Here is a 72,089-nt window from a genome sequence, read left to right as displayed (position 1 = left end):
GTGTTTTTCACGCTCTTCAATGTGGTGTGACAGATTGCTGTATACATGTAAATCAGTCATCTTTTCAATTATATTAAGAAGACATTTGGCTACATTGGGGCATTTAATTTCGACAAGGCCAAACACTGACTGCCCATTTGGATCATACACAATGCCATCAGGTGATGACCCCATCCACGGTGCATCGGGGTGGATAAGGAAGCCACAGGGATTAGTGGTTAACCTCCCTTGTAGTACAGTACTCTTCTACAGCTGCAGGTTCCATGTGAAGGCCCCTCCTCATGTCTGCAGTCTGATGGCTATAGGTCTCAGAAGTCGTTTTGCAAGATTTTCGGCAGATCTCTGTGCCCTGGTGTGACAGACCTCTCTGAATTTGGAGGAGGAGATGCAGGGCCGCCTTAGTTGGTGCCACTCAATGCAGGAACTCTGCTCTCTGTACTGTTGGCAATTCTGTGTGCTGTCTCTAATGTTGTTGCCAGGGACATCATGTGGTGCTGCTGATATTCAGTGTAGACAAAAGAGGAGGCAGAGGGTCTCAGCCTGTAACTATGAAGTGGCAGCTGTGGGGGAGGAGGAGCATCTGTGTGTGGACAGGTTTTCGGCACTCTCTTTGCTGGTATGTGATAGGATAACACACTTCCCACTTTTCCAAATACAGAGTCAACAAGAGGAGCACTAATGTCCATACTCATAGGCTACGTTTACATGCACCCAAATAATCGATCCAATTGAAGGGGGTGGTTTATTCCTTTTCTAATACAATTAAGAGTACATGTAAACACATTCTCATCCACAGGAAAGCCGTTTTGGGCTTGGGGAGTGGCATTTTTACTGCGTGATAAATATGAGTAGCACAGCACAGCGGTTTATATGTATATTTATCCAGAATATCCAAATACTAATTCTGCTGTTAAAAACAAATAAAGAAACAGAGTAGAAAAGTGGTTATTATGTTATTGTGTGGTTATTAAAATCTATTCCAATTTAAATCTTGTGACATATAAACACACACATCAACCCGATCACTTTATTTAGCGTTCATGTAAACACTACATTCCGATTCATCAATCGGGATAAATTTAATAAATCTGATTGAACCAAAAAGTGTGCATGTCAACGTACCCATAGCTGTTATCGGAGCCACTTTACTTGGAAGATCACAGTACACTTCATAAGAATAAAGTAAGAAACTTTTTATGAATAGGTCTGCCACAGACCATGCTATATGCTAACCAATCTGTTCACATAAACATTCTAAATGCGTGTGTGTCCTAGAAAGTCTGCACATATAATACCATGATTAAAAATGTATGTTTGTTGCTATACAGTAACAATAATCTAATTTTGACATGCTGAGACTGGTATTATGAATTTATAGGCTACAGTATTTTAAAGACAGCCGAAGCAGCTGCATTTTGCTGTTTAAGCGTTAGTTTAATAAAAATAATTTGAATGCGCATGAAATCTCAATCTTGATGCACACAAAACATGATAATAAAAACATTAGCCACCCCAGACACCAATGTCACTTACAGTACATTAAACTAAATATGTAATAAAATAGCCTTCAACAAGTTTATGATGATTCACAGAAACTTGATCTGACGAACAGAACCGGTCTCAAGCCTGCACTGAACCTGCAGGACTAACTTTCTCTTACACTCAAGTTGTGAGGCTTTTGGCTTTCCCTCATTGATCGATAACACTCAGCCTTAATGGTTACCTCTCCTGTGCCTGAATCCTTGTTTGAAACTGACAATGACGTTAGAAAAATGCACATAGTATCACTAACTTTACACTAACTTACACTGCTGCACTAGCGTTACGCAGCATTCATGGTAAGGGCATGTAAAGACACAACAAGTCCAGATTTTACCTTCATAATTATGGATGTAACTTGAAATGTATAACTTGAATCCCTTCTCCTTGTTGGCTTTCTATGAATGAGACAGTGTTTGGATAATTCGAGTAACGTCATTGACTGTAATCCTCGGGAAATATGAATGAAATGTCTGGATATGACATAGCTGGCTGAGTTTAAATGCAGAAGAGAGGTGTGCATATAGCCCGTTGCTATGCAGTGCTAACGCAGAGGTCGTTTTTAACAGGGAAACACTCTAAGTAAGTGTTTTATCTCATTTAAAATATCTATTTTATAATGTCATATTGATTTTCTTTCACTCACCATGCAGAGTAGACAGGGAAGTTGGTTTTATCAAGGAAAACACAGAAAGTAAGTGTTTTACCTCATTTACATTATGTATAATATTACTTTATGACGATATTAATATGTTGTGTGCACCTAAACGTTTCTCACAGATTTTAATTGCTATGCAGTGCTGACAGAGATCACTTTTAACAGGGAAAAGAAGTGTTTTACCTCATTTAAAATATGTATTTAATAATGTCATAATGATTTATAGTGATATTTGTGTTGTGCACTCCTGAACTTTTTCTCAGAAAGATATTTTCTTTTAGTCACGATGCGGAGCAGACGGGAAAGTTGGTTTTAACAAAGAAAATGCCAAAAGTAAGTGTTTTACTTAATTTACATTGTGTAATATTACTTTATGATGATATTAATATGCTGTGTGTACCTAAACATTTCTCATAGATCTGAATTACTATGCAGTGTTGAGGTCGCTTTATTAATATGATGTGCACCCTAAGCGAGCGTAAATGTTTCTCACAGATATTAACTGCTATGCAGTGCTGATGTGGAGGTCGCTTTTAATAAAAGTCATGTTTAAAAAAAAAAAAACATTAAATTGTATTATTTGTGTCCTAAGAAAATAGCAATGAATTCATTTTCTGATTTCTCTTCATGGTCTTGCCCTTTTTAGGATTAATGTGCTTCTAACTTGATTTTCTGCATTTTTTTTAAAGATGCTGTCATGATGAAACATCCCGGAACCACTTCTGGCCAAAATGGTACAGCCTTGAACTGCAAAATGGCAAAGCTCCGAAACTGAATCAGCAAAAAAAATAAAAATAAAATAAAATAAAGTTCAGAATTAAAGTAGTTGCCACATGATCGACACTTGATTGTTTAGTGTTACTTCACCCCCCCAAAAATTCTGTATTATGTACTTGCCATCAAGTTGATCCAAACCTGAATGAGATTCTTTCTTCTGCTGAACACAAAACAAGGCATTGTGAAGAATGTATGTAACCACAATTGCTGTCCACTTACTTCCATGGTAGGAAAATACTAAGGAAGTAAGTGGAGCCCCAAAACTGTTTGGTTACAAACATTCTTCAGAATATCTTCCTTTGTCAGCAGAAGAAGGAAGCTCATACAAGTTTGGACCAACATGATGGTGAGTAAATAATTGCATAGTTTTTGGGGGAACTATCCTTTTAAATACATTTTAAATAACTTTAAAATAAATGTGTTAATGTTGTGTTTTGTAGCTGCAATTATCGGTTAATTAAAATGTTTTGAAATATTACCCTTATTGTGTTTTTGCCATTTATATTAGTTTTTAGTTCAAATATTTGTAGCTTATATTTAACATATTTAATTTACATATATTTTAAGACTGGCTGCAATAAAAGTAGAAACAGTATAAGATATGAAAGATATGAAACATATATGAAAGCGGCCATTTTGTTGACCCTGGAACAACATTTTAATCCAAAAATTTTTTCTTGACCACATCCCTACACCTAAACCTAACCTTACCCATGAGTAATCCATAAAATCAGAGGAAATAATGGATGAATGACACTAATGTACAAGCACCAAACACTGATTGTAAGCCTAAACTTCACAAAAACTATAAACTGATTTTTTTAATCTGATTGGTTAATCACAATGTTGTTCCAGGGTCAACAAAGATGTTGATCCAGGGACATGTCATACACGGTAAAATCAGGTTCTGCCATGCAAAACTATGAATTAGATTAACTGTATATGACGATTGGGTGCGGGTCGGGTTCGGTTAATATAGGTGTGGGGTGGGTGGTGGGCGGATAATTCATTTGAAGCTGCGGATTCAGGTGACGTTTGAGCTCATCTGCACACCTGTAATACATAACAGTATTGTTATGACTGTCTTTTTGTCTAACAACGAGAAAAATGCTATACAAATAAATGAGAGAGGGACCAATTTTATTCTGTATATGCTAATATGATTCACACACCTTACAAAAAAAACAAACAAAAAAAAAAACAGCTCAACAGCTGTACTCACCATTGCCACAACACTTTTTTTTTTTTTTTTTTTTTTTTTTTTTTTCTCAGATATACTAGAAAAGAGAGGGGTGGGGCGAGCATAGCTCATTAACATTTAAAGGAACACTCCACGTTTTTTGACAATAGGCTAATTTTCCAACTCCCCTAGAGTTAAACAGCTGAGTTTTACCGTTTTCAAATCCATTCAGCCGTTCTCCGGGTCTGGCGGTAGCACTTTTAGCATAGCTTAGATCATTAAATCTGATTAGACCAGTAGCATCTCGGTCAAAAATGACCATATATAATGACGATATTTTTCCTACTTAAAACTTGAGTCTTCTGTGATTACATCGTGTACTAAGACTGAGTAAAAGACCTTAAAAAATACAGTTCCAGGTAACCCACGATAGACACCAAAAGTTTCTCCTCCATCACTGCAGTCTTCGGACTTTTTAAGCAACGGTAAAACTTTCGTCACCATAACGGAAGGCCCACCTCTCCATTCATTCGATTGGACAATGGAAAAAAAACGCGATGACGTGGAGTGCTTTTCTGCTCAGAGTTGTTTTTTTTATTTTCAACTTTAGGCGCTCAGAGTGCTCCGGCAAAAACGCGAGGCGCATAAACAGCACGCATAGCACTCACTGCCAATAGAAAACAATTCAAAAAGGCACCTCTCACTGCAAAAACGCGTTCTGTCTGATCGGGGCTGAAGTGTTCCTTTAAAGCAACATCCACCAGAACAGGCTGATTTTGCAGAGCTGATTTTGACAAGGTAAAAAGGGTGTTTTTACACTACCATTGAGAAATTTTAACCAAAGCATGTTATAGACTTTTTATTAAAACTCTAAAGAATCATATCAACTTGTGGAAAATGGGAATTCGATGACCCCTTTAACACTTGACATCAAATATCACTCTCATTTCAGCAGTAAAACAGACTTTCTCAATAAGGACAAATTTCCAGGCCAGAGCAGTGAAAGAACACAAAGCTCACCATGCTGTCCTCCACTTTACTCTTCTCATTAGATTCACAATCAGAGAACAAACTAATACCCTCTAGTGGTGAAGAAGGAATATGGACCCACAGAAAACCTTGTACAGATCTTAGCACTGTAACAGTGTCAAACAACCAACACACATTTGAATGATTATTTATTCAAAATAACCTACAGATTTCCCCAATGTGTTTTTATACTCTCTACTAAACAGTCACTTCATGTAAAATAAATCACCTTTTAATGCTACTGATATGACAGTATGTCTTCACTTCACTAGGGTATATGGTTTCAATGTTTTTCAAAAGTATAATTCAATGTATAAACCAAAATATTTAATTTCATTTAAACTGAGGAAAGTATTGATTAGGAGGCAACAATAACAGTGTTGACACAGCACCGTCTGAATCTGGAATGGTGTAACCTTAAACTGACTGACATAGATCTCATATTCCAGAAAATAAAACTTGCAACTGGTTTGACTTGTTACAAACCTTACTAAGATTGTTACTGATCACATTCACTGAATGTGGCTGTACAGAAGAACATGTTTTTACCACTTGAAAACAACATGACAGTTTTGTTCTTTCTATGTGTGCTGTCACTTCCAACAGCTGTTTTTATGGGTAAAATTTTGTAGGATTTGTCTTTAAATAATGTTTAGTACAGGCTCTTGTGTATTTTAATCTATGCTTTACTCATTTACACAATCGTATTATTGGCTTGTTTTTGTTGCAGTATCTCAACATGCTCTTTTTCAGATTTTACTGTATAGTAGGTTGATTGTAAATGAAAATTACTTTTCTTTTTACTGTTTCTCACAGGTTCTCACTCCATTTCCTGAATTTAGTGTCATATCTATGTTGGATGACATTACAGTTGGATACTGTGATTCAGAGACAAACAGCTGTGTTCCAAGAGGAAATACGACAAATGAAGATGAGGAGGTTGATCTCATAAGTTATGACATAAAGGATTATTTGCAACCCTTTTCAAAAACATTAGTAGTAAGGTATAAGAACAAAACAGAAGGTAAGTTCAGTAGGAAAACATACTGTTGGTTGCAGCATATAGGCTCATTGGAGATACGTGTACATTTCTGCAAAACTGAAAACAACTTACGTACATATGTACAAATCACTGCAGTTTCCAGCTGAAATGAACACTAGAAGCAGTAAAACTCTGACAACTTTCATTTCTTTTCATACAAAGTATGATTTACGGGTACAGAGTTTTGTTTAATAAGCATAATTTTCACACAATTACTTGCAAAATATTATGTAATAACTTTAAACAATTTTAACAGCTTCATATGCATGAGTTCTCTAATTTAGTAGATTTGCTCAGTAGCTCACGCGATACAGCGTTGCACTTCAGTGATAGAGAACGCTGGTATGAACCCTGTAAAACAACTGCATTTAATATCACTTTTGCATTTGTTAACACTATGGGGTAGGTCTAGGGTTGGGTTTGGTTTGGAGGATATTTCCAACGGGAGAGCATTAACCTTTAGCGACTCTCCCCAGATATTTGAATTCTGAACAGCCGCAATATGTACCTCAAGCAGTGTAATAAACACACAGCAATATGTAACGTGCCTGTACCAAGGTAATAGAAACATGCTACCGTCTTGTGTTGAACGTGTGTTGTAGCGCCACTCTCTGGACATTTCACTTTGAAAATTTGTGGATAATTTACTCACCCTCAGGTCATTCAAGATGTGGATGAGTTTGTTTTTCCACTGGAAGAGATTTGGAGAAATTTTGCATGATATTATTTGCTCATCAATGGATGCTCTGCAGTAAATGGGTGCTTTTAGAATCATAGTTCAAACTACTGATAAAAACATCATAGTAATCCACAAGCAATTCACATGATTCCAGTCCATCAGTTAACATATATAATAGGGATGGGACAATAAATCATTGCAATGCGAATCGAGAAATAATTTAGCATTGATTCTAAGGTTTTCCGCAAAATCATGATTCTTTCTCAAATCGATTCTGGGTTTAGTTTTGATCGGCACATGGCACTGTTTGCTTTAGAAACAGTCGTGCTCTGCTTGTTTCCAAATCCTTACATGCACTTGAATCTAAAATAATCATTCATACAATTCTGAAAGGTTGAAGTGAATTACAAGGGTGTTCACAGTGGGCTGTGTTTACATTAATCTTGTGTCATAAAAGCATTCTGAGCCGAAGTGAAATTACATGACGAACGCACAAGTGCTCTTCGGCACTCATTTTTGTGAGCGTTTGAATGTGAGGATAAAACTAGATTAGAGTGTGGTCTGCTGTTTTAAATCTAAGATCAGAATTGATTCCAAAGAGAATCTCTCTCATTCAGTTTTAACTCTCATTCTGACAACACCCATTCACTGCAGATGATCCACTGATGAGCAAGTAATGTAATGCTAAATTTCCAAATCGGTTTTGAAGTAACAAATTCACCTACATCTTGGATGGCCTGCAGGGTGAGTAAATTATCAGCAAATTTGTATTTTTGTTTGAACTCTTTTAAATCAAGGTAAATAAATTAAAGCTGCTAAAGCCATAAACATAAACTGAAATACAAAAAATGTTGATGGCCCTTAAACCACTGATCTTGAGAATCATGAGGTCAGTGAAATATGAAACAAGATGCTGGAGTCTGTTTTGACATCTGATTCAGTTTGACATTCTATTCTTAACAGGACCTGTAGTTCATCAGATGTTGATTCTGTGTGACATCTCAGACAATGACAAACCTGGACAATTGATCACTAAAGTTGCTTTTCAAGGCTCCACTACAGATGAAATGCGTTTTTTTGATGATACAATAACATATCAAGGTATAAAAAAAAATGACAACACTACATCTAGAGATAAATGTATAAATGTATAAATGGCACTATGCGACTACACACTACCCACGCTGCACAGTCCGTCTCAGAAAGTACCTAAAAAAGAGAGGAACTCAAGGGATGAGGAGAGGTGAGCATTCAGTGTGTTTTTCTCAGTGCTTTTCAATATATTAAAAAGAGTGTAATCTCTTACTTTTTGTATATTTGCTCTGCAGTGAAACCACAAGTCAGACTCATCCAAAAAGCAAACTCAGATTCTGGAGGATTTCGTGTGAGTTGTTTGGCAACAGGATTTTACCCACGTCACATCAACCTGACCCTGTTCAGAGACGGACAGCCTGTAGCTGATCATGAGATCACTGGAGGAGATCTGCTGCCCAATGGTGACGGGACGTACCAAATGAGGAAGAGTCTGGAGATCAGTGCTGCAGACAAACGCAAATACACCTGCTCTGCCACACACCTCAGTCTGGACAACAAACTGGATGTCACTTTGGGTAATGAGCTCTTACAGAAAACACATCTAACAGTCAAGACAAAAACAATAAAAGTCAAAATCTTAGTCTGTGGTTGATGTTTCAGAGTTTGATCATGGGGAACCATTTAAATCAGTGATTCCCTCAGTTCTGACGGTTTTGGCTCTGATGTTGGTGTTTGGAGTGGCAGCTGCTATAATTGTATGGAAAAGACGACGTGCAGGTATGACAAGAATTTAAATGCCTAAAGATCCTAGAAAAGCAAATTAAAGGAATACTTATTCAAAAAATATGGGTTTATGAGAAGTTATGTTTCATAAACTAATCAAAAACAATAATTCCCTTTGTCTTGCTTTTGGTATTTAGATTCAAATAAAAGTGGTTATTCTACTGCTTCTAGTAATTAATTCTAGTTTTTCCAAAGCTATTTGTTAATTTACAGTATAAAGAAAACATTTTCACACTGTACACTCATTAAACAATACATTTCATTTTCAGCATCTGAAGAAAGCATGCACAAACAATCAGAAATGATGTGAATGCCAGTACACAAAGTGACACAAATCTGTAAACCTACACAATTTCCACTTTAATTCACTGCTTGAGACCTAAAATGTAAACAATTCTATTTCTGTTATGACAACTCTCTGAGAGTTTATCATTGTAGTATGCATGGCAATGTTAATGTGTATGGTCTTGGCAGAATAGATGTGCTATGCTGCTGCTGTTGCTGCACAGCAAGTACCAAGACCTGCTGCTGCCAGTACATTCACAGACATGCTGCTGTGAGCAAAGAAATACTGCTGCTGCACATATAACATATACAAAATAACTCCCATATATATCCTAGATGAAATCACCCCATAGCAGATCTAAACAGGTGGAGCTGGGGAAGGTAGAGGGTTTCTGAAATGTGCTGCAGCTGCTACAGCAAGCACTAGCCAAGTCTTTGAATGTTGAGCAGCAAGCTCATTGGCTACTGATGCAAAAGAAATGAACCAGTTGTGCCATGTGAATAATGATATGATTATATATCGCACCTTTCTATTCCTTGACCTAAAATTGGATTTAAAAAATATATAGATACATACTCTAAGCCATTTACATTACATTTTTTATTAATTTGATAGTGTTGATAAAATGTAATGTTTGCATATTATGCTTTAACGTCACACAGTTTTATTGTAATATAAAATGTTTAATTTCTTAATAAAGTTGCTTATATTGTATGCTTATGTCTTTTAAAGTCTGTATTGTCATATTTCCCTGTACAATAAAATTCTTACTTTGCTTTCCACTCTGAGTGCCGTTATTTACAAAAAAGAATAAAGTATTGATAAATAATAAAAAAAGGAAATATAGAAGCATTTATTTTTTAATGACTCACTAATTATTAAAAGCTGTGAAGCTCTGTGAACAATCACTAACTCATAAAGAATAATTTGCATATGAGTGCTAAAAGCATAGAGTGTCTATGTCAGCAAGATGCATAAAATTCAGATTTTTCTGCTTTTACTTCCAACAGATGCTCCGAAAGGTAAGATTTCTAAAGGCTTCAAAAAAAAAAAAAAAAAAGAAGACAAGAATCACAGTAGCAAAAAGAAACAAACTGAATGGAAGAGTAAAAGTATTTTTAAGCATGTGAAAAAGCTTTAATATTTTTTTTTTTCAGTGCTGCCTGCTTAATGTATGTATTTGTTTGTACAGATTTGTTGAATGACTTAATAAATAAAATGTTATTAACACCTTTTCTCTTTCACATTGTTGTTTTTTGTTTTTTAAGCAAGTCTGGATGTCTGCTTTATTTCCTGTTTGCATAACAGCTGCTGAATCCAAAAATAACTTAATAAATATCAGTTGTTAACATAAATTTTTTTGTTAATTGTGCTGTTGTTTTCAAATGTTGACATTTTTGACAGGGGTTACCTTAAAAAAAAAAGGAGAAATCAAGTCAAAATGTAGTCAAAATCAATTGTTCTCATTTGTATTACGCCTTTTTTAGACCACTATATAATGAAAAAATAACGCTTCATCTGAAGGACACTCCTTTTCACAGAGGGGCGGTTTAATGCTTCATCAAAAGTCCACATCATAATACTACGACTTTTGAACCCATACAAGTCAGGGAATGAGCACCCCCTGCTGGCCAGACTACTACTACCACCAGCAGAAAGCTTGTTTTTCACAAAGGGTGTCCCACCAGTGTACTGACCAGGCTCTGACCTGTTTAGCTTTTAGCAATATAGTACTGTGTAAAAAGTATGTGCAAGTCATGTGTTTCAGCTGCGGAATGAAATATGAATGTACAGAACAGCGTGATGTCAGGGATCTATGTTGTCAATTAGAAGCGTTTATGTATTGTAAGCATTTAGACTCTGCTACTGCATGCAACATCTGCAACTGAGCTCTGTGCCTTAAAGGAGAAGTCCACTTCCAGAACAACAATTTACAGATAATGTGCTCACCTTGTCATCCAAGATGTTCATGTCTTTCTTTCTTCAGTCGTAAAGAAATTGTGTTTTTTGAGGAAAACATTTTAGGATTTTTGTCCATATAATGGACTGATATGGTGCCCCGATTTTGAACTTCCAAAATGCAGTTTAAATGCGGCTTCAAACGATCCCAAATGCAGTTGTAAATTAAGTAAATTAATTAAATTAAATTAATTATATAACAAGTTGTCATTTGCAAAATATGGTTGAATTGCAGTTATGGTCAAATATGGCAAATAAAAGTTTAATTAAAATACTGTGTTTTGTTTGTCATTTAATTATTATATTTATTGTAAAGTACTCAGAGTAAATGGTAAATATATAAGTAAAAAAAAAAAAGTAAATATAGGATATTTGTACATACAAAATATAAATTAAATCTACTCAGTTTTTTGTTTCAGATTTACTATTGAATTACTATTGCATTGCATAAAGATTTTAATTATATTTACTTAAATGTTAAATGTAAAAATGTTTCACCAAAAAAATTGAGTAGATCATAGTAAAAGTTTTTACAGTGAGTGCTGTCTGTTTAAAGAATTTATTTTTTTCATCTTTTATCATAAGAAAGTTATGAAGAATTTTGTGTGAAACCTCTTGTAGTGACCAAAGCATGATTTCTTAGTCACTTGTTTGGACGCCCTTACAGTGAATTCAATAGTGCTCCAATGATGAGATGGTTTGATACGATGATGACTTAGTTTATTCTCAAGAAGAAGAAGAAAGAAAGAAGAAAAAAAAAATGTATATATATATATATATATTAAACAATTAGTATTGGCGTTACCCACAAACAAAACTTTAAGCATCAGTTGAAAAGTTGTAAAAAGATTTGTAAAGTTGTAAAGTTGGAAGATATTCTCTGACCCATCTTTTCCAGAAAATATCTGAAAGATATTGTACCTGTTTCCATCTACGTCTAGTGTATAAATCAGTTTCCTTGAACAACCCTGGAGGTATCATGGGCTGGCCCTTTAAAAGCAAAATGTGATTTGGGGTTAGGGGTTCGAGATCACTAGGATTGTCCGACATTGTTGTCAGTGGACGACTATTAATGATGGCCTCTACCTCACATATAAAGATATGAAGAGATTCCTCATCTAAAGTTTGTTCTTTTACAACTGCAATCAAGGTTTGTTTTACTTGTTTGATTAGTCTTTCCCATATTCCTCCATTTTACTCCCTTTTGTGGTAGTGCGACTTCTATTTTGTTGTCTCGATTCCATTCTTTGATTGCTTTTTTTGGTTCATTTTCTGCTGCAGTGAAATTAGTTCCATTATCAGATCTTATTTTTTGTACCTGTCCTCATCTACAAATAAATCTTCAGATTGCATTGATACATGAATCAGTGTCCAGTGAATTGGCTATTTCTAAATGAATTGCTCTTGTTGTAAAACATGTAAAAATAACACCATACCTTTTGACCTCATTACGTCCTCTCTTTACTATTATTGGGCCAAGGTAGTCTGCTCCAACATATGTAAATGGAGGCAGGTCTGGGGTTACTCTTTCTTTTGGAAAGTCTGCCATCTTTTGTTCCCCAAAGTTAGAATGCAAACGTCTGCAAAAACACACTCTAAACAAATTTTCCTAGCCAGTGCATTAGCAGCAGGAATCCAATATCTTTGCCTTAATTTGGACAGCATGTGATTCCTTCCACAGTGCCCCAGTTGTTCATGAATGTTGCTGAGAAAAAAGTACTATATATCTGGATAATGTGGAAAGTTCCTGATAAGAGCTTGGGTTTGAACAGCCTTAAAGAAGTTGTGTACACTCTCTCTCTCTCTCACTCTGTGTGTGTGTGTGTGTGTGTGTGTGTGTGTGCAGTTTGAGTCACAAAAATATAAAATAATTTCACTTAATTTAATAAGACACTATAGAGCTGTTACCAGTCAAATGAAATCGGTGTTAATAGAACCGATCTTTCCACTGCAGAAAAAACATGCAAAGATGCATTTACACATGTTTAATGAAGCTAAAATGTACCATGAAAGCCTACTCAGAGCCCACTGATTAAACTCACGGATTCGGATTCGCGGATATGATGGAAGAAGGCCAAACGCTCCTGTCTTGTGGTGAGTGACAAACTGGAAACAACACCAACAGTAGTAGTTGCAGCAGTTTAGGCCTTCAGGTTGAGCCAGGATTAAATCATACCTCAATTAGGACATATCTTTTATAAACGTGCCTTAGCAAAAACGTTACACCTTGATACAAGTTTTAAGATATGCCAGTGCAAGTTTCTTTCATTTAAAATTAAGTTGACCAGATTTTTAAAAATGAAAACCGGGGACATTTCCTAGTTCAGTGGTCAAAATATCACTGAAATCTCACTTGTGATTATCTACGAATTAACAAACGGCGACAATATTTTTTTATTTATTTTTTTTTTAATTGTTGTGGGTTCCTTATGTTAATATCTTAATTGATAAATACAGTGATGTTTTTTTTTTTTTTTTTGTTTGTTTGTTTGTTTTTTTTTTTTTTAAATACAATAGTCAATAGTAAGTATTGCAAATAGCAAACATAAAAACAGTAGTATTATAACAAAATTATGGCTTTTGAAAAACATTACAATTAAAATAAAACAATAAATATGAGAACATATGATAAATACAACTTTATTTAATAAATGTTATTTTCAAACTATTTTTATCATTTTCACAACTGTAAGTACAATAATTATAACTTTTAAAATTTTAAGTTTGGAAATAGATCTTTTTTTTTTTTTTTTTTTTTTTTTTTTTAAAGTCCCTAATCAGGCTTATTGTTTAACATTTTCCACAAAGTATGTGCTTTCTGCAAATGTAATTGAGTGAGTGTACTTATTTATTTAGTGTTTAATGTGAGTTTGAATATTATATTGCTTGACATTTATAGCCATATACTGAAAGCAACAATAGATAATTTACCTCAGATCTTGAAAATAAATTTTTTTTGTTTTTTTTTTTTTTTTTTACAATAGTCAATAGTAAGTATTGCAAATAGCAAACATAAAAACAGTAGTATTATAACAAAATTATGGCTTTTGAAAAACATTACAATTAAAATAAAACAATAAATATGGAGAAAGTGTTTTTTCACCAGCTGCAGAGATTTCTGAATGACAATAAGATTTTTTTTTTTTTCCAATCAGGTTTTAGAAAGTTTCACTCTACAGAGACAGCACTTGTAAAAGTTTTAAATGATGTTTTAATGGCCACTGATTCAGGTGACTCTGTTGTACTGGTACTATTAGATTTAAGTGCGGCATTTGATACAGTTGACCATGAGGTCTTGCTTGCTCGGCTAGAGCAAGTTGTGGGCATCAGAGGAACTGCATTAAGTTGGTTTCAGTCATATCTTAAAAATAGAAGCTTCTCAATCAATATTGGGCAATACTATTCATGGATGGTCCCCCTGACTTGTGGGGTCCCCCAAGGCTCTGTTTTGGCCCCATTATTGTTTTCTTTATATATGCTTCCTTTAGCCTCTTTTTTAAAAGCATGGCCTGTACTATCACTGCTATGTCGACGATACTCAACTTTATTCCCCTTGAAGCACAAAAATGGTATAGACTCCCTCTGTGCCTGTATTTCTGATGTCAAAGCCTGGATGTCTTTGAATTTCTTAAATCTTAATGAGAGTAAAACAGAGATCATTGTGTTTGGCTCTTCTGATGTCCCAAACATTTCTCATGTAAATTCTACTGTTTTATCTTCTTCAGTTAAATCATGTGTAAAAACTTGGGCGTCTTATTTGATAGTGCACTTAAATTTGATAGGCAAATAAATTTAGTTGTCAAATCAGGTTTTTACCAATTAAGAGAATTTTTTTTTTTCCACTTTTGAAAATGCAATTCATGCTTTTATTTCTTCTAGAATTGACTATTGTAATTCCCTATATCTGGGAATTAACAGTTCTTCAATATCTAGATTACAAATGGTCCAAAATGCAGCCGCACGTCTTTTAACAGGTGTTTGTAAATACAAACATATTACTACTGTGTTAATGTCTTTACACTGGCTCCCAGTATGCTTTAGAATTGATTTTAAAGTGCTTCTGTTTGTTTTTAAATGTTTAAATGGCCTTGCTCCCTCCTTGTTGCATGAATATCATCCGGAAAGAACTCTTAGGTCTGCCAACCAGAGTTTAACTGTTCCAAAGTCAAAATTAAAATCTAGGGGTGATCAAGCTTTTGCTAAAACCGCACCTAAACTTTGGAACACGTTACTGATCCATATTAGAACTGCACCGACATTACATATTTTTAAATCAAAGTTAAAAACATATCTATTCAACATAGCATATGACTTGTGATGTTGTTTGTTGTCTGTTGTTTGCTTGGTCTGTATATTTTTGTAAGTCTTTTAGAACATTGTACAGCACATTGGTCAACTGTAGTTGTTTTTAATTGTGCTCTATAAATAAATTGAGACTTGGGACTTTAATTAAAATAGATTTAACTTCATCCTTCATAAAGCAAAATATATTTAAAAATGTATTTCAGGGTCATAAACTTTTATTTTTTTACTGTAATAGTATGTGTTTTTTTGGTAACGTATATTGTGTTCCTTATTTTTAATTCAAATGTGTATGTTCACACCTGTTGTAGAAAAAAGTGGTGAATGTGAATGTATTTTCTTGGATTTAAATATATGGAGGGCTATTTATATATTATAATTCAAAATTGCTTTATTGGCAAAAATATTAATAATTTTTTTTTAAATTTGTTAGGCTAGTAGGTTTTGCTGTGGTATTGAAATTGGAATCGAGAACTGCACAATGTAATTGGTATGTAAAATTGTGGTGTCATATAAGCTTATTTATTAAAATAAAAGATAACATAAGTCAAAAACAATGATAACAGCACCTATTTAAAAAAAAAATTTGTGGCAGGGCCTATTTGAACCACTGGCCGGACCGGGCCAGTAGAAAAAAAAATCCTTAGCGTTGAGCCCTGCTGGTTGCATTAAAGGAACACTCCACTTTTTTTGAAAATAGGCTCATTGTCCAACTCCCCTAGAGTTAAACAGTTGAGTTTTACCGTTTTTGAATCCATTCAGCCGATCTCCGGGTCTGGCGGTAGCACTTTTAGCATAGCTTAGCATAGATCATTGAATCTGATTAGACTGATAGCATCTCACTCAAAAATGACCATATATAATGACAATATTTTTCCCATTTAAAACTTGACTCTTCTGTAGTTACATCGTGTACTAAGAGTAATGGAAAATGAAAAGTTGTGATTTTCTAGGCTGATATGGCTAGGAACTATCATTCCGGCGTAATAATCAAGGAACTGTGCAGCAGGCGCAATGATATTATGCAGCGCCTGAAAGTGACCGGCACTAAGTTGATGCAGAGTTGCAGCCGGCTACGTAATATATCATTGCGCCTGCTGCACCCATGGTGTGAAAGCAAAGTTCCTTGATTATTACGTCGAAATGAGTCATTTTTCATCCGTCTTTGTACACGATGTAACTACAGAAGAGTCAAGTTTTAAATAGGAGAAATATCGAAACTCTTTGGTCATTTTTGAGCAAGATGCTAACGGTCTAATCGGATTCAATGATCTGTGCTAAGCTATGCTAAAAGTGCTACCACCAAACCCGGAGATCGGCTGAATGAATTCAAAAACGGTAAAACTCAACTGTTTAACTCTAAGGAAGTTGGAAAATGAGCCTATTTTCAAAAAAAGTGGAGTGTTCCTTTAAAGATGTGAACGTGTTATTTGTGTATATGTCTAATTGGAATATTTAAAATCATGATTGTAACATCACAGTCAATTGTATACACTTCCTTTGTGTTTATTTATTTATTTATTTTTTTTTTTTTTTTTGTTTTTATAGGAATTACACACTGGCCCATTCCACTGTCCTTCCTGTGTGTTTGGCTTTTTCAGAACCTGCATGGTAGGTCTTCTTGAATAACTGACAGTACCATTGTATGTATTTCATCAAAATGCAAAAGTGTTTACTGTTGTTCATCAGTTCATCAATGTTTGATTGGTTTTACTACATCTGTGTTTCCATATGTGTTTTTTGTTCAAACCCATTTTTTTTTTTTTTTTTTTTTTTTTTTTTTTTTTTTAAAGGGACAGCTCACCCAAAAATCAAAATTCAGTCAATTACACACATGCAACACATGGCTCCTAGAAAATTTTGCACATACTTTTCTTTCTGAGGTGAATATATGTTGTTTTCTGGCTGTCAAAGCAAGTTCTTGCATTGTCATAAATACATGAGTAATATTTTTGAGTTTTCAGACAGTCATGTTTTGTGTAGTGTTTTAAACCTTAAAACATTTACAATCTTGATTGTAAATCCTGGGTGAGCCGGAATGAAGTGTTGAACAAATACATTCTCATAAACGCAGTCCTCCACACCAGACCAACAGAATTTTTGCCAAATAAAAAAAAAAATTTTTTTTTTTTTTTTTTTTTTTCTCTCCCATTTTTTTTTTTTTTTTTAATTCCCTCTTTTGTGGTATCAAAAAGAAAGGCCATATGGCATGAGAGTAAATAATGACTGAATTCTCATTTTTGTGTGAACTTTAGTTTACTTTAGCTTCGTCTTTGTGAGATTTGTCAGAAACTGTTTTAAATTGAAAAAAAAAAAAAAAAAAAAAAATAAATCAATTGTACACCACTATTTTTGGACACCATGGATATGTTTGTGATTCATATCTTTTTTTTTTTTTTTTTTTTTTTTCATTTATTTATTTAGGACAAGTCTGATGAGTTTGGAGATGTTGCCGTGGCCCTCCTTACAGACAATGGCACAAATCCAGTTCATTACCAACCTGTGAAAGTCTCATGTCATCATGGAGATATGACTCAAGTTGTTAGGTCTAAATACAACACAATTACAAAAGAGACTAATAAATATTGTTTAATTGTACTTCATAGTTGTCAAATACACAATAAAATAACTAGTTAAGATGATCCATTAAGTAATAACAATAATGTAATATAAAATGACAAATAATTATAATGGAATATATAATGTTAACATGAAAATAACTAGTAATTATAATGTTATACAATAAATACAATATAAATTAACAAAATAATCAGAAAAACCCACAATATAATGAATAAAGAAAATAATAATAAATGCTAGTAATAACAAATAATAAACTCAGATTTGGTAGTCTTCGCATCACAGCTTCTCTTATCACAGAGCTTGATGAAGCACATCGGTGGGTGATGGAATGGACTCTGTAGTCAACAACTTGTGGGTTTGCTGTCTTGGATGGCTATCCACTAGCGTTGGGTGGTGAGTGTTGTCCCATCACACCATATCTATGGGAATGACCCACGGCGTCAGGTGGTGTGACACGCTCACTGACCCATCGCTCACCTGAAGCACTCTTACCATAGCGAGACGCTGCTTTATTTCTTGCACTGACAGTGACAGATCAATAGTGAGGCATCGCTCGGTGGGTGACGGATGGTGTCAAAGACGGCTTCTCATGAGATTGTTGACTACAAAAATAATAAGAATATATTTGCAAATAAGAACCTAAGTGATGCGATGACTACCAGTCAGGGTACAGAAGGTGATCCGTCCTTGATAGAATTGAATACGACTTTGGCATGATGGGGACAGACTTTAACAGACTTTAGCTCTTTTCTTGTGATCATTTCATCGTGGAACTGTTGTACCACTGTACACTGAGGAAAAGGTAAGCAAAAATGGCTTGATTTGTAGTTTTTACACATTTAATGTTGTTTCAGTTTTTATGCTGTAGTGTTATATTTTTAAACATTTAATACTTTTCTGCTTATTATGTTTGTAACTTAGCATCTTGTTGCTGCGGCGCAGCAATGACAGGATTTGTAAAAACTGAGGTAAATGTTGAACTTTGCTCTTGTGATGCGGCGCAGCAACTAGTTGTTGTAGTTTAGTTGTTTTACTTAGTTGTTTTGTGATGCAACTTATGCACTTGCTAACTTAGTGCGCACGTAAAATGTTGCTCTTGCTTTTGAACAGACTTTAACACAGCTCTTGTGATGCAGGTGCAAACTGTGAACAAAAAACGGTGTGACAGACTTTAGCTCTTGCTTGTGATGCGGCGCAGCAACTGTAGCGTCTGCAGTGTGAAATTTGGCACTTTGTGGACAGACTTTAGCTCTTGCTCTTGTGATGCGGCGCAGCAACTGTAGCGTCTGCAGTGTGAACAGAATTTGGCACGGTGGGGACAGACTTTAGCTCTTGCTCTTGTGATGCGGCGCAGCAACTGTAGCGTCTGCAGTGTGAACAGAATTGATTATTTTTTTACCTCTTGCTGATGTGATGCGGCAGCACTGTGTAATGTCATGTTTTGTGCCATGCTTGGCAATAGTGGGGACATCTTTATTTCTTGCTTTGTGATGCGGCGCAGCAACTGAACCTGTCTGCAGTGTGAACAGAATTTTGCAGCACATGTCTGTAGACAGACTTTATTTAATATTGTGATGCGCGCAAAATACAAATGCGTCTGCATTTGAACATTTTTATTTGGTTCATGGGGATTTGACTTGTTTTTACTGTTGTTTTTTTGCGGCGCAGCAACTGTAGTCTGCAGTGTGAACAGAATTTGGCAAATTCTGTGGACAGACTTTACAATCCTGCTTTCTTTTGCTTCAATTTGGCGTCATGAGTGTTTTAATGCAATGTTGAACACATTTCTTGTGATGCGGTTCAGCAACTGTGTTGCAGACTTTAATTGTTGCTGTTTTTGACTGCGTCTTGCTCTTGTGATGCGGCAGCAACTTTGTACAAATGAATGTTTTGGCATTTGTGGGAAGACTTTAGCTCTTGCTCACTTGATGCATCATGCGCAAAAATAGTGGTGAATAAAAAAAAAATTTTTTTTCAGGATTTGTCTTGACAGATACTAATCTTGCTCTTGTTTGCAATGCTGCCAAACTGTATCCTGCAGTGTGAAATGTAAAATGTGTGTGATGGGACTTTAAACCTGTTTTATTTTGTGATGTAATTTTGCATCATGTCTAATAACAGTGGTGAATATGTGAACAAGTTTCTTCTTACCAGTTTGTTTACCAGGACTTTATTCTTGCTCTTGTGATGCGGCAACAGCATTTTTTTTCTGCACTGTCAAAAGAATTTGGCACTCCAAAATGTACAAATGATGGCCTATCATCAGATATTTTATTTTGTGAATACTTAACATCATTTCTAATAACAGTGGTGAATATGGACAAGTTTGTTGTCACCTGGCAAAAGTTACAGTGGGATACATATCTTTTTAGACCATATTTTCAACCTACTTTTTTTGTATCCCCCTCCTAAATGTACAAATGATGGCCTATCAAGTGTTTTCTTTGTGAATAATTCACATCATGTCTAATAACAGTGGTGAATATGGACAAGTTTTTTCTTACCTGGCAAAGTTATAGTGGGATACATATTCTTTCAGACCATATTTTCAACCTACTTTCAAACTGATGAGCTTCAAATGACAAATGATACTGTTCATCAATACTTTATTTTGTTTTTTGGCTCACATCATGTCTAATAACAGTGGTGAATATGGACAAGTTTGACACTTACCTGTCAGATGCAATATGTGCAGTATTGTAATAGTGAACAAAGGGTGGCAACACTAGTAATATAATGAAACATTTACTAAGAAAACACAACATCCATCTCAAGCAATGCGCTGTATTTATTATGTCTCCCGGTTCCAGCTGCAACAACAGCTCCAACTTGTGACTATATTCATATCAGAAGTTATTAGTGGGAAGTTATACTGTGGACATATTTTTTTTTTTTCAGACCATATTTTTTCACCTGCTTTAAAATATGTCCCCCTCCAAAATGTACAAATGATGGCCTATCATCAAGTGTTTTATTTTTTGAATAATGAATACTTCATCATGTCTAATAACAGTGGTGAATATGGACAAGTTTCCAGTTCTTACCTGGCAAAAAATTATAGTGGGATATTTATTTTTCAGACCGTTTTTTCAAACCTACTTTCAAAAGTATTTCCCCTTCCAAAATGTACAAATGGCCTATATCATCAAGTGTTTTATTTTGTGAATAATTCACATCATGTCTAATAACAGTGGTATGGACAAGTTTCCTATACCAGGCAAAAGTTATGTTTTTTTTTTCAGACCATATTTTCAACCTACTTTCAAAAGTGTCCCCCTCCAAAATGTACAAATGATGGCCTATCATCAAAATATTTTTTTTGTGAATACTTCACATCATGTCTAATAACAGTGGTGAATATGGACAAGTTTCTTGTTACCAGGCAAAATAGTTATAGTGGGATTTCATTTTTTTTCTGACAATATTTTTTTAACCAAAATTTTCAAACCATATTTTGTTTTAATTCTTTCAAAAAAATCCCCCCTCCCTCAAATACAAATGATGGCCTATCATCAATAAATTATTTGTTTAATTTTTTTTTCATGTCTAATTTTTTTGGTGAATGGAAAAGTTTTTGTTCCTTACCTGTAAATGTAAAATGATGGCAAAATTATAGTGATATACATGGTTTCAGACCATGTTTTCAATCTACTTTCAAAAGTGTCCCCACTCCAAAATGTAGAAATGATGGCCTATATCAAATAATTTATTTTGTATTTGTTCAAAATCATATCATGTCTAAAACAGTGGTGAATATGGACAAGTTTTTTTCTTACAGGCAAAAGTTAAGTGGGATACATATTTTTTCAGACTGTATTTTCAACCTAAAATCAAAAGTATTGATGTTTGGAAAATGTACAAATGATGGCCTATCATCAAGTGTTTTATTTTCTGATTAATTCACATCATGTCTGTTAACAGTGGTGAATATGGACAAGTTTCTTCTTACCAGGCAAAAGTTATAGTGGGATACATATTTTTCAGACCGTATTTTCAACCTACAAAAATTTGTATCCCCCTTCCAAAATGTACAAATGATGGCCTATCATCAACTGTTTTATTTTGTGAATACTTCATTGTGTCTAATAACAGTGGTGAATATGGACAACTTTCTTCTTGTAAAAAATGTAAAAAATGTTATATACAAATAAATTTTTGTTGCTAATATAGACTTTATTCATTCAAAAGTTATAGTGGGATACATTTTCTTTCAGACCTTATTTCAAAAACTTTTCAAAAGTATCCCCCTTCCAAAATGTACAAATGATGGCCTATCATCAAGTGTTTTATTTTGTGAATAATTCACATCATGTCTAATAACAGTGGTGAATATGGACAAGTTTCTTCTTACCTGGCAAAAGTTATAGTGGGATACATATTTTTTTTCAGACCATATTTTCAACCTACTTTCAAAAATTTTCAACCTTTCCTGTCCAAAAAATGTAAATGATGATGGCCTATCATCAAGTGTTTTATTTTGTGAATACTTCACATCATGTCTAATAACAGTGGTGAATATGGACAAGTTTCTTCTTACCTGGCAAAAGTTATAGTGGGATACATATTTTTTCAGACCATTTTCAACCTACTTTCAAAAGTATTTTTTCTCCTAAATTAAAAATGTCCCCCTCCAAAAAATGTACAAATGATGGCCTATCATCAAGTGTTTTATTTTGTGAATACTTCACATCATGTCTAATAACAGTGGTGAATATGGACAAGTTTCTTCTTACCTGGCAAAAGTTATAGTGGGATACATGGGATCATTTTCAAAGAGATTTTCAACCTTTTCAACCTACTAAAAAGTTCCCCCCCCTCCAAAATGTACAAAATGATGGCCTATCATCAAGTGTTTTATTTTGTGAATACTTCACATCATGTCTAATAACAGTGGTGAATATGGACAAGTTTCTTCTTACCTGGCAAAAGTTATAGTGGGATACATATTTTTTCAGACCATATTTTCAACCTACTTTCAAACCGTATTTTTCCCCCTCCAAAATGTACAAATGATGGCAAATGATGGCCTATCAAGTGTTTTATTTTGTGAATACTTCACATCATGTCTAATAACAGTGGTGAATATTGACAAGTTTCTTCTTACCTGGCAAAAGTTATAGTGGGATACATGTTTTCAGACCATATTTTCAACCTATCTTTCAAAAAAAAAAGTGTCCCCCCTCCAAAATGTACAAATGATGGCCTATCATCAAATATTTTTTTTTGTAAATACAACAAATCATGTCTAATAACAGTGGTGAATATGGACAAGTTTCTTCTTACCAGGCAAAAATTATAGTGGGGATACATATGGTTTCAGACTTTTTTTCAACCTACTTTCAACTTTTGTATCCCCCTATAAAATGTACAAATGATGGCTAATCATCAGTTTTTTTTTGTGAATACTTCACATCATGTCTAATAACAGTGGTGAATATGGACAAGTTTCTTCTTTTTTTATAGTGGGATACATATCTTTTCAGACCATATTTTCAACCTACTTTCAAAAAAATCCCCCTCAAAATGTACAAATGATGGCCTATCATCAAGTGTTTTATTTTGTGAATACTTCACATCATGTCTAATAACAGTGGTGAATATGGACAAGTTTCTTCTTACCTGGCAAAAGTTATAGTGGGATACATATTTTTTCAGACCATATTTTCAACCTACTTTCAAAAGTATTCCCCCCTCCAAAATGTACAAATGATGGCCTATCATGTTTTATTTTGTGAATACTTCATTTCATGTCTAATAACAGTGGTGAATATGGACAAGTTTCTTCTTACCTGGCAAAAGTTATATGGACAAATTTTTTCAGACCATATTTTCAACCTACTTTAAGTTTTATTTTTTTTCAAATTTTTTTATGAACTGGCTACCTCAAAAATTTTTTCCCCCTGAAAATGTACAAATGATGGGCCTATCATCAAGTGTTTTATTTTGTGAATACTTCACATCATGTCTAATAACAGTGGTGAATATGGACAAGTTTCTTCTTACCTGGCAAAAGTTATAGTGGGATACATATTTTTTCAGACCGTATTTTCAACCTGCTTCAAAAAAAGTGTCCCCCCTCCAAAATGTACAAATGATGGCCTATCATCAAGTGTTTTATTTTGTGAATACTTCACATCATGTCTAATAACAGTGGTGAATATGGACAAGTTTCTTCTTACCTGGCAAAAGTTATAGTGGGATACATATTTTTCAGACCATATTTTCAACCTACTTTCAAAAATTATCCCCCCCCAAAATGTACAAATGATGGCCTATCATCAAGTGTTTTTTATTTTGAATAATTCACATCATGTCTAATAACAGTGGTGAATATGGACAAGTTTCTTCTTACCAGGCAAAAGTTATAGTGGGATACATATTTTTTCAGACCATATTTTCAACCTACTTTCAAAACCATATTCCCCCCCAAAAAAATGTAAAATGTAAAAATGATGGCCTATCATCAAGTGTTTTATTTTTGAATAATTCATTCATCATGTCTAATAACAGTGGTGAATATGGACAAGTTTCAATTTTACCAGGCAAAAGTTATATTATGGGAAGTTATTCAGATTTTTCATTTTTCAGACCATATTTTCAACCTACTTTCAAAAGTATCCCCCCTCCAAAATGTACAAATGATGGCCTATCATCAAGTGTTTTATTTTGTGAATACTTCACATCATGTCTAATAACAGTGGTGAATATGGACAAGTTTTCTTGTTACCAGGCAAAAGTTATAGTGGGATACATATTTTTTTTCAGACCATATTTTCAACTTTTTTTTCAAATATTTTCAACCTGCTTCAAAAGTATCCCCCTCCCAAAATACAAATGATGGCCTATCATCAAGTGTTTTATTTTTTGTGAATACTTCATTCATGTCTAATAACAGTGGTGAATATGGACAAGTTTCTTCTTACCTGGCAAAAGTTATAGTGGGATATGTATTTTTTTTTTTTGTATTTTCAACCTTTTTTTTTTTTTTCCCCTTTCCCTGTAAAATGTAAAATGTAAATGAAATATTTTTGTTTTATTTTTTTTTGAAATTTTTTTGTTTTTTTGTGAATAATTCACAAATGTCTAATAACATGGTGAAAATGGAGTAAGTTTTTTTTTGACCAAAAGTTTTGTTTCAAAGTTTTTTTAGAAAATGTACAAATGTGGCTATTTAAAATTTTTTTTGTATAACTTTAAATCTTTTCAAAATGTTAAATTTTAAATTTTGATTTTCAATTTTGTTAAAAAATTTTTAAAACTTTCATTTTGTTTTTTATTTTTTTGTGTTTTTTTTTGTAAAATGTTTTTATTTTTCATCATCAATGGTTTTTTTTTATTTTGTGAATTTTTATGTGTTAATCAAATGTGGTGAATATTTACAAGTTTGTTCTTATTATGTGAATGCATAATTTTAATTTTGAAACTGATTTTATTAAAATTTGCTTTTTTTTTCATATTTTTTTTTGTTGGCCTATCATCAAATGTTTTAATTTGAATAATTCAAAATAAAAATAATAATGGTGAATATGGAATGAATTCTTTTTTTTCCATTTTTTGTTTTAAATTAATAGTGGGATACATATTTTTTTTTACCTTTTTCAATTTAAAAATTGCAAAATGTTGTACAATGATGGCCTATCATCAAATGTTTTATTTTGTGAATACTTCTTCATGTCTAATAACAGTGGTGAATATGGACAAGTTTCTTCTTACCTGGCAAAAGTTATAGTGGGATACATATTTTTCAGACCATATTTTTTTCAAACTACTTTCAAAGTTTTTAAAAATATCCAAAATGTAAAATGATGGCAAATCATCAATCATCAAGTGTTTTATTTTGTGAATACTTCAAATCATGTCTAATAACAGTGGTGAATATGGAAAAGTTTTTCTTACCTGGCAAAAGTTATAGTGGGATACATATTTTTTCAGACCATATTTTCAACCTACTTTCAAAAGTATTCCCCCCCCCTCCAAAATGTACAAATGATGGCCTATCATCAAGTGTTTTATTTTGTGAATAATTCACATCATGTCTAATAACAGTGGTGAATATGGACAAGTTTTCTTACTTTATCAAAAGTTAAGTTTAATATTTTTATTGGGATACATTTTTTTTCAGACCATATTTTCAACCTACTTTCAAAGGTATTCCCCCCCTCCAAAATGTACAAATGATGGCCTATCATCAAGTGTTTTATTTTGTGAATACTTCACATCATGTCTAATAACAGTGGTGAATATGGACAAGTTTCTTCTTACCTGGCAAAAGTTATAGTGGGATACATATTTTTTCAGACCATATTTTCAACCTACTTTCAAAAGTATCCCCCCCAAAAATGTACAAATGATGGCCTATCATCAAGTGTTTTATTTTGTGAATACTTCACATCATGTCTAATAACAGTGGTGAATATGGACAAGTTTCTTCTTACCTGGCAAAAGTTATAGTGGGATACATATTTTTTCAGACCATATTTTCAACCTACTTTCAAAATGTATTTTCAACCTACTTTCAAAAGTTCCCCCTCCAAAATGTACAAATGATGGCCTATCATCAAGTGTTTTATTTTGTGAATACTTCACATCATGTCTAATAACAGTGGTGAATATGGACAAGGTTTGTTCTTACCTGGCAAAAGTTATAGTGGGATACATTTTTTTCAGACCATATTTTCAACCTACTTTCAAAGTATCCCCCCTTCAAAATGTACAAATAATATTCAATGATGGCCTATCATCAAGTGTTTTATTTTGTGAATACTTCACATCATGTCTAATAACAGTGGTGAATATGGACAAGTTTGTCTTACCTGGCAAAAAGTTATAGTGGGATACATATTTTTTTCAGACCATATTTTCAACCTACTTCAAAATATTCCCCCCTCCAAAATGTACAAATGATGGCCTATCATCAAGTGTTTTATTTTGTGAATACTTTCACATCATGTCTAACAGTGGTGAATATGGGAAAGTTTCTTTTTTACCAGGCAAAAGTTATAGTGGGATACATATTTTTTCAGACCATATTTTCAACCTACTTTCAAATTTTTATCCCCTGCTCCAAAAAGTGTACCCCTCCAAAATGTACTAATGATGGCCTATCATCAAGTGTTTTATTTTGTGAATACTTCACATCATGTCTAATAACAGTGGTGAATATGGACAAGTTTCTTCTTACCTGGCAAAAGTTATAGTGGGATACATATTTTTTTTCAGACCATATTTTCGACCTGCTATAAAAAGTGTCCCCCCTCCAAAATGTACAAATGATGGCCTATCATCAAGTGTTTTATTTTGTGAATACTTCACATCATGTCTAATAACAGTGGTGAATATGGACAAGTTTCTTCTTACCTGGCAAAAGTTATAGTGGGATACATATTTTTTTTTCAGGACCATATTTTTTCCTAGAAACCATATTTTCAACCTACTTTCAAAAGTATCCCCCCCCTCCAAAATGTACAAATGATGGCCTATCATCAAGTTTTTTTTTTTGAATAATTCACATCATGTCTAATAACAGTGGTGAATATGGACAAGTTTCTTCTTACCTGGCAAAAGTTATAGTGGGATACATATTTTCATTTTCAGACCATATTTTCAACCTTCTTTAAAAAGTATCCCCCCCTCCAAAATGTACAAATGATGGCCTATCATCAAGTGTTTTATTTTGTGAATAATTCACATCATGTCTAATAACAGTGGTGAATATGGACAAGTTTCTTCTTACCTGGCAAAAGTTATAGTGGGATACATATTTTTCAGACCGTATTTTCAACCTGCTTTCAAAATTTGTATCCCCCCCCCAAAATGTACAAATGATGGCCTATCATCAAGTGTTTTATTTTGTGAATACTTCACATCATGTCTAATAACAGTGGTGAATATGGACTGGCTTCCATCGGTTAACTTCTTGACTGACAGGAGACTGTTTAACACTCATTTTGAGTATTTATTAATACCAAACAAGACTTGCTGTTAACAGGGTTTGGGTATCGACAGCTCTGCTGACTAGTTGTTCTGTTACTGGAACTTGATCTAACAAGTTCGTAGTCGGCAGGATGGAGTAACACAGAGCTGTTATCTCCATAAGAGCGGAGTCAGGGTTTTTCCTTGCACGACCAGACGGTGGAATGTCTCAGACCACTGGACTTCTGCCTCTGGGCCACGAGTGAGGACGAGGACAACTCTCACAGGTATCTTCTCCTGGCTTAACTACTGCAAAGCAGAGTGAGTGTGTTCTGTTTTGACATTTCATGAAAATTCAGTATGTACTGTGGGGGTAGCATGGCTACTGGTTCAGATTATATAATTTCTTCAGTTATGGAGGAGTCAGATGTTAAGCTAGATGATAAAATTTGAAATGCTACCAGAACAACTCAAAGAGCACTGTAAAATTGAAGAAGCAGAACAAGAAATAGTTGCGAAATATAAGGGACGGTCAGTGGGAGCCTGATGACATCAAGAAGGGTAAAAACCAACTGAGGTAAGGGAGTGTGTTAATGGATTGTGAGGTCAGATTCAGATGTTGTGCTGTACAAATATACGCCCCTAACTTTTAAAGAAGTGCATGAGTGGTCAAAGGAGGTAGGAAATGTCAGAAAAGACCCAAGATCGGCTTTAGCTCAGTTGGAAGCTCTGAATGAGATTTTTTTTCTCCGTCAGTCAGAGATGGGTTCAGCATAGTCTCAGTCAATCTCTTATCAGCAGACAGGAAAAGTTTGAAAGTAGCTCTTGGTGAATCTTTAGGTGGTGAACATCTGAATGTTCAGGGCAAATCAAATTTTAAAGTCAGATGCCTGTTGGTCACTGGGCAAAAGATTGCAAAACTAAAAAGAAACCACAAAGTCAAAGATTTGAAGCCTTTCTCCCTTTTCCTCCTTCACCTTCCCCTCCTTCAGGAAGCTAGATAGCCACAAAGAACAAAACTGATTGTGGGTTACACTGTTAGACATTTCAAAGGGTTTTTAATTTAATTAGATTTTACAGTAGCAAACCGTATTTCATTTACAGTTGCAAACTGTAGCTGTTTTACAGCCAAATACTATTAAAAAGGTCAAATTTAACAGTATAATACTGTAATTCATTCATTTTAATATAGATTTCAGTAGATTTTATAATTTTATATTAAATTCATTTAAATTTAATTTATTTTTACCTTACATAGGTACTATTGACATTCAATTAAAACAAACACAATAATTACAAAATATCAAATACTTTATTTAAAAAAATGCATGTATAACACTTAAAAATGCAGTCTTAAACTGCTGGAACAGTGCATCTTCACCATTTCCACTGTCTTAGGATGTTTTGCAGTGCATTATGTTGTATCCTCACAAATAATCTATAGGCAACAGAAACATAATGGAGAAAAAGACATGCAGCCAAAGAATACACAGCCATCTGCAAAACCCAGGTCTGCTCCAAAATGTGGCCACCACCTCTGCTCACCATCCACTTTGTTAGTGACAGAAACATCTTCTCTGAAAAACAAGTAGAAGAAATGGCACACTTTTAAAAGGCAAACCCCACATAGAATACACAAACATCTCCAAACCATAGTTGTTCTCTTATCAGTCTCAGAGTGGCTGTCATGCTCATGTCTTTCTTGATGCTTCACTGCAGTTGCCTTTAAAACACAAACACAAAAAATGCAGTAAATCTTAAATTCCATTAACAATTATAACAAACTAATTCTAAAACTAGAAAGGCAGCTAACAGTTAGCCATATAACTTGTCTAACATAGCTAACATACGATTTTTTTTTCTCAATAGGCTACTGGCCAACATTATACTAACACCTGAACAAAATTTCACATTAGTTAACCTAATGTTAATATAAGACAAGCGTTGCTCGTTGAAAATTATTTTAATTCAGTGACCTAATTTAACAAGCTGACAAACGCCGTTCGAACAGCGCAGTTTACTATAGTAAAGTTTGTAACCGCCATGTTGACAGGTAAAAATTACTAGGTTAAATGGTGTGCAAAAATCTGACAAACACTCAGACAAACGTATATATATATATATATATATATATATATATATATATATTTTACCTTACTTGCTGGTCTTTATCTCTCCTAAGTTGCATCGACACACAATGCCAGTGGTTGAGCAGTTAGAGGAGGGAGGTATTGTTATTAAGATCAACAGTCCCAGTAACAGCCCTGTACGGCCAGTAAGAAAACCAGATGGATTGTGAAGACTCACAGTTGATTATAGAGTGGCAAATCAGTATATTGACAAGATTAGCTCTCTTGTGGCTGACGCATCAACAATTTTCAGACTGATTAAACCAGAACATAAATGGTTTTCAGTAGTTGATATGGCTAATGGATTTTGGTCTGTGCCAGTTGTGAAAGAAATCCAATCATGGTTCCCATTTACAATTAAAGGTCAACAATACACCTTCACAAGATTGCCACAGGGCCTCCAGTCACCAGTCTTTGCAAAGACATTTGAAAGATTTTGATTCAACATCAGTTATCATTCAGTATGTTGTTGGTGTTTTGATTTGTTCAGTAATTAAGACTGAACATGAGAGGGAGGTCTGCTTGATTTCCTGTACAGCAAAGGTCAAAGAGCAAACCTGAAAAAAGCTCAACTGTGTCAGACAGAAGTAATCTATTTGGGTCAGAATATATCTCAGGGTTAAAACACATCCAATTCCTCAAACCATTCGAGAGCTGAGATCCTTTTTGGGCCTATGCAATTACAGTCGTGGTTGGATTGAAGGGTATGCAGTAAAATCACAACCCTTCAACAATTTGTTAAAAGGAAATCCATGGGCCCAAGACCCAGTTAACTGGATTACTGAAGCTAAAATGGCTTTGGAGGAATTGAAACATGCCTTATGTGAAGCGCCAGCACTCAGAATGCCCGATCACAGAAAATCTTTTGCACTGCATGTGAATGAACAAAAAGATTACATGACATCTGTTCTAACCCAAGAATGGGGGGATCAAAATAAACCTGTAGGGTATTATTCACAGCAACTTGATGCCGTCTCACAAGGCTGGGGGCCGTGTTTACGAGCAGTTCAGGCAGTCTATTTGGCCTTGCAATGCGCAACACCCGTAGTGCTTGACCAAAAGATAACCATTCGATGCCCACACTCTGTGCATGCAAGGTTATCACTATGGAGAGCTGCTCGTGTAACACTTCCTAGATGGATCAAATGGTCCACTGCACTAGAAATGCCAAACATAACTATTGAAAAAGCCACTCCATCAAATCCAGCTACATTGCTTGCTCCATCTGAAACAATTCCCAACAGCCATGACTGTGTAGAGATTGTACAAATGTTAAGTGTGGATGAGCACTTAGATAATTTGCCACTTCAAAATCCTGATTTGATTCTATACACTGATGGTTCATCTTTTGTGGACAAAGGGGAACGCAGGGCAGGTTGCAGTTGTCGCCGCAAGAACAGCAGAAACTCATACTGCTCAAACATGTCATCTGCGTGGGACGCACTACTCACAGCTGAAAGACAAAGCCGAGATGCAGGATCAAATGCTTCGAGAGGACAAATGGGACTGGATTGAAAATGGTTGCAAATTGGCAGATGACAAAATTTGGAGATTTCAACAGCGAATCGTAGCTCCAAAAGCCTTGATTCCTTATTTGGCCACACAGATACACAGCGTCGGACACTTAGGCATTTTTCAAATGTATTCACATTTTAACACAATTTGGTGGGCAAAGGTTTTTAGAAAACATGCAGAAAAAGTGGTTCACGGATGCGTGACTTGTCAAAAACACAATTTGGCACCCCCAATTCCATCAGTTGCAAGCAGAACACCTGCACCCTCAGGGCCATTTCGTGAATTGCAATGTGACTTTATAACTCTACCCAAATGCAAGGGTTCCCATGTGAAAAAGACGTAGTATTTAATGTATTACAAAATATACTTGAAATTCAAGTAGTATGTTTATAGCACATTTGTATTCCCAACATACTTATTTGAAGTGCATTAAAATATATTGAATTGCATTTTAATATATTTCTAAAAAGTATACTAGAATTACTTTGGTAATAAATATATTACGTTTTTAAGAAGTATACTTAACGTAAAGCATACTTTAATTGAAGTTGTGTATTTACAGAAAATATACTTATTTCACTCTTACTCAAAGTATATTTCATGTGTACTTTGTGTAAGAAAATAGCAAAATCATTCAGCTTTTAGTGGGTTTAAAATATAAGTACTTTATACCCATGTGTAGGCCAACTGCAATATATTTTAAGTATTTATATAATGAATGTCCTTCAGCCTGCTTTTCAAAAGTAAGACATTTTGAAAACAAATTTTAACATTTTAATACATTTTATAAAACACATTAATTTACTATCACCTAATCTACAGTATATTATGTGCTATATGCTATATGCATTCTTACAGTTCACCAACTTGTAATGCATTTAAAATTTTACATACATAAACATTTTTTTAGCAACTGCGATTAAGCATTGGAATAAGCATACTTAAAATTAATATGATGTTTAGTTTTACTTGTTTGTACTTAAAAGGCTGTGTCCATGATGTGTTTTGTTAATTGTAATAGATTACTATTAAAATTCCCACAAAGGTTTCAACATCGGAACACCATGTATCTCGTGGATCTAACGGACACTACTACGCAGCAGCCAAGTCCACATCGCAAGATCACATGAAATGTCCTATTTGGGACAGGGTCGTGTCCGAAGTTAACGGTTCATATTTGACCACCACATCTCACAGGAATCTACTGTGTTTCTCTGAACTTTAATTCTCAAAATTCTCTGTGATAATCAAAGCTACATTGGCCTATAGGCTACAGATGTTTTGTCAACAACAAAATGAACACACTCTGTGCGCTTGTGTTTTTCTTTTTGGTTCCAGTTTCCATTTTAGCAGGTATGATTTCACTGTATACTTGATTGTTTTAAATGTTCGTTCTTATTAGAGCATTGTATAGTTCTTTTGAACAAACATGCCTTCCCGTGGAAGCTAATCAGATTGTAGTGTCTGCCAGTAGCCTACTTATTTAAACTGCAGATGTGAAACATAGGCTAAATTAAAATGATTACAATCATATAACCTAAACGTTTCCTAAGTCAATGTATTTGTGTTTTACAGTTTATAGGTCTAATTATGTGTTGATTCACATTTAGGAAGATTCATATTTAGGAAGATACTTGAAAAATTGAAAGTTGCACAACAGATATGAGCTCATTGCGCAATAGCTTACACACAGCGCAAGGAATTTTGGCATGGAAACTTTGTTTTGTTCACAATTTGTCCCTGCACAAAGTGCAACTATGGAACAAAAAGAGCATTTTAGTGAAGAACAAGTCGATTTTTCTTAATTATTTTAGTGATATGTGCTAGAATAGCTCTACCAGGGAATGTTTATTCTTAAATGATTTCATGTTTAGGTTAAATACAATTTCCCTGTTGTCCATAAGGAATATCTTACAATGTAAAAGCTATACCTAATTGTCTTGTTCACTTAATGAGATGTCATTTATTACTTGAAAAGATAAAATATGAGCAGAATTATTAGTATTTACAAAAGTAGTTTGGGTCAGTAAAAATAATTACTCAGAGGGGAATATTTTTTTTTTTCTAGAATTTTTTAATGGATAAAATTAATTAGAAAAGAAGCACAACTCTTACCTTATACATTTTGTGTCCCCAACAAAGTTAAAGAACTACATTAAAAAAATATTGCATTATATATACCACATTAATATACATCAAAATTTGGTAATGCTGATTGAAACTGTAATTTCTGTAGTTTGTCAATTGATTATCTGCCCCCTTGTTAAAGAATTTTGGTCTGACTTGTCAGAATTCCTTGCTTCAAAATCCAATTTAGACTTTAAAACAATGTGTGATATATTGTTATTTTTCTCTTTGTAAACATAACATAGAATATATAGGAAATGTATTTATTTTAATGCCAAAATATTATATTCATAAATGTAAAATTTCTTTAACATTACCCCAATTAAATAATTTTCTTTGTTACTTACCTAGTCTTAACTAAGACCTAAAGTCTACCTAAAAATCTTAACACAAAAAGTGTCAAATTTGCTTCCCCATTCCTTATTCCTCGCCTCTTCAGAGTGCAGTTAGAGAACTGAGATGTCCTAGAACTAACTAACACATGATTGTCTGTTGTTTCAGGTTCTCACACTTTGACGGCGCTTGCATCTTACATTAGAGGAGAACGTGCATTTAGTGCTTCAATTATGTTGGATGACATCACTGTAGGATATTATAATTCTGAAACAAAGATCTATGTTTCAAGAGGAAATAACACAAATGAAGATGATGTCATTGATCCAAATGACATCAGTAAGATAAGTAACTATGTGCTTGATCATTTTACAGAACGATCAAATCACCTGAGACCTGTCAACACAGAAAGTAAGTTCAGTTGGCTAAAGTGATTGGCTCAGACATTGCATGAATAGTTTATATCACTGCATGGTTGTGTTTAATGTTTATGAATGAAATGTGTGTAAATACATGAAGATACATTTGCAGTTTATTCTGCTGTGGTGACCCCTGATGAGGGCCAGCTAAAACAGAAACAAAGTTTATTGCAAGACTTTTCTGAGCTTCTGAAGCCAAATATGTTGATATAGCAATGTATTTATTTCCTAACAGGTCATGTAGCTTATCAGGTGATGGGTCTTTGTGAACAAAGTGACAACAAACTTGGACAAGTGATGAGCAAAACTGCTTACAGAGGCTCTAAAATTGATGAGCTTAATTTTTTTGATGGTAACTTCACATATCAGTCATTTTCAAATCTCACGGAACAAGAAATAAGACCCAATCTAAAATTATCTAAGGGGCGTCTTGAGAATTTATATTACCCAGTCTGCATAAAAACGCTGAAGAATTACCTCAAAAAGAGAGAAGCCCAAGTAAACAGAAGAGGTATAATGCAATCTACAATCAATAGCCACACATTTTAAAAATTTATAGGTAATATTCCCTTATTTCTCATTTTTCTTTGCCCTTCTTTCCTTCTGCAGTGAAACCGCAAGTCAGACTTAGTCAAAAAGCCTTCTCAGATTCTGGAGGGTTTCATGTAAGTTGTTTGGCAACAGGATTTTACCCTCGTCACATCAACCTGACCCTGTTCAGAGATGGGGAGCCTGTAGATGATCATGAGATCACTGGAGATCTGCTGCCCAATGGTGACGGGACGTACCAGATGAGGAAGAGTCTGGAGTTCAGTGCAGTGAAACACAAATACATCTGCTCTGCCACACACCTCAGTCTGGATAACAAACTGGACGTTACTTTGGGTAATGATGATGTTTACAGAAAACAATCAAATAATGACAATAAAAATAAAGTCAATCTCAGTCTGTGGTTGATGTTTCAGAGTCTGATCATGGGGAACCTTTTAAATCAGTGATTCCTTCAGTTCTGACGGTTTCAGCTCTGATGTTGGTGTTTGGAGCTCCAGCTGCTATAGTGAAGAAACGATGTGCAGGTATGACAAGAATTGTAAAAATATATGTAGATTTAGAAAAACAATGGAATTTTCATTTTTGTGGGTGTGCATTTCTTTTAAGACAACAATAAAATATTAAATATAGTATATTGCAATATTTTAATATTATATATATAACGTTGGTGTTTGGAACTGCAGCTGCTGTAATTCCATGGAAAAGACGACGTGCAGGTAAGAGCTCAAACTGAAAGAAAATAAAGAGCCTAGTATAACTTAAAATAGTTCACACCAAAAATACAAATTTGGAAAAAATAAATATATTAATAATATATTTTATGAATTATATATTTGAAAACTAATTTTTGTATTTTAATTTCTTTGGTTTTTAGACACTTTCACAACTAGTCTTTCAGGTAAGTACTTTCCTCTACCTACTACATTAATTGTTAATAAATATAGGTTCTGCCTGTCTTTACAATAATTGTTCAATTTATCTTTTTTTCAGAACACACTGCAGTCAACACATAACATGTTTATCCTTTATTGTACATAAACCTGTTTTACCTTTTAGTAGTTTTGTTCATTGTTTCAATGGATGACAACAAAGCATTCCATGTTGGCATCTAATTTTGTGTGACAGATGTTTATGCTAAAATGCCATCAGTTGGTTGCTCTGTAGTCTCAGCTTCAGATGTCATGCACACAGTCCGTTAGTCTGAAGGTCTGGCTGTTTAAAACTAGTTGCACTGTCCCATCCTCCAGTACATTCAGTTCAGTTTTGTTTCAGCTTAGTATTTTCTGTTTAAATTGACATTGTTATCAATGTTCGGTGCTGAAATTGCCAAACATCTGTCTGAATTATCAACAACATAACATTTATGTGAATGTCATTACGTGAAACAACATGACTGGAGAAATATCTTCAGTTATTCTGACTAACTGTAAGAAGGGTTTTTTTTCTAAAAAGAAATTATTTGTTACTTCCCCATTATTTTGTATTGTACCGTTACTACATTGATGCTGTGTAACTCACTGGTTGAGACCTAAAAGATGTGACAATAATTTAAAAATGATGTCTTCAGGGTTTGTAGTAGTTGGCCAGTATTAACCATGGTGGAATGTTTCAGAACAAATGTGAAAAATAAGGTCATGGCCTGTTTCTAGTGCAAAGGTTGTTTGACTTTTTAATTTTTATTATTTTTTTTTTTTATTAACAACTAGCTAAACAATAAAAATATTTTTTATTTAATCATTTTACAGCATATAGTAGCGTATAATATCAGTATTATGGAGAAAAATGTTTTGCTTTTTCTATTTTTGCTTCCAAAAGATAAGATTTTAATAATCAAGAATCAAGAATTTTCAATAAAGAACAATATCAAACCAGTTTTTGTGAATTCTGCTTTTAAAGACCTACAAAGAGAAATACTCCAAATCAACAAATCAGTGTGCTTTAAGTTTGCTATTTTTTAAAAGTTATCTTTTATTGTCTGTTTAATGCATTTGCTATTTGCTTCTTTAAATCTGTCAGCTAAGGACTTTGACTAATAAAAATACGTTACGAAACACCTTTACATGGTTCTTTTTCATTGTGCCTATTTCTGCTGACAGATAATGTAAGTAGTATGACTTACAATTTCCTGGTTGCACAGCAACAGTTGGTTCTTTTAAGACCTCATGCGTTTGAATATCCATAAAATCTTTAAACCAATAAAAATATTTATTTTAAACAGGATATTTAACCATACAGTGGAGAGTCATGACTAAAACTTGTCTCTGTGCTGAAAGAATTATGTCACGATTTGGTCTGGATGAATGGTCATATTGGTGATACTTGGTTGTAAACAACAGAATGGATTGCACTGTTAATGAACTACTGAATACATTGTTCTGCTAATTTATGCTGTCTAAACCACGGAAAAATGTGTGGAAGCTGTGAAATCATATAGAGAAGGACTTAGTAAGCAGGAAAGGGCGCAATATTTTGACAAACTGAAGTTAATAGGTGGTCAATATACGTACGAGCAGGTTTAATTAGGATATTAGCCTAATATTTCACCTACCTGACTGGAAATGGTAAGAATAAACATGAATGTTGTCAGGGTTCTTGCCCTAGAAATCCTGGTTCAGTTTGGCCAACCACAAATGCCTTTTGTTCCTCTGTTTTTTTACACTCTTCTCCTTTTGCCAGTCTACAGTACTCCAAATGTTTTTCCCAGTCCGACCAATTAGTACAGCCCAAAACATGACAATAACTGACCATTTTCAGCAGCAATAATCAGCAAATTATGCCAGTTTAGATGATCATGCTAATTTCTAACTATTCAATGAAAACTTTTATTATAAACACCATTTATACATTTTAATCAAATAAATATAACAGGGGTAACAACACTAAAAAATATACAAAAATCATAGTTTTTTGTTGTTGTTGCTTTCAGTTTCCTGTTATCTTTCATAGGCTCTCATGAGAGCTTTTCATGGTTAAACTGATGATGTCAGAATTTGCTTCCTACACATTTAAGCTATAGAACGAAATTTGCTGACAATTTACTCACCCTCAGTTAATCCAAGACATAGGTCAATCTGTTTCTTCATAATAACAGGTTTGGAGAAACCTGTTCCTCGTTGAGCCACGCCCTATAAATAGGACACTCAATCATTTGCTCATTGTCTGGTCTACCGTTCACATGCTGTTTTCTACGATCCTTCCTGTTTGCATTCGCACTGTGTGGCGTGGCTAATCCTTTGGACTTTTGTGCATCTCCTGTTTACAAGAGCATTCAGTTAAGAACATTTCTTATTACTTTATACTTTGTCTTTTAAGACTTTTGTAAATAAACTATTGGATTGGATTGCCACTCATCTCTCATCTCCTCCGTCCCCTTGTGTGTGTGTGAGTGTGACAACCACCACAGTACGTACTGAATTTTTCATGAAATGTCAAACAGAACACACTCACTCTGCCTTGCAGTAGTTAAGCCAGGGGAAGACACCTGTGAGAGTTGTCCCCATCCTCACTCGTGGCCCTGGAGTCAGAAGCCCAGTGGTCTGGGACATTCCACCATCTGGTCGTGCGAGAAATAATCTAGACTTCGCTCTTATGGAGATAACAGCACTGTGTTATTCCATCCTGCCGACTATGCCAACTGTTAGATCAGACTGGTCCCCACGCCAGACAATTAGGATCCAGCCCCGGACACCAGATCCCATCAGAAAATATCAGTCTTTCCGGTAACAGAACAACTAGTCAGCAAGCTGTAGTTACCCCAACCCCACTAACAGCAGGTTTCTGTCAGTTATGAAGTTGACCGATGGAAGCCAGAAAAGAGCAGAAGCAGGAGACAAAGTAATGATGATAAAAAGGAGCAGAGTTTATTGAATAGTCTTAGTTGCGTATGTCTCAATGCTCAGACTTCGTCTGGAGAACACAAATTCAACAAGTATTGTTATACCAAACTGGTTCACAACAACATCCCATAAACCTTGAGTTTCCATAAACATTCCCTTCTGTCTTATTCATGAAGCCAAACAGCCCTTGAAGCTACACAGTCATAAGACTAAACAACAATGGAAAAAATATTTAAAAAACAACTATAATATGAATTACTAATCAGTTAACGAATCAATAAAATGAATATATAATTGATTATAATGATTGTTATAAATGATTATATGATTAAATGGAATAATAAGAATGATGAAAGTTGGGTAGTTGGTCAACATTTACGAAAGATTAGCAGTAAATGCAAAACATCCTAAGATAAATTAAATATGGAGCCGAAATCGAATTAGGTCTAGTCTGTTCAATCGGCTTCTAATGCCACTTTAGCTTTATACCTTTGATTTAAAATATTTTGTATCCTTTAATGTTACAAATAAGTTTGATTGATTGTTGCCTGAAATAAAACCAAAAAGTCCACGTCCAAGCTCTCTATCACCTGTATAAAATCTCCTCCCTACAGTCCCCACAACTAGGGCTCACTGCAGCCTGCGGTGGACATCCAACCCCGCCCACATCCACGTGTGACGTCAGGCCAGTCGCCGATACAACCCCGCCTGCCTGCGAACGTGACGTCGAAAGTCACGCCCATATCAAATAAGTCACCTTGTGATTCCCCAATCCCTATATTGGGGAAACCCGGAAGTATGGCGAAGCAACTTACAGTAGTTTCGGGGATTTCTATAAAATAATAGGCCATTGTCCATTGTAATATGCTTGCATTGACTACATTAGGCTAACTGTTAATAAAAACCTTTAAACCTTACCTTGTTCATTTATGTAATCAGGTAAATTTACATTTATTACGATCGATTTTAGGCAAATTTTAAATGTATCAAATTTAAAGGGGACAGTTCGACTTTGGTATTGTAAAAGTATGTAAAATTATTGAAAAAGTTGGTATTGTATAACTGTCCACTTATTATAAAGTGTTAACATTGGAATGGCAGAATCAACAGTTTTCCATATACAGTAGGCTACACATACATAGGCTAAATAGAGGTTGATTGCTTTGATAGTTTAAATAAGTAACATGACATTGACCTTCAGGCCTTATTCTTCACAACTTGATATGAAATGTGTCCAGGTCCTCCACATACTTAAAGATGAATAAAAAGACATACATTACTTCTTCGGGCATTTTATATTTATTATATTACAAAATAAATTTAAAATGTTACAAGAATAGTTTTTGAACAGTAAGATTTTTATTGTTTTTTTTTTTGTTTTTTTTTAAAGAAGTCTTCTGCTCACCAAGCCTGCATTTGTTTGATCCCAAATAACACAAAATGTAAGATTTCTATTTGAATATATTTTAAAGTGTAATATATTTCTGTGATCAAAGCAAAATTTTCAGTGTCATTACATCGTTACAGTCTTCAGTGTCACTTGATCCTTCAGAAATCATTTAATATGCTGATTTGCTGCTCAAGAAACATTTCTGATTGTTATCAATATTTAAAGCAGTTGAGTAATTTTTTTTCTGGATTCCTTGATAAATAGAAAGATCCAAAGATCAGCATTTATCTGAAACAAGGCTTTTATAACATTATACAGCAGGGGTGCTCAACCCTGGTCCTGGAGATCGACTTTCCTGCAGAGTTCAGCTCCAACTCTGACCAAATACACCTGAACCAGCTAATTAGGATCTCAAGGAGCACTTGATAGTTACAGACAGGTGTGTTTGATTAGGGTTGGAACTAAACTCTGCAGGAAAGTCGATCTCCAGGAACAGGTTTGGGCACCCCTGTTATACACTATACCATTCAAAAGCTTGGAGTAAGTGTGTGTGTATATATACATTATTACAGAATTAATAGATTATAGAAAGTAATACTTTTATTTTGCAAGGATGCTTTAGATTGAACAAAAGTGATGATAAAGACATTTATAATGTTTCAAAAGCTATCATTTAAGATAAATGTTGTTCTTCTGAACTTTCTGTTCATCAAAGAAACCTGACAAAAAATCTACTCAGCTATTTTCAACTTAACAATAATAGTAATAATAATAACAATAATAATATTGAGCAGCAAATTAGAATATAGAATGATTTCTGAAGGATCATGTGACTGGAGTAATGCTAAACATCATATTTGAAATCAATGGAATTAATTATATTTTAATAGAAATATAGAAAGCTGTTTAAAATAGAAAAAGTTATTTTAAATAGTAAAAAATGTTACTGTTTTTGCTATACTTTGGATCAAATAAATCCAGGCTTGGTGGGCAGAAGAGACTTCTTTAAAAAAAAAAAAAAAAAACATTAAAAATCTTGTGTTTAACAAAATATATGTTCCAAATATCATAAGTCTGAGCAGTTGAATGAACAGTTGAATGATCAGACAAACAGTTTGTTATGCAGTACACATACCTACATACATAGGCTACACACAGGGAGATTCCTTGCTCTGAAAGACTATTCACAGAACATGGCATGAGGCCTTGTTCATCAAGACAATTTGATATGAATGTGTCCAGCTCCTCCAGATACTCAAAGATGAATAAATAGACATCTTTTGCTTCATCCGATTCTCCCCCACAGCCCAGCAGCCAATTTACAATTAAACCGGTTATGATGCGGTTACTCATCTGATTTACTGCGCATGGGTACTGTGATCAGTGTTTATCATTAAAGATGTCATATGTATGTGAGTGTTTTGTGTGGGGGCCAGGAAAGTAAATATGTATGAGAGGGATGAAGTGTGTGTGTGTCTGAGTGGGTGAGATGACTGTATTGTGTGGGGGTCAGGGTATTTTAAAATTGCACATTGATTCCGCATTGACTTTATGTCATAAGACATAGATAGATAGAATAGATAGTGCACTATCTACCTAGTCACACATGTTTGTATGTATGTATGTATGTATATATGTATTTGTGTGTATGTATACACACACACAAACACACACACGTATGTATACACACAGACAGACACAGTGCACTGATTCTTACATTCTTACGACGACTAAAATGAATGCTGAATGAACGTGCAGTTCCCCAAAACACAAACACATAACAACACTCATCTAACCCACGCATTCACACACGCACACACACACACGCTGTGTTTACATGTTTTATGGGGACATTCCATAGGCGTAATGGTTTTTATACTGTACAAACCCTATTTTCTATCGCCCTACACCTACCCTACACCTAAACCTAGCCCTCACAGGAGGCACACTTTTACTTTCTTAAAAAAAAAAAAAAAAAACTCATTCTGCATGATTTATAAGCCTGTTTCCTCATGGGGACCTCACAAATGTCCCCACAAGGTCAAAATTTACTGGTATTACTATCCTTGTGGGGACATTTGGTCCCCATAACATGATAAATACCAGTATATAGTACAGACTTTGTTTATTGCCATTAGAACAGCACAAAGCATACTATCCTTGGAAAATCGCAGCCATTATGGACAGAATTCTTTTCATTATCATCCTTTTATTTCCAGCAGTTTCTTCTAGAGGTAAGTGTTATGATATTTAAAATGCTTCATGAAATTCAAGTAGACATTTAACGCTTATGCTCTTTGCTTCAATGCCTTTAGATACCTTGAGTATTTCAAAGACTTTATGTGTTGTATTTGACATCAAGAAATATATTTTGTATTGTTGTAAGTGAAGAATATTCACAACATTAAGAAAATGAAAGTGACAGTCACACATAACTGCTAAAATAGATTTTAGCTATAGGGAGAAATCAGGTGAACTGGGATGTAAAAAAGGTCTGGTAAGGTTAAGACTATTTTTAAGATTTAAATAACTGCAATTTATCTATAAAGATTGCAAAAATGATTCACTGTTTGAAAAACAACTATTATTTTTACATTATTTTTTAAAAAAGAAGTAAAAATATAATAAAACTTATATGTTTTACCTTAGAATTAAAAACATAACATGAATATGATTAATTAATAAACAAAATGCATTGTCAAACTGCATCCTCAGCCTTGTGTCAGGGTCTCGATTACATCAGACCTCTTGAGCTTTTTTTGTGAACACAGGTAATATAACTGAAAACATTTTTAAAAAATTATAATAATAATAAAATAATAAGTGTTTTTTGCCCCTATGCTTGACATTTTTATTTGATATTAAATGGTTGCAAGATCTTACTAATAACTAACCAGAATGAAAAACTCAACAACAACAATTAATTATAACAATTAATTTAATTTAAAATCCATCTTTGAAGTTTAATTAAGTGTTGGTATTTAATTTCCTCCTAGCTTTTTAACACAGTTCAAACCTTTATTTACAATCGACCTCCATTATATACCTGTAGGTGTGGTTTTACTGTGGTCACGTATTTACCCAACAGCTATTACAAAAATGTGAGAATATTTTCAGGTTCAATTCTGTGTATGCTTTCTGTGTATTTTTTTTTTATGTTTTCTGGGTTCTGTAGCAACATAGATTTAAGTTATTTCATTGAATACTCTTGGCACATTGTTTTCATTTCTTAATACTCACTTTGTCACATGTGGTCCCAGACTGAGAGGGCTCTAGAACAGTGTCAGCATCCTGAAAACACATTATGATCATTTTATCACACAAGTACACTTTTTAATATTCAATACAGTATCGCATGGAACCTGTGACTACCTCAGGCCTCCTTGAACATACAGACACAGTCTCCTCATCCTCCTCAACTGATGGGCCTTCTCCCTGTGACCACTGATTAAACTCAGTTAAACTCATTAGCTTACATGACTGATTTAAAAGGTCTCATACTCACAGGCAACATGATGTCTGGTGGATCCATAAAGCATACAGCATTTTTTGTCACTATGAAACCAAACATGATAGAAATTTTTTTTTTTTTTTACCAAAATGCATCATTACAGTAGCACAAGTACCTCTACGTGACATTACTGCTATGATGTACTTAGGCTTACAATGCCTAAGGAAGGAGGAAATCAGTTAGTCAGGAAGGAATGATGATAATAAAACACACACACACCTTTTATATACTCACTCCTTATACTACGTGATATCATTTTAGATGATGTCCCCCCCTCTATTCCCTCAAGAACGGGCCTCCCTTTATTAATTTCCAAAGCCAGCTCTTCTGCAGGAGTGAAGCTGGCTGGTGGTGGCCCTCCCCCAGTGCCAGCAACCTCAGTCTTCTTTTTGGTCGCTGCAATTAAAAAATAAAAATAAAAAAAAAACCTGAATAGTTGTAACTTCAAGCTGGCATTGATTACATATGTACATACCATTAGATTTACTTACCATTCTGAACTATATTTTTATATTTTATTTTCACCTGCTGCCAGGTTCTTTTTCCTTCACTTAAGTTGCTGCTGCATGAAAGCAATTAACGTTACTGTTATTCACACACAAACTTTGCAATGTATTGTGACACACATTCAATGTTGATAAAGTATTTTAAATAGTTTACACCGCTACTTACGCATTGAGACGATCAGCAATTTCCTGCCAACCTTTCTCTCTTGCTTTATTTATTGCCGCTGTATTGCCTTTTTTTGGTGATGACATCTTTAAATTCTTCATATGTTTCCAATAGCAAACGCTGTTCCGTTGCCGTGAACATCGCTGCTCTATCTTTTCCTTTTGTTGCCATGGTAGCCCACAGTAAATCGATTGACCCATGCTCGACTTTTCAGGACTTTTAAACAATGGCGTGCACGCGCAATTATCTAGACTATTTAAACCTGACTCAAATTAGTAAGATCACATGATCCTCAACTTACTGTTATGGAACCAATTTAAGCGCGGATGTTTAGCTCGGCTCATTCAAGTCAGGTTTTGGACTTTAATCCCCGCTTTTCTAAGCGGCTTTTATGGAACAGCCCCCAGATGGATTGTAAAGACTCACAGTTGATTATGGAGTGGCAAATCAGTATATTGACAAGATTAGCCCTTGTGGCTGGCATTAACAATTTTCAGACTGATTAAACCAGAACATGAATGGTTTTCAGTAGTTTATATGGCTAATGGATTTTGGTCTGTGCCAGTTGTGAAAGAAATCCAATCTTGGTTCCCATTTACAATTAAAGGTCAACAATACACCTTCACAAGAGCCTCCAGTCACCAGTCTTTGCAAAGACATTTGAAAGATTTTGATTTAACATCAGTTATCGTTCAGTATGTTGATGATGTTTTGATTTGTTCAGTAATTAAGACTGAACATGAGAGGGAGGTCTGCTTGATTTCCTGTACAGCAAAGGTCAAAGAGCAAACCTGAAAAAAAGCTCAACTGTGTCAGACAGAGGTAATCTATTTGGGTCAGAGTATATCTCAGGGTTAAAATACATCCAATTCCTCAAACCATTTACGAGCTGAGGTCCTTTTTGGGCCTATGCAATTACAGTCGTGGTTGGATTGAAGGGTATGCAGAAAAATCACAACCCTTCAGCAATTTGTTAAAAGGAAATCCAAGGGCCCAAGACCCAGTTAACTGGATTACTGAAGCTAAAATGGCTTTTTGTGAAGCGCCAGCACTCAGAACGCCCGATCACAGAAAGTCTTTTGCACTGCATGTGAATGAACAGAAAGATTACATGACATCTGTTCTAACCCAAGAATGGGGGGGATCAAAATAAAAATAAACCTGTAGGGTATTATTCACAGCAACTGGATGCCGTGTTTATGAGCAGTTCAGGCAGTCTATTTGGCTTTGCAATGCACAACACCAGTAGTGCTTGACCAAAAGATAACCATTCGATGCCCACACTCTGTGCATGCAAGGTTATCACTACGGAGAGCTGCTCGTGTAACACTTCCTAGATGGATCAAATGGTCCACTGCACTAGAAATGCCAAACATAACTATTGAAAAAGCTACTCCATCAAATCCAGCTACATTGCTTGCTCCATCTGAAGCAATTCCCAACAGTCATGACTGGGTAGAGATTGTACAAATGTTAAGTGTGGATGAGCACTTAGAAAATTTGCCACTTCAAAATCCTGATTTGATTCTATACACTGATGGTTCATCTTTTGTGGACAAAGGGGAACACAGGGCAGGTAGCAGTTGTCGCCGCAAGAACAGCAGAAACTCATACTGCTCAAACATGTCATCGGCGTGGGACGCACTACACACAGCTGAAAGACAAAGCCGAGATGCAGGATCAAATGCTTCGAGAGGACAAATAAGACTGGATTGAAAATGGTTGCAAATTGGCAATGACAAAATTTGGAGATTTCAACCGAATCGTAGCTCCAAAAGCCACACAGATGGCACTTTTTTCAAAAGTTTTTCGAATGTTTTCATGTTTTAACATGATTTGATGGGCAAAAAGTTTTTAGAAAACATGCAGAAGAAGTGGTTCGCGGATGCGTGACTTGGCAAACCCCCAATTCCATCAATTGTAAGCACCCTCAAAAACACCTGCACCCTCAGGGCCATTTCGTGAATTGCAATGTGACTTTATAACTCTACCCAAATGCAAGGGTTCCCAGGTGAAAAAGACGTAGTATGAAATGTATTACAAAATATACTTGAAATTCAAGTAGTATGTTTATAGTAAATTTGTATTCCCAACATATTTATTTGAAGTGCATTTTAATATATTTCTGAAAAGAATACTAGAAGTACTTTGGTAATAAATTGTTAAAGTTGTTTGACAAGGGCCAAACTCTGATTGCAAGACAACTGGGTCAGAGCATCTCCAAACTGCAGCTCTTGTGGAGAGTTCCTGGTGGTCTAAGGAAGGAACAGTGGTGAACCGGTGACAGGGTAATGGGTGACCGAGGCTCATTTATGCACATGGAGAGCGAAGGTCTGTGTGGTCTGATCCAACAGATGAGCTACTGTGCCTCAAGTTGCTCAAGAAGTTAATGCTGGTTCTGATGGAAAGGTGTCAGTATACAAAGTACATCACAGTTTGTTGTGTATGGTGCTGCTTAGCTGCTGACCCCTGTCCACCGCTGAAAAAAAGCACCAAAAGTGGGCATGTAAGCATCTACAATATATGCAGTTAATTTTAAACAGGCATGGTATTGTATCCCAACAATTTAGTTAAATACTAAATGTTTCTCAGATAGCTGTCAGATGGTATCAATTATACGTAATGAAATACCATTCTTACGAGTTTATAAAAGCTAGATTGTTTTAAGCCACCGCAGTTATGTTTAAACTAGCTTAGAAATCATACTGTTGAGATCGCTTTTTGGCGGGACTGTTCAAAAATGAAAGTAAAAGTCGCTTAGGGTTGCCTATTTTTTAAAACAAAGCAATGTTGTTATTTATCTACACTAATATTACTCAGTTCCATAAAAATAATAACAACTACATTTGGGACTCATATGTAGTTATTAACCCTGAGTTCAAACACAGTCAAACTTAATCAAAATTCAATACAAAAAGAAGTTTATATTAAAAGCAGACAAAGCGTTAATAAACATTTTTTGTTATGCTGGTTAAAAGTCTTCACTGTGGTCTACATCTATATATTTATATATACACCCTGTTCACACAGACATGAAACAGCATCGGCGTGTTCCATTACGCTATTGCAGACCGAGTGAGAATGGAAGGTGTTATTATTGTAATATTGTGTTGCTGGTTAACCTCTGGTCTGTCTGTGCATGTTCATGTGTTTTAGAGGAGGCATAGCTTTGCAAAGTGATTATGTAGCGAAGGTGGGATCTTGCGGACATACTATTCCTGGTGGGACTTTAAAGTACATTGACGTGGACACTTTAGAATCCCATAAGGCCATGGAAAGGGAAGTGAAGTGACATAACTGGTGCAACAGCTCAAGTGTTTTTGGAAGCAGCATATTTCGTATAAACAAGGTTTGGGTTATTTAAACGGGAGTTGAGGGTATATGTGACTAAGTTAACAGTCTCTGGAATATCCTCCTGATCAGTGAAGTGAATAGTGTTGTAGGCCAGAAACAGGCTCAAGGGCAGGCAGAGGGTCAGGAACCAGACTACCAGGACTAGACAAGGGCTAAACAAGAGGTTGCCTGGTTTTCAAATTATGATGCATGTCGCTCTGTCTTTATGGCAAGTAGAGAAAGAGGAACTGTACACAGGAAGCAAACACAGTAATATAAACAGAAAAAACATTACAAAACAAAAGTCCTAAGCACAAGACTGGCTGTGATCATGACTCTAATGAAGTGAATAAAACAAACATGTACCTGGGATTTTATCGTCATGATTAAATCATATATTGGGTAATAATTTTGCCATTATTGCATATATGTTGGGGTTTATTTTATTTTTTATTTTTTTCTCTCAATGCAAATAGTCACAAGAGTTTTACACTATTTACACATTTAACCCAACCCCTGCCCCTAAACCTAACTATTTGTCAACAAAACACAAGATATAACAGGCAGATACAACTATATTCATAATTTATTCAGACGCGATCACTGTCACTCTAAAGTTCGGGATTATCTTTTTGAATGAGATGTGAGTGTGACAGCGTGTTAACGGAGCGGGACCATTTCAGCGATTAAAGCCTTCAATCTTTGCACAAAGAGAGTGTATGGCTTCAGCAGACTTGGAATGCAATAGGACTTGTTTGTAATGTTTTTATACTGCTTGTTTATGGTCAGTTTTTGCAATAAATACCTGTGACTGTACTTATATTTGTCTGCTATGTCTTTTATATTGTTTAGAAATGGGTAGGTTTAGGGAAGGGGTGGGTTTAGGTGCTCCAATGAAAGTATACATTTATATAAAGGTATTTATATTTTTACAAATGCATGCAAACCATTAAATTAAGACAAACAACTGAAAACAATGGAGTACCCTGCGCGTCGAAAAAATATGCAAAAGGAGTACCATGGGCGTCAAAAAGTGACACTAAAGGGGTCCTGACCAAGAGTCAATATGTGACGAGTTGGGAGTGAGAACGTGTTGCGTAGGTTTATCCTCTTGCACTGATATTTGCAGATTCATCATCCACCAGTTGCAACCACTTTGACTGACCAGTGGTTTAGGTAACTCTCCACACACTGTAAAAAATTTCCCTGTAAAAAAAAAAATGGTAATCTACTGGCAGCTGTGGTTGCCAGCATCTTACTGTAAAAATACAGTGTGCTACTGTTTTTGAAATTAACAGCAAAATGCCGTTTTGTTAACAGTATACAACTGTAATTTAGCAGCATATATCTGTTAAATTACATAATGTATTAAATTTCTCTAATACATAAAATAAGTAAGTTTGACAAGAGTTCTTGTGGGGAGAAGAATTTATTGAAGAAAGTCATGTAGCATAGCATCTTCTAGATCTTAACCCGTGTAAGGGTCCGAAGCTTCTTCCTAGTTTCTTCCTAACTTCTCTATAGCTTCTCCCATATTTTGTCTGTAAGACAGAACTTTATACCTAAAGACAAACGGCTAGAAACAATAGATACTGTCAGGACCTCCCGCTGAGTATCCTGTAATCTACAAGAAGTTCCTGAGAAATGCTGTTCCTTTGTTATTCTATATATATGGACCATTTGGTTCACAACTTTACAGAGACAGTTCCTGTTGATTGCATCTGGGGCAGTCCCAATGTAAATGCATGTGTCTAAAATTACACATAATCTTTCACAACTAACATTCCTTGTTCCTCTGCAAATCATGTGTGTACACCTTGTTAAAAAACTTGCACGACTTGTTCCACAGCTTGATCCTTAGATTATATAATGAAACTAACTTCAGAGAGAAACCACTTTTAACAGCTTCAGAGCAACATGAACAATATATTTGTTTTTCTATGTATGCTGTCGATGCCAACAACTATTTTAACAGGTACGTCTGTATTTGACTTCACATTTATGTCAAATATATGCAGTACACTTATTTTAAACAAGCATGAATGTAATGAATGTTATGTATTGCCTAATACAATGGCATATGTACAAGAGTAAAGTCTGACACAAGCCTATAAGCCTAAATATCAATAAAGTAGGTCTATTTCTTTAATCAACGTTATTTTAATAAACATGACACAATATAACACAAAGGATGCATGAAAAGAGTTTTACTGTTATAAAAATGAAATTTGGTCGTGGCAAGTAGTTTTTGTTGTGTTTCTTAGGTGTCCTGTTTTCCTGTTTAGTTTTGTTTCTTTGACCTAGTTTCCTGTGTTCCTTGATTGTCAATTCTGTTCACCTGCGTTTAGTTAATTAAGTCATTAGTCCTGCTCTTGTGTTTGTATAAATTCTTGCTGTTCAGTCCTCTCATGTTTTTGTTGAACAAATTATAGAGGCTGTAGCATTTCTATCACAAGATTAAGTAAATAATTTAATTGAATTAAATGTTTGGTCAATATTAAATATATTATGTAAACCCATATTAAACAAATCCATATCAAGGATTTGATCGTCTTGTAAGTGTAACAACAGCAATGATCAAGCCTTTGGCACCTTTTTCAGGCATTTGTAATAAAATGTAAAGTACATAAATTGTTTATTTTGAATTAGCCTATGTATTTTAACAGTCAGTTCAACAGTCAACAAGCATTTATACTTCATTGTTTTTGTATTATCGATTTTAAGCCATGAGACCTAGAACAGTAAGGCAGATTTTTTATTTTTTTTGTGGCGAACTCCGGTCCTGGAAAGCCGCAACCCTGCAGAGTTAAGCTCCAACCCTAATAAAACTCACCTGCCTAGCCACCTTATTTTTCAGTGAGTAACTAAGCTGTTTTCTGGTAATGTGTTAGACGTCTGGTTCATAATCCACCAAAGTGCGGTAAACAGTAAAACTGTTTGCACTACAAACCAGTGCGTTCATAATTAAGATACTACATTAAAATAATATGGTAAGACATGCCAGTTTACAATATCAAGCTGCTAAATAAGGTATTTTGTGCAGCTAAAAATAGCTGAAAGTGGATGAGACCGGAAGCCAGACACACAAAATTTACAATTGGCTGCACCCACTCTTATGGGAAAAATAAGGTGGATAGCTTCCTAATAGGCCTTTTTCACAGTAAAGGCTAGAAGGAATATAGCTCTAGCTAGTGGGCAAGCCTGCAGCCTTTAGCCAAAAAAGCATAATGGCTAAAGCCAGCACTTCTGGTCTGTCAGTACGTGGGAAAGGATGAATGGATGTCAATGGAAGAGAGGCTTCACTACGCTGAATAAACTGCTTTTTAGAGGAAACGGCTTATCATTTAATGAATCAACAGCCTATCTGCTAATCTTTGATACCCTCTTATCTCCCTATAGTAAGAAATCTCTGGCCACAACCCTTTTTCACATTCCACATTCAGAAACCGGAAGCGTTGAGTAGTTATCTAAAATAATTTCTGCTGTAAGCCCCATTCACACTACAAGCGACAGGCAGCGACAAAGCGACACGATCCCATTATTTTCAATGCAGAGCTGGCGATTTCCAGTCACAAGAGCGACAGCGAGCCACAGCGACCGTTGGCGACCAGATGGGGCATGTCCAGCAACGTGACAAAGTTTAGAATCCCTCAACTTTATGCAAATAAAGAGAGACTTTCGGGAACGACAGCCAATAGCGCTCCCATTTAAATCATGAAATGTGCTTCGGAATATCATGACAACATTTTTCCTCGTTTCGTCATACCCGATTAATGATTGGAAACTGTGTTTAATATGTTTTGATGAAACATCTATGATGAATTGTTCATTAATCACAACCATCCCATGCTATGGGCATTGCCATTCATGCAGGCTACAGCGGGACTTATTTTACACAACTACTTGACAAAGAGGTGTCATGCCCATTGAAAGTGAGGGGGAACGATTTTTTTAAGAGGATTTTGAATGCATCTTCCAAAAGACAAAAAATAGCCAAATAATATTTTTATATTACAATCACACCGGTGTTATTAGAACGTGTATGTACATGTTATATAGAATGAAAGTGTTTTTTTGTATGTTTTGTTTTGTTTTTTTCATGCTGGGATGGTGCCCATCTTCCTAACTAAATGCTGGATATTCAAAAGTAAGTGAAGTTCATGGCATAGACTAAGGGTGGCGAACTTCAAATCAAATCTGTGTATGTTGGCTGGCGCTGAACCAAAGACCTTATGGAGTGAATTTTGTGCCAATATTCATTGAACAAATCCAGTGTTTTTCAAATAAACACAATCTGCTTTGCAAAGAAAAACTCAACTTTCAAAAAAACGCAAAAGTGATTCACAAGTACAAAACTCTATTTGAGAGAAAATGCAGTGGTATGGACAAACATATGTATTGTGTGTTACAACTGTGAGACTCAGTTGCCTTTTTTTGAGGAAACTTGGCTTGATTTTCTCACAAATGCAATTGAGCAACTTCCTTTTCCAAAAACAGTAGATGGCACTGTCCGTCAAATTACGTTAGTTTGCTGAGACCCGAAACACCTTTATTGTGAACATTTATTGTAATTCTGCTTTATATGTTGAGACATAGCCTACAGTGGAGAGAAATGTAGTATAAAGTATAAGTATAAAACTACACATAGACAACCTAGTCAAACCTAAATCAAACTAGTTTAAGTTCAGGTGAGCTTTATTGTGATTCAGCTATGTAAATGTACCAAAATATAATCTAAATAAATACTAGGAATGGGCGATGTCTTATCATTTGTGGTCTACCAGTAATGTGAATTTGTGATCATTTGTGATCTTCCCACGATAATAACGATAAAGTGTAGTTGTTGACATATTTCTGTGTGCGGCAGTACGGAGTGACATGCTAAAGGCAGACGTAAAACTATATTGTTAAATGAGGAGCTACAATATGAAACTGGTTTGGTCAAAACTGTGCAGTGCGACAAAAATCGGTCTGAGCCTTGAGTAACGTTACCTGCTGCTCTAGTGGCAAGTGTGCAATGCAGTTTTGTGTGTGTTTAAGCCTGTTTACAAACCTGTTGTCCGACAAAGAGATCTTTATTGACATGCTTTTTCTCCAAATTAACTTCATAACATAGTCTAGTGTTTGAAATAACCTTTTGCGATCAGACGTGGCTTCATATCACAGAATGAGGCATAAATTATACTATTTTATAGTATTATAAAGGCTATGTCAATGAGCATTGCATTATAAGTATACTTTATCCTTATAAAAATACCCAAGATTGCATCACAAATATTGTAGCAATCGTATGTTTATTGTCTTCAAATTTCCTCACTTAAAATTCCTCTATCTGCGTTTTATTCAACTACAGCGATAACTGAATTAGAGATTTCTGAAGCGTCGTCACTACTATTACTTCTACTGTCAAGCATATGTGGAGTTTCAGTGCAAGGGCGAACTCCGGCTTCCGAATGAGAAAGAGCTTTATTGCCAAGTGTGTTTCACACACGATGAATTCGTCTTAATGTTAGGAGCTTCCAGTACAAACTACAAATAATTTGATTCACGTTCCAGTGAATTAAACAGTCATTACATTACTTGTGTACTCAATAATGCCTACAACACCCTATTTTGGGTAAAAATAGGAAAGATAATACTTTTCTCTAAAGAAACAGGATTTCCCTGAATTATCGTCATTAATATCATTATCGCAATAAATACCAGAAATTATCATGATAAATTTTTAAGCCCATGTCACCCATCCTTAATAAATACCATATTTGTAGTAAAGCTGCCATTAAAGAAATGGTAACCTGCAAAAAACATTGTTACCATACTATACTATAGTAAAACCAACTTTAATCAGACCATTAACATGAGAACAGAGCAGTCAGTGTGAGGCGGTATCACATTAGCAATAATGGGATGAGACAGGAGAAACTGTACCTTTCCTTACTTTCACTTGAATTATATAATCAGAGAATATTTGTTTTAAAAGTAGACATTTTAAGTTTTTTATACATATATGTATCATGTATGTGAGGCACATATTCTCTGAGATTCAGGTTGTTTTATTTATGTGCCTGTGAAGAAAGTTCCCGGAGACTCTGTTTTCTTTATTTTGCAAAAGCACATTTTTGTTATTCTGACTATATACAAATAAAAGTAGACCCACTGCCATTTCTAACGATGCCATGCTCTTATGTGTATTTACATTTTTTTCGTGGTCATCAAGATAACGTGACAAAACACACTGGCGTGGTTTTCAACCCCAAATATTATTTTTTAATCATTGTTAAAATCATTCTGAAATACCCCACTGTTTATCAAAATGCTGAATTTAGTATTATGCGAACCTGATCCTTCTCCCCTTCACAGGACAAGAGTGACACCAGAAGAAAAATATTCATCATTTTGCTTAGCTAAAAATAAATGTGATTTGTTTTCTGTTTTTTATTTATTTATTTTTAATTTTTTATTATTAATAATTAATTACATTTTGGGTGATATTACCATAGCTGATACTAAATTAAATTATCTAAGCTTTTATTTTTGTTAAACAATATTGTCACTCTGCATATAATACATTTGAATTTTAGTATTACAATATATTGTGACATGATATATTGTTATTATACTCCTGCGTTCTGAATGCTGAACACTTGTATCAACATATGTAATTCTATATCCTGCAATCCAACAAACGATACAGAGAATGGATCAGTTTTTATAGGGAAAGACTGCTTAGTTAAATGGCACCTTTTGTATCCGTTGGCGTTCTTCTTCTTCCGCTCTTGAGTCTATGGCAGCCCACAGAACTTCTTGCGGGAAAGTTGTGAAATTTGGCAAACTAATAGAGGACAGTCCCAAGATTAACCATAGCAAATTTGAAGTCTCTAACTCAAACTCTGTAGCGCCACCACTTGTCCAAATTTGCAATCAATTTATGCTAATAACTTTTAAACCGTGAGGCACAGAAGGAAATTTATTTATTTTTTTTTTTCCTCTGAATCCTTGGCTCATGTGTTTTTTTTGTTCATAAAACATACCTTTTCAAACTCGTCCTAGACGGTTTGTCTGATTTTCACCAAAATTGGCTCAGATCATCTTCAGACCATGCTGGCAAAAAGTTACAGAATGCAAGTTGATTAGTCAAACTGTTGTTGAATAACATGCAAACAAATTCTACGAAAAGTGTGAAAAAATGGATGTGAGGCTACATCTCCGCAATGGTTTGGCGAATTGAGACCAAACTTACTGTGTGTTATAACAAGCATGACCTGAGGCTACCTGCAGTGTTTCGGCATAGTGCGACCTATTGGTCAGGAAATATGAAAAATTGCTATTTTTGCTTATAACTTCTGAATGGCTTGGCCAAAATCCACTAAACTGGCCTCTTTAGATTCGGTGCATCATGCCACCTTCTGATTGCATTAGCCTATTGTAATAAAACTGGTCTCAAAATATTCCTTCGACAACGTACATACCAATTATACCACAGTTGGCCGAACTCCCTTTCTGCCATCTTGATTAATTCAAACTCCTAGACTTCGTTGGTCCAATTGTCACCAAATTTGACTCAAATTTTCAGACCATGCTTAAACAAAGTTATGGATTTTGTGTCGATAGACAAAACAAAGTGATAAGCCAATTAAATTATATTATTATTGGTTGTATTTATGATTTTTCATCTAATCCTAAAATGGCTGTAATTACTCATTGTTGTAGTTGGTCTGTTGCTCCTTGCCATGCTTAGCTCCTCATTCTGCTTCTTTTGTGCTTGGCCCAGCAATTTCTGCTTGCAGCTATATTTTGTTAATGTTTTCACAGGCTCTCATTCTTTCTGCATGCTTACAACAAACATTAAAGGACAGACTCCATTTCCTCAATTTAGCGTCACTTTTAAGTTGGATGACATCACGGTGGGACACTATAATTCAGAAGCTGGGACGTACATTCCTCGAGAAAATACTACAAATGAAGATATGAGGATTTTCTATATTAATAATGAAATGAAGGAATTGCAGCCTTTTCTTGATGAATTAATTAAATCTGAAAACCAAACAGAAGGTAGGTGGAGCTAGCTTAAACTTTAATTTGCTCTGCGATATGGATAAATTATATATCACTGTGTTAGTTTTACCTTTGCACATTAATAAATGAAAGATGCAGGGGCTGGACAATGAAACTGAAACATCTAGTTTTAGACCACAATAATTTTTTTAGGATGGTGTAGTTCATATTTTTTTGCAGCCAACATAGCATTAATTCATCTTGGGAATGAAAGAAGTCAAAGGGATTTACAGCATTAATTTTCCAGAAAAGTGGTCACGTCACTATACAATGCCAGAAGAGGAAATAGAATAATGAACCTGAATAATATTCAAATCTGGTGACTGTGTAGACCAGGGATAGGCAATGTTGGTCCTTGAGTGCCAATGTCTTGCAGAGTTTAGTTCCAACCCTGAAAAAAAGCATCACCTGCCTGTAGCCTTAGTAATTGTGAAGACATTAATTAGCTTGTCCAGGTGTGTTTCAGGACTCTCAAGTTTTGGAAGAAGTTTGGAGTGAGATTACTGTTAGGGGAGGAGCCACACAAAAATTTGTAGCAGTGGCCCCTCGGCCCCACACAAGTTTTTGCTAGAAGTTACATTTTATCTATTGTTCAAAATTGACAAGCACAAAATAGGAATTTTAACAACTGGTAAATCTGATAAAAGCCAAATTCATGGAAAGAAAATAAAATGTTTTATATATTTTATATATTTCAGAAATACAACTGTATCAAGTATTTTCATACACATAAAGATTTGATTTCCCAAACTGCATCGACTGGTCTAAAATGAGAGACACCAATGTTTCAGGAGTTTAGGACACTGAACAGAACACATGCTTATTTGATAACTGTTTTATTTCCAATTTGGGTTTCTGTATATGCTTCATTTTTTAAGATTAACTGTTTTTTTGTTTTGTTTTGTCCAAGGCATTGTTAGATAGCTATGCAATGATTTTATTTTTAAAAATTGTAGCTATTAAACTATATCTTATGATTTTAAAAATCTGTATTTAACCTCAGAATGATCTCAAAGTACACGCTAAAGTCTGATTTTGTGGTGGCTGTACTTTAAAATTTAAGTATAATAATCATAATTCAAGTGATAAAGGATTTTGTTAGTCTCACAGCAATTAGTGTTCAGTACTACTGGAAGGTTAAACCTGTCTGCTTTAAAGGTTTAAAAAGGATTAACAGCTGAAAACATTCCATAGAATTTTAGAAAAGTAATCAAAAAGTAATCAAATGCAGGCAGTTACATTACTTTTAAAGCACTTGAAATAGTTATGCTACTTATTGCATTTTAAATAAGGTAACTTGTTATCTGTTCCAATTTACATTTTCAAAATAACCTTCCTAACAATGTTGATACTTTTCCATTTTTTTAAATATACAAAACAATTTATTTTATTTGGATAGATTTGTATGTGTTTTATCAGAATTACCAATTATCTAGTCCTTTCCTTTGTTTCAGGTTAAAGCTGTTGTAGAGCTAGTAATTAAGCACGTATTTGGCTATATTCCTCAACATCAGCTCTTACTATCTTTGATCACAGGCAAGGGATTTTGTCCAGGAATCATAAAATGAAAACGCTAAAAACAAAAAAAAACAAACAAAAAAAAAAAACACGACCACCAGCTCAAATGCACAAAACGCTTCCACTACGGGAGAAAGCGGCAGCGCCGATTCCACCACTTGCCTCATCCAGTGTGTGCACGTCCATGTTGCCTTGTAATGAACGTGATTGTACTGGGCTCAAGTACCCGAAAACAAACGAATTCTAACTGATATTGGCTCGTAGGTTAAACTCTCACGACAGCTATGAACTCGGCAGAAAACTTCCCTCTGCAAGCCTGCGCCTAGTCTATTAACAGTATATAGCAGGTTATCCTTTTTTCAGCATGAGAAATGCTGAATGTGTGTCATGAGAGCGTGTGAACTGGTTGAGATGTGTGTGTCTCATGGTGAATGCGTGAGACTTGAGAGCCCTGGTGTTTGATTAGGATTGGAGCTAAACTCTGCAGGACAGCGGCACTCCAGGGCCAACGTTGCCTTTCCCTGGTGTAGGCCATGGAGATGTTCAATTTTAATTTGATATTCATGAATGTACTCTGTATACAAACTACTTATTATGTTGATAAATGGCACAACATTCAGGGTATAATGTTTTAACTATTGGGTGCACAAGAACAAGTTCCCCCTGAATGGTTCAGTAGTCCTTGGCAGTGATGCATCCATCTAGCACAGCAGGTAATGCCTTGTTATTGTAGCCCAAACCATCACTGATCCACTCCCAGTTTTCACTCTGGACATCCTCTTTGGGACTTCTCCACACTGTAACTCCCACGGATATGGAAAAACCAGTGAAGGTGGCCTTATCAGAGAACAATACATTATCTCCAGGCAATGATTTTCTCAGCTGGAACTAGAGGTTGATTCATGATCTGTACGGACCAGACCCCACGGTTCGGCACACATGTGATTCGCAAATTATTTGCACATTTTGACCATCATAGAGTTAAAGTTTATAATTTGTTTGTCATGCCACTTTACACAGAAGAGGTAAAAGAGAAATGGACTCGGTACTCGCACACTGTTTTCTGTGTGTACAGCCACACACACCCATAGCATGCACATGCAGATAGGCACATTTGAGGCCCTGTCCACACAAACACAGGTATATTCAAAACAGCAGCTTTTTCTATGTGGTTTGGCCATTCGTCCACATGCAAATGCACCACCAGATGTTGAAACTTTTTGAAAACTCCTGCCAGGGTGAAGATTATTAGAAACTAGTTGCAGTGTTGTTGTGTACAGAGGCTGGGACCTGGGAAACACAGAGACAGAAGAGACAGACAGAGCAACAAGGACAGAGGCAGGGAACACAGTGGGCTTTTTAAAATGGCCTCCTCAGCCAGTTCAGAGCAGGATCAGAGTTCAAAAATGGCCTCTGTGGCCAGAACAGGGCAAACTGGGTGTTCAGTGACAGCCTCCATAGCCACAACAGGATGGGCAGAGAGTTCACTGACAGCCTTTATAGCGCTGACTGGACGGGCAGAGAGTTCAGTGATGGCCTCCATAGCCATGACAGGACAGACAGGACATTCACAGACATATGGGTACCACTACCATGACCAGAGCTGAAGTGAAAGACATTGCTTCAAGATCCGGAAAGGGCACCACTGCCTTTGGAGGTTCTGCAGCCTCAGCTACCACCTCTGGAGGATCTGGAGCGGGCACTGCCATTACTGGAGGTTCTGCAGCCTCAGCTGCCACCAATGGTAGTGAACGCAGCCCGTAGACACCAGAAAGCAATCCCTCATATGGGAAGTGCTGCAGACAAGGGGATTACTTCTGGGACAGGAGGGTTGGTGAGCACTGGTTTAGGGATACCAGCAGCATGTGAAGACACTAGCGAAGGATCCCTCACACTGGTTACTAGACTGGGTTTACGAAGGACTGACCTTGACGATCTGAGCGCAGCAGACAGGACCTGACGTGACTCTAGATGATCAGCTGTGACGTGGCGAGACTCTGGGCGATCAGACGTGACGTGTCGTTACTCTGGATGATCAAACGTGACATGTTGTGATTCTGGGAGATCAGTCCAGACGTGACGAGGCTCTGGGAGATCAGCTTAGACATGACGAGGTTCTGGGAGGTCAGACGAGATGTGACGAGGCTCTTGGAGGTCAGACGAGACATGACAAGGCTCTGGGAGGTCAGAGGAGACGTGACTTGAGTCTGGACGAACAGCTGTTCGACTTGGCTCATGAAGATCAGCTGTGGCTTTACTTGACTCATGAAGGTCAGCTGTGACTTGACTTGACTCAGGAAAAACAACTTTGACTTTACTTGACTCAGGGATGGCGAAGCATTGTTGTCACCGCCATTATGTGAACGGGCTCTGCTGTCACTGCCATTATGTGAGTGCACTGCGCTGCGGCTGCCATTTCACCAGTAGGTTTACACACCGGAGTAGCGATTAAAACACTTAAAGGTCCCAGAGCTTTGCGGCCTCCATTACCCCGTTGTCGTGTTCCTCTTCCACGACACCCACAGTGAATGACGAGCCTACACACAGCAAAGCATAGTCAATAAACTGACAGAGGGATAAGCACGGACCGTCGCAAATGAGCCGTGATTTCAAAGGCTGATTAATGCCCTCGCAGAAAAAGTCTGTCAGCACACAGTCTAGCAGATCAGAATAATAAACGAGATTTAAACAATCTTGTATATAGTCCTCAAATGATTGTGTGCCTGGCTCGAGGGCTAATAACTTAATAGTCTTGCAAGGTCCATACCTTTCCAATGCCTTTCAATTTTGAAATTATCTTGTATATAATAATTGTATATAAATAATTGTATGTTGTATCTGTCCAGCTGCTATACATTCTGCTGTTACTAATGGAATGTAAAAACAGTGAGGACCACAAGCCTCACACATATAGGCATGAGACCTTCAACATTGCATTGGCCGGTGGTTCAGTTCAATTATCCAACCTCTGCAGGTCTACATAATTATGTTGAAATTACAAAACCTTGTGTTTAAGTAACAAAATCTTTGAACATAATGTTTTATATTAAAGTTCTTTGTTCAGAACTAAAATCAAACTTTCAGACTTTTCAAATTTAAAAATCAAACTGTTGTGGTTAGGGATAAGAAATTTCCTCTTCTGCTCTTATCCATATCATACATCTTAACAGGTCCACTAGTGTCTCAGTTGATGACTATGTGTGAAGTGTCGGGCAATGAGAAAGCTGGTAAATTATTTACTACGTATGCTATTAGAGGCTCCACTCGAGATGAAATGAATTTGTTGAACAATAAGCTTACATATCAGGGCACAAGAGAATTGACAAAACTACAACTGGAGATAAACAAGTGGGTTCTTGAGACTATAATCTACAAACGCTGTATAAGAGATCTAAAGTATTACCTTGATATTAGAGGAATACAAGTAAAAAAGAAAGGTGAGCCTCTGACATGTTTTACTTTTTTGCAGTAGTTTTCAACATACACTCTAGTTAAAGTTTTAAGCATTTTTTTTTTTATTTAATTCTTCCATTGTTTCATCTGCAGTGAAACCACGAGTCAGGCTAATTCAGAAAGCAAACTTAGATTCTGGAGGGTTTCATGTGAGTTGTTTGGCAACAGGATTTTACCCCCGTCACATTAATCTGACCCTGTTCAGAGACGGGCAGTCTGTAGCAGATCATGAGATCACTGGAGGAGATCTGCTGCCCAATGGTGATGGGACGTACCAGATGAGGAAGAGTCTGGAGATCAGTGCTGCAGACAAACACAAATACACCTGCTCTGCCACACACCTCAGTCTGGACAACAAACTGGACGTCCTTTTGGGTAATGCACTCTTACAGAAAACACATCTAACAGTCAAAAGAAAAACAATAAAAGTCAATATCTTAGTCTGTGGTTGATGTTTCAGAGTTTGATCATGGGGAACCATTTAAATCAGTGATTCCCTCAGTTCTGACGGTTTTGGCTCTGATGTTGGTATTTGGAGTGGCAGCTGCTATAATTGTATGGAAAAGACGACGTGCAGGTATAACAAGAATTTAAATGCCTAAAGATCCTAGAAAAGCAAATTAAAGGAAAACTTATTTTAAAATATGGGTTTAAGATAAGTTATGTTTCATAAACAAATCAAAATCAATAATTCCCTTTGTCTTGCTTTTGGTATTTAGATTCAAATAAAAGTGGTTATTCTACTGCTTCTAGTAAGTAATTCTAGTTTTTCAAAGCTGTTTGTTAATTTACAGTATAAAGAAAACATTTTTTCACACTATACACTCATGAAACAATACATTTCATTTTCAGCATCTGAAGAAAGCATGCACAAAAAATCAGAAATTATGTGAATGCCAGGACACAAAGTGACACAAATCTGTAAACCTACACAATTTCCACTTTAATTCACTGCTTGAGACCTTAAATGTAAACAATTCTATTTCTTTCATAACAACTCTCTGAGAGTTTATCATTGTAGTATGCATAGCAACGTTAATGTGTTTGGTCTTGGCAGAATAGATTTGCTATGCTGCTGCTGTTGCGGCAAAGCAAGTACCAAGACTTGCTACTGCCAAGACATTCACAGACATGCTGCTGTGAGCAAAGAAATACTGCTGTTGCACATATAACCTATACAAAATAACTTCCATATATATCCCAGATGAAGTCTTTATTAATTTGAGAGTGTTGGTATACACTTTAACATCACACAGTTTTATTGTAATATAAAATATTTACTTTCTTAATAAAGTTGTTTATATTGTATGCTATGTTTTTTAAAGTCTGTATTGTCATATTTCCCGGTACAATAAAATTCTTACTTTGCTTTCCACTCTGAGTGTCGTTATTTACAAACAAGAATAAAGTATTGATAAATAAGAAAAAAAGGAAATATATAAATGACAAATATACATACATATAATAATATAGTACTGTGTAAAAAGTATGTGCAAGTCATGTGTGTCAGCTGCAGAATAAAATATGAATGTACAGAACAGCATGATGTCAGGGATCTATGTTGTCAATTAGAAGCATTTATGTATTATAAGCATTTAGTTTTTAATGACTCACTAATTATTACAAGCTGTGAAGCTCTGTGAACAATCACTAACTCATAATGAATAATTTGCATAGTGCTAAAAGCATACAGTGTATATGTCAGCAAGATGCATAAAATTCAGATTTTTCTGCTTTTACTTCCAACAGCTGCTCCAACAGGTAAGATTTCTAAAGGTTTCAAAAAAAAAAAAAAGTAAAGAATCACAGTAGCAAAAAGAAACAAACTGAATGGGTAAAAGTATTTTTAAGCATGTGAAGAGGCTTTAATATTTTTTTTCAGTGCTGCCTGCTTAATGTATGTATCTGTTTGTACAGATTTGTTGAATGACTTAATAAATAAAATGTTATTAACACTTTTTCTCTTTCACATTGTTTTCTTTTAAGGGTTACCTTAAAAAAAAAAAGGAGAAATCGAGTCAAAATGTAGTCAAAATCATGTTCTCATTTGTATTGTACAAAGGGTGTCCCACCAGTGTACTGACCAGGCTCTGACCTGTTTTTTTTTAGAAAATAACCAATCATTTATGAGACCCTTTTCCTCGGCTGGGATCGTTTAGAGCGGTACACATATCACGTGAATTAATTTGCCGCAATAGTTTAATAATAACTGTTCATTTATGGTAACAATTTGTTATTAATTTGTACCTGCACTTGTTGATCAGTTAAAAATATGTGGAAAAATGGAAAAGGTACTGGGCATTATCTGGTAAGTTGTGGCTAAAAACACAAAATACAATACGTGAACCTGTGAAAAATCCATACAAAAACTTAAAACTTAAATTTAAAACTTAAAATTAACAGTACATAGTGCCCTATTTTACAGACTTCTCTTAAAGTGTAAGATAACTAACTACCAATACACCTTCTTTAAAATATAATTGTTCAGAATGTGTAGTTTTACTAGTTAATAAGAAAATGCATAAAAAGTAATTGTCCAAAAAACGTGTAAATGTAAAATTCATATATGATATTTTTAATATTTTAAAATTATATTTATTTTTTGTTTTACTAACAAATCTATTTTAATTTTATTTTAAATCTATTAATTAACATTTCAAATCATATTCACAATCCTATTTTTTGCTGCGATTTGAGTGATATATTGTGCATTCTATGCAATTTTGCTTAAATGACGATTTTGATTTTGATTAAATGACGTCATGACGTAATGACATCACAATGTCATTTAGCAACTTTTAGAAAGAAATTGTCCCGCTTTTAACAACTTTCTCAGAATATTAGTTGGCAACACTGGAGATGTCAGCTTGAAGCTGATCATGAAATCTCTGGAGGAGATCTTACAGAAACATGCAAGTCAAAACAACAACAACAACAACAACAACAACAATAATAATAATAATAATTATTATTATTATTATTATAAAAATACAAGTAAATCTCTCTGTCTGTATTGGTGAAGACAGCTAGAAAACATTAAAAGTCCTACCACTCATTTAAAATGTTACTATGACTAATGCAATTACTTATATTTTGCATTTTAAATCTGAACGACGTTACTTGCCTTTTTCTTACTCCCCAACAAGGGCGGATCTACCGGGGTGGCACGGGGTGGCAACTGCAAATGTAAGCAGTGTTTCATGTGCTACTTTTCAGCCGCAGCGATGACAGCGTAACGCAAAATAATGGCAAAAAAACACGTCTTTAATAAAATGTGCACGATACAGGCACGTGCACAGGTAGGGCTCAACCTGTGCAGAGCACATGCCCTTTTTGCTTTTTGTAATTACACTCGGAAGTGCCCTTTTTTTTTTTAAATGAATCAATGCTATTGGTAACCCTTTACGTCTGTTTGGCTTTTTAACAAATATTTAACCAATTAAAGGCATTAAAAAGCGCATCTCTTAGAACCGCTCAAACTGTCAGTCAAACTTCACAACTCCGCCCCCTGAGCACCTGACTCTGACTCTCATCAGTCAGAGTCATAGAGCAGAAGCAGATGAACGTGTTCGTCTTGTAACGGTAAAATATCTTGTTGTTTGAATAAGTGCAACGTTGTCTTTATGAAGTAAACACTAGTATGTCTATAAAGGTTCATATAATGCATCACCACACCGGTGTGATGTTGACGTAATGTGATTTAATGATGGACAAATTGCACACATTCGCTGGTCAAAAACCCGCGGTGTAACTGCATTTGAGTTTGACACAAAGCAATCGAGTGATCCTTGTCAGCTAGGTAAAATATATTATAAGAAATTTCTATTTTGATTTTATGGCTATCTGCTGAATGTGCTGATGCATGTAAATTCCATGATGTAATTTATTAACATTTCATCATATTATATAGCCTATGGAGAGACTCTCCGACCTTCTCCTTATAGCCATTGAGAGGGATATCCCAGTGGATCACAGTGAGGTCATAAACATCTTCAAACACATGGCTCAAGAGTGTTGTAATTAGTTTTAAAGGTACCCTCTATATGTATATATTATCTGTATAAAAGTTATTAATACTAATTAAATATAATATAAGAATATTATTGTGTGTTATTTTTTTGGTGGTGGAGGGGTTGCGGGGGGTGCCCCTTTTTTTTTCAGTTTCAGCACATGCCCCTCAAAAGGTCTGTGCACGGCCCTGGCACGATAGTTGCATGCGCGTGCAGCGCGCCGGGTGTATTCGACTTCATTAACAAATGACTCTTATGAACCGGTACGTTTTGAGTCAAAAACGCAAAGCGCGGCCCAGTTCACTAACAAATTGTTTTACATTTGTTCGTGAATCAGATAATTACTGCTTCTCGCCAACTCAGAAGACATCTAATCTCGATTTATCGCGTAATTGTTTGGTGATCCGATTCTCTGACCGCTCCCTCCACCTTCATCATGGATATAGGCCTTTTGTCCGTATCTGATGAAACAGAGAGAGTTAGGTAAGCATCTGGTCATATTACAGTTTCTCGATTGTTAACATAATGTAACTGATGTTAGTTGTCTTATATTCCCAAACTATCATTCAGTGCTCAAATCAAAGACACATTTCTCAAAAAGTTTAGTAATAAGTAAGTTAAACATTAAGTAGCAAAACTGATGACACACCAGAATTTCTGCATTCAACAATGGAGAGAGAAGAGAAATGAACGAATCATTTGGGTATTATACTTTACACATACAGTATAATTATAGTACAGTACCAGTACATTAGATGATGGACATTTCACTATTCTATATGTACAGTAAACTTTAGTACGTTTTACACCTTCAGACGTGTGACTGTCAAATTTTATTTGTAACCATTTTTTTATGTGTAGTCTACTGCATTGTTTGCAGAACTGAGAAATGACTACCCAGAGATATAGTCATGTGTCAGGAGACCAAATAATACTGTATACTCTAATGAAATTTAGCTAAATGTGCAGAGGATGCTGAATATCATTTTTAATTTTATTTTATTCTGTACTGTCTGTACTGTGGTGCATAGCAAGTACATATACTTTTCTAGTGCTTTTCATCTGCTGCAAGATTACTTTACAGTAGTAAAATGAAAATATATTTTTTCCCAAAAGTTAATTGCTGAATTAGCAATCTGTAATTTAATTTATGTTGCATACTGTAATAGACATTGAGTTGTAAATTAATTTACAACTTTTTTGTATCATTGTATTTGAATTGTGTATAATCATTTAAGAATATCTGTAATAACTAGATTGAAATGTTTGAAAGACAAATTTATGCTGGCTTGACTTGTTTAAAAACATAAATAGTTGGGTCAGTTAGATGTTCTAGATGTTTGCTAAAATGTTGCTAGGATATTCTGGGTAGTTGCTAGGCTCTTGCTATGCAGTTGCTGGAATGTTGCTAGATTTTATGGTTGATTGTGTGGTGATTACAGACATTCACCTCTGTTAATAACAGAAAATCAAACATTGTTTAAAAATTATTCTCTAGATCCGCCCCTGCTCCCCAACCTTGTGTATGCGCCTATAGCTATGTTTCAGCTTATACTTGCTTCTTGTGTAACAGCCTGTTGTTCACTCAAGCTAAATGTCTATTTATAGAAAAAGTAGATTAAAGTCATTATTTGGTTGGTTAAAATATGGCATATTTAAGACTGACAGAATCTTATGATCATGTCATCTGTTCATCTGTGACATTTAATATTTTGGCTTTCATCACTGTGTTATGTTTGTCTTTCTACAGAAATACATATACATATATCCTAAGTAGTGGTTTGTGTGAAGCTGGCCTGAGCCTGACTGAACACTAACTTCCCTCTTAACTTACAGATCTCAGTGTTTATCAGAAACTGGTTTATTGTGAAGTGTTGGACAACATGGAGTCAGAAAAAAATTACTGTTAAGCGTGCTACAGGAGGATCCACTGTAGTTGAGTTTAATTTCTTTAAAAAGAAGACAACCTTTGGTTCTTCCTTCAACAGAGACAATCAACGCATTTCGTCAATTTCTCCAAACTCATTATGAACCGTTTTACTACTCATTTTGCATGAATACTCTGAAGGCTAACCTTGAAATGAAATCAAGTCAATAAGAAAGGTAACTCAAGAGCACACTTTTATCCACATTCTTAAATGTGAACAAAAAGTTAAATTAAAAAAACAACAACAACAAAAAAAACAATCCTGTGTTCTGCAACTCTGAAAGATATTCAAAATATCTTAGATATTCAATAACTTGAATATTATCATTTTATAGTCTTAATTTTACATCTGGTGCAAGTTCATAAGGCTACCATTAACATAACTCTGCATATAAAAGATAAAATATGGGGTTCCTCCTCTTCCTGTCTAGTTGGTTATCATGTCTCTCTTTTGTGATGTCTGTGGCTCAATCGGGTTAAGTTAGGAGTAAGATCTTCATTGTGATTGGTTGATCAGGGACCAATCAGTGACCAGGCATTGCTCATATTTTAAAAACAACATTTTATTGGTTTAAACAAAAAAAACATGTGATGTCCATTTCAATGGACGCAGGGTCTGAAGAAGTTTGTTTGTTTTTTGCACATGACGTCATTGCTCTGGCGCGAAATGCAGATGTAGGGCAAGAAGTGATATTTCTCCATAGGAATCACTAGCAGAAACTCAAAATGCCTATGTTTTGCGTTGTTTATGGATGCTCAAATCGGTCAAACCTTGAAACCACAAAATATCGTTTATCATGTATGAAAATTTGCTGTTCATAAGAGGGGAAAGGCAACAAATTGACTGAAAAGCGCAGGGAAAAGTGGCTTGTAAATCTTCTTCTGTGGTCAGGAGGAGTCGGATAATGATTGTGTGTGCAAATGGTTAAGTAAGGGATAATGTACAGGCAGCCGGTAGTTATCGCAGAAATAAGCCCCGACAGTGTGATCAGGACCCGACGCGAAGCGGGCTACTTGCCATATAAGGCTACTTACGGCTACTTGCCATATAAGGAAAAAAACTGGACATGATTTGACATTTTTATCCTTCCGCGAAACGATATAGTACCACGTGACTAACATTCAAACGTTAGTAACACAATTTATAGCATCTACATATGAATATATATTAACGGATGAATTTTATTTATTTACAAGTATTAAATTGCACGTTTCTATTAATTGTGAACTGTGACATTGTAAATGTGGTCCCAGCGGGGATGTTGAAGTTGATGTTTAAATGTAAAATTTTGATGTTCAAATTAATGTCGACATTTTCCATTGTTAATTGTGGTTGTCCAGTGTTTGCCACAAGATGGCGCCAAACGGTAATCTTTGTTGGCGCGGAGGGATTTCAAACATACAAGTAGTACCGGCTATGCGTTATTACTTTGGAGCGGTTATTATTTGAAAAGAACGAACCTGCAAATGTCTCAACTGACCAATCAGAATCAAGCATTCCAGAGAGCCGTGTAATAAGAAAAGATGTAATAATACGTTAAGATATTAATAAACAAATATATAAATAGATACAGGGTGAGACAGTGAGAATTCACTTAATGGTAAACGCCACACGTAGACACAGTGTAAGATATTATATTTGTAGTTTCAAGAGCGCCATTGATTAGAACTGAACATTGTGAAATTGCAATAGCGCTTTCATATGCATCGCAATCTCACAAGGTTCAGTTGTAATCAACTGCAAATATAATATCTTATTTGCATTGTATCTACGTGTCTCACCCTGTATCTATTTATATATTTCTTTATATCTTATGTCTTTTATTAACCATTCACACAAACAAGCGTTATCTCACTCTCCTCCCGACCGCAGACGCAGGTTTACCAGCCATTTTTCCTGCTTTTTACAGTCAATTTCTTTCCTTTTCCTCCTTACGAACAGCACATTTTGATACACCATATGAAATGAAATTTCTCGGTTTGACCGATTTCCATAAACAACTGAAAACAAGTCATTTTGAGATGTTGCTGTTGATTCCTATAGAGAAAAATCACTTCCTGCCCTCTATTTGCATTTCGCTCGTCCTCAGAATCATATGATTGCAAACAACCTAGGCGCATCTCAAACAAGCCTTTTGTACAAGCACTGCAGTACAGTACTGTGGTCGAGAGAGCTCAACGCGCTGCAACTTAAGAAAACACATGCAAACAGAAAAAACGACTACAAATTAAGAAAACATCTTCATCAGTTTGACAACACAGACCCTGCAAATCCTTGCAGCGCAAACACAAATACGGAAACGCACTGCAAATAGCACGGACCACAACGGAAATGTTTCAGGGGGACCTCAAAAAGTGACGGACCCAGCTGGGATCTGAATTTTGACCTGATTTTAACCATAAATGAAGCATTGCAGAATTTTTTCGTTAACGTTGAACGTTATTTATTTGCATATATTTATTTATTTATGTATATATTTATTTGCAATTAAGTTAATAACGTTTCACAGTTAATGTGTAATTCGTCAGATTAGTCTAATAATATCCAAAAGACTAATGAATCTTAAGGTGCGTTCACGCCATATCGTAATTCCCGTAATTACGAGATTCCAACTTGTAAAAAGCGTTCACGTCCTCGCAGAACTTGTAATTACAACTTGTGAACTGGGAGCCTTGTGAGAGCTACGACTGGTACGACATGACTGCTGTACCACCTGACCAACGTAGGCTCTGTTTAGGCGTTGATAGTGTTGCCATAGAAAAGCATAATTCCGAGTCAGAGGACGTGAACAGCTCCGAGTAGAACGTCACATGTTGTCATCTCGAAATTACGGTAATTACGATATGGCGTGAATGCAGCATTATGATCAGGATGCTAAAATAAACAAAAAACGCACCTTTTAGTTCTGTTTTGTGCTTAGTGCACCTTAGTGCTGTTTGCAGCGCGTTTCCAAATTTGTGTTTGCGTTGCGAGGATTTGCAGCGTCTGTGTTGTCAAATTGATGAAGATGTTTTCTTAATTTGTTGTCGTTTTTTTCTATTTGCACTACTGATCTATATATAATGGCTTCATTATAGATCAGTGATTTGCATCTGTTTTCTTTGCAGCGCGTTCAGCTCTCTCGACCACCGTAGAGCCGAATGACCTCTAGCGTGGGAGATTTTGAGGGCGAAACTGACGCTCGCAATTTGATACATTAGATGTGATTTTTTCAGAAAAGAAAAGAAAAGAAAAGAAAAAAAAAACATTTGGAAATAAAACTCCAACCAAGTGAGTATTAAAGCTTGCAGTATGTATGTCAGCAATGCGAACAAAATTCTTCAGCTCTTTCTGCTCTTACTTCCAATAGCTGTTCCCAAAGGTAAGATTTCAAAAGACTTATTGAAAACTCTAGTTATTTAATTTGTTTGCACGTGCACTGCAAATATTTCATCAAACCAAGATTCACTGCGCCACACCAGAAGCAGGTTACAGGATATAGTATTGGCATTGACAGCACCAAAAACAATGAGCTGTTAACGACAGAGCAACAGTGTGGTTTTGGTTGCAGTAAGCTATTACAAGCCTCACGGTGGCACTTCACCTAAAATGCATTTTATGAAATGCATGTGCAATTGTTTTTTTTCACATTGTTTTAGGTAATTCTGCACATTTTACCTACAGGTCCCAGCCCCAAAAGAACTTGATGTAACACCTATCAGTTGTCTATCATAGTTTTATTGATTGTCTTGTTGTTTTCTATTTCCTGTTATTATTTCACAGGCTCTCATTCTATGTGGTTGCTTGCAACATACATCAAAGGGCAAATGCCATTTCCTGAATTTAGCTATGTAGCAATGCTGGATGATGTCAGAATTATGTATTATAATGGTGAAACAAAAACTCTCCATCCAAGAGGAAATACAACAGCTGAAGACGATGTGTTTGATTCAAATGTTCTCCTCAGAATAAGTGACTACATATACACACACTTTATGGAAAGACTGGAAGTAGCAAAACAAAACTTAAATGAAACTGATCGTAAGTATTGCAATTATGTAGCTATTTTAATTTGATCAAAAAGGCTTTTTTGTGTTTGTGAAATGTCTAAAAGTATTTATGCATGTGCTGGTATGCTCTGTTCAAGGTTACCTTGTCCTTCAGAGGCTAGTTATGTGTGAGTTGAAAGACAATGGTGAACCGGGACAAATGATCACGAGAGATGCTGTCAGAGGATCCACCACTGATGAGCTGTCATATGATGACAATAAGTTTACATATCAGGGTCATTTAAATGTCCCAGCCCCTGTGCTAAATTTTCATCTTGAAATCAGCAAGAGTCGTCATGAAATTCTGTACCGCCCATACTGCATTAAAACACTCAAGGGTTACATGGAAAGAAGGAAAAATCAAGTCCATAGAAAAGGTACACTGACTGACTCCTAGTCAAACTCCTAGTCAAGAACAAGTGTTCTCATTTATATTTGGCTTTCTTAATTATATTTAGCATTTATCAGGCTAATATACCATTAAATAAATATCTCTCTGTTATTTATGTATTTATCTATCAGTGAAACCCAAAGTCAGACTCATCCAGAGTTATGGAGGGTTTCATGTGAGCTGTTTAGCAACAGGATTTTACCCTCGTCACATCAACCTGACCCTGTTCAGAGATGGGCAGCCTGTAGCTGATCATGAGATCACTGGAGGAGATCTGCTGCCCAATGGTGACGGGACGTACCAGATGAGGAAGAGTCTGGAGATCAGTGCAGTGAAACACATTTACACCTGCTCTGCCACACACCTCAGTCTGGACAACAAACTGGACGTCACTTTAGGTAATGAGGAGGCCATATAGAAAACAATCAACTCTAATCAAAATAAAATTGAAGTCAGTCTCTCAATCTGTGGTTGATGTTTCAGAGTTTGATCACGGGGAACCATTTAAATCAGTGATTCCCTCAGTTCTGACAGTTTTGGCTCTTGATGTTGTTTGGAGCTGCATGTTGGTATAACTGTATGGAAAAGACGTTGTACAGGTATGACAAGAATGGAAATATTTCTAAAGGTCCTAGAAAAAGGATTTAGGTTTACAAAGTTGCATTTAAAAAAAAACAATCAAACCAGAAACAATAATTCCTTTTGTCTTTCTTTTGGTATTTAGATTCAGCTAAAAGTGGTTATTCTAATGCTTCTAGTAAGTACTTCTAGTTATTCTAATATATTTGTTCATTTAGAACATTAAGAAAATATGTTCACACTGTACACACTCATTAAACAATACATTTTATTTTCAGCATCTGAAGAAAGTGTGACACAAATTCAAAATTAATATGCCTTGATGCAAAGTGACAATCTTTAAATTTACTTTACCTACACAGTTTCCACTATAATTTACCTAAGAGGTAAACAATCAATCTGCAAGTGTCAGCCACTGTCATATAACTGATTAATTGTCAAACTGTTATACCTTTCTATTCTTTGACTTAAAAGTTGCAGAGAAGATTTGGAGAAATGTAGACACCTGCTTATGTATCATACAAATGTCATAGTTTTTTTTTTTTA

At 35.3% G+C, this 72,089-nt stretch overlaps 4 protein-coding genes and 1 long non-coding RNA gene across 9 annotated transcripts; all 5 read left to right on the top strand.

The window, feature by feature from the left end:
• Nucleotides 1-151: 151 nt before the first annotated feature.
• Nucleotides 152-9,032, top strand: LOC127160095 (major histocompatibility complex class I-related gene protein). The gene is given in 8 exon segments (XM_053825502.1): nt 152-305; nt 480-616; nt 6,000-6,207; nt 7,868-8,015; nt 8,017-8,147; nt 8,233-8,514; nt 8,600-8,716; nt 8,992-9,032. Coding segments are annotated over 8 exon segments (1,218 nt in total).
• A 3,969-nt stretch (nt 9,033-13,001) lies between these two features.
• Nucleotides 13,002-18,553, top strand: LOC127160090 (uncharacterized). The gene is made up of 3 exons (XR_007826646.1): nt 13,002-13,061; nt 16,818-16,880; nt 17,694-18,553. It is a non-coding gene; the product is annotated as an uncharacterized LOC127160090 (long non-coding RNA).
• Nucleotides 18,554-32,469: 13,916 nt separating this feature from the next.
• LOC127160092 (T-cell surface glycoprotein CD1a) lies at nt 32,470-36,373 on the top strand. The gene is made up of 8 exons (XM_051102750.1): nt 32,470-32,761; nt 34,037-34,279; nt 34,523-34,798; nt 34,897-35,172; nt 35,253-35,363; nt 35,523-35,555; nt 35,714-35,737; nt 35,830-36,373. Exons 1-8 carry the CDS (start codon nt 32,704-32,706, stop codon nt 35,850-35,852), a joined length of 1,044 nt encoding a protein of 347 aa, XP_050958707.1. The 5' UTR covers nt 32,470-32,703; the 3' UTR covers nt 35,853-36,373.
• A 13,087-nt stretch (nt 36,374-49,460) lies between these two features.
• On the top strand, nt 49,461-61,848 carry LOC127160093 (DLA class I histocompatibility antigen, A9/A9 alpha chain-like). The gene is made up of 7 exons (XM_051102751.1): nt 49,461-49,556; nt 55,394-55,633; nt 60,325-60,591; nt 60,701-60,982; nt 61,068-61,184; nt 61,327-61,359; nt 61,460-61,848. Exons 1-7 carry the CDS (start codon nt 49,499-49,501, stop codon nt 61,498-61,500), a joined length of 1,038 nt encoding a protein of 345 aa, XP_050958708.1. The 5' UTR covers nt 49,461-49,498; the 3' UTR covers nt 61,501-61,848.
• Nucleotides 61,849-68,904: 7,056 nt separating this feature from the next.
• Nucleotides 68,905-72,060, top strand: LOC127160094 (major histocompatibility complex class I-related gene protein-like). 5 transcript variants are annotated; one of them, XR_007826648.1, is made up of 8 exons: nt 68,905-69,377; nt 69,653-69,906; nt 70,308-70,565; nt 70,672-70,950; nt 71,096-71,362; nt 71,448-71,563; nt 71,689-71,721; nt 71,822-72,060. XR_007826648.1 is itself a non-coding variant. In XM_051102752.1 (6 exons), the coding sequence occupies exons 2-6, from the start codon at nt 69,837-69,839 to the stop codon at nt 71,537-71,539; spliced, it is 966 nt and encodes a 321-aa protein (XP_050958709.1). In that variant the 5' UTR covers nt 68,905-69,377; nt 69,653-69,836; the 3' UTR covers nt 71,540-72,060. The 5 variants fall into 5 exon arrangements, 3 of the variants coding, with proteins under 3 accessions (XP_050958709.1, XP_050958710.1, XP_050958711.1); XR_007826647.1 differs by having other exon boundaries at nt 71,448-71,721; XM_051102752.1 differs by having other exon boundaries at nt 71,448-72,060.
• Nucleotides 72,061-72,089: the final 29 nt, after the last annotated feature.

The sequence above is a fragment of the Labeo rohita genome, unplaced genomic scaffold (assembly GCF_022985175.1).
Source record: "Labeo rohita strain BAU-BD-2019 unplaced genomic scaffold, IGBB_LRoh.1.0 scaffold_287, whole genome shotgun sequence".
NCBI classification, from domain to species: Eukaryota; Metazoa; Chordata; class Actinopteri; order Cypriniformes; family Cyprinidae; genus Labeo; species Labeo rohita.
The sequence above is the reverse complement of the archived record's forward strand: the minus strand, read 5'-3'. Positions and strand labels throughout refer to the sequence as shown.

Excerpts from the sequence above, each read along its gene's own strand:
- LOC127160092 (XM_051102750.1), top strand. The coding sequence starts at position 32,704 with ATGAACACACTCTGTGCGCTTGTGTTTTTCTTTTTGGTTCCAGTTTCC. Across the intron at positions 32,762-34,036 it reads TCCAGTTTCCATTTTAGCAG|GTTCTCACACTTTGACGGCG; the intron begins GTATGATTTCAC and ends CTGTTGTTTCAG. Across the intron at positions 35,556-35,713 it reads ATGGAAAAGACGACGTGCAG|ACACTTTCACAACTAGTCTT; the intron begins GTAAGAGCTCAA and ends TTTGGTTTTTAG.
- LOC127160093 (XM_051102751.1), top strand. The coding sequence starts at position 49,499 with ATGAACAATATATTTGTTTTTCTATGTATGCTGTCGATGCCAACAACT. Across the intron at positions 60,983-61,067 it reads CAAACTGGACGTCCTTTTGG|AGTTTGATCATGGGGAACCA; the intron begins GTAATGCACTCT and ends TTGATGTTTCAG. Across the intron at positions 61,185-61,326 it reads ATGGAAAAGACGACGTGCAG|ATTCAAATAAAAGTGGTTAT; the intron begins GTATAACAAGAA and ends TTTGGTATTTAG.
- LOC127160094 (XM_051102752.1), top strand. The coding sequence starts at position 69,837 with ATGTATGTCAGCAATGCGAACAAAATTCTTCAGCTCTTTCTGCTCTTA. Across the intron at positions 70,566-70,671 it reads AAACTTAAATGAAACTGATC|GTTACCTTGTCCTTCAGAGG; the intron begins GTAAGTATTGCA and ends GCTCTGTTCAAG. Across the intron at positions 70,951-71,095 it reads AAATCAAGTCCATAGAAAAG|TGAAACCCAAAGTCAGACTC; the intron begins GTACACTGACTG and ends TTTATCTATCAG.